Genomic DNA, 71,034 nt, shown 5'->3' on the forward strand with positions numbered 1-71,034 from the left:
AGTTCATGTCTTCTTTCTTTCTTGAAGGCAGTACTACAGAACATCAAAAAAAGAGGTCAGCAATATAGATACTGGAATACCTAAAACCGGCACCTATAGTGTTTTTCCTCCCACACGCCCGCCAGCCCGCCAAAGTGTCAAAAGCCGACACCTTTCTCTCCTAATATGTGCCGGTTTTGAAAAAGAACCATCACATATTCCCCCTGTTAGAGAAAGGTGTCGGTTTTGCTCTAAAATCCGGCACCTTTTCGTTTCCGTCCCATCGGAGCGGTTGGGACGGGACCCACGGTAGAACCGGCACCTTTAAGGGTTTCAAAGATTGGTTCTAAAACCGGCCCCGACGACCGAAGTCATCACTGCGGCTATCTGGGTGCTGGTTGGGAAACCGGCACCTATCTAGCGTTCTGTACTAGTGAGGCCTGCAACAGATAGTGGATTCTGCAAAGTCACTCTCTAGCTCACAAAAATTTGTACTTATCGATAGGAATTTCATAGTAACATGAATTGACATATGCGACCTGGGATACCATATAACTAGGAGGGACCGGGAGTTTGTTGGTAAATGTGTTCTTGCACTGCAGCCTGAGAAAAAGAACTTGACATTTAATAAACATCCTCAAGTATTTTCGTGAAAAAAAGAAATATTCCGTACATGAATTATGATGTCCATTTCTTAGCTGGATAATGCTCAGGTTATTCAACTTGCTAGACTATAGGTTAAAATTACTTCTTTTTTCTTTCATCTAAGTTATGCTAAGAACTCACGGAAAGAGCCAGGGGAAATGATAGGTTGGTGAGTAGTGACTTGTGCAGTGTTTGTTCTGTTTGAGGTTTGTGAGAACGTGTTTGGGTCAGGGACTTGCACCTTCAATTTTGTCCTACTATTTTTCCTTGTTAATATAATGACACGCAGCTCTCTTGCGTCGATAAAAAAAATATTCTAGAGCAATAATTCAAGATTTCTAGCGGATTTTTCAGCTTTCTGTTCAGGCAGCTCTCGTCATCCTCGAGCACCTTGAACCATGAGCAAGATAAGGCAATGGCGAACCTGCAAATTTGCTGCCCTGGTATTCGTCACCTTCCGGATCAAGCTGATGAGCTGCCCGAGCAACATGCCATGTCACTCCTACCAAAGAGGGCTATATGGTCATCACGATCTCTTCTGCAGTTCAGAGAATTTTATATAATGGATTAGAAACCCGGCCTCTACATCTTCTACAGTTCAGAGATAAACTGGATTTCGACAAGTCCGTCGATCTCTCCATGCCCTGCAGATCGAAATTTGCAAGTCTTTCTTTGGATAAAGAACAAGATGAAGAAGATGGTGTTGAGGTTTCTTTCTTTCTTTCTTGAGTGGTTCAAGTGCTTGCAGTTGCATACTAGTCTGAAAAACGGGTGAGCTCATGCACTTACGAAGGGATCAAATTGCAGTACTATACTGTTGTAAATTCGCTATCCTATCACTCAAATCACTCACGAGCAGCTTACTCTGAATCTCTGACGGTTGTAGGTTTGCTACAGTAAACTGAACAAAAACCGAAAACCGCGGAAAAACTAGTGATAGAGTTTGGCGCTACCTAAAAACTTGCAGCATTTTCTCGGTTCTCTTCTTATTGTTTACAGGGGACCCAACCGGGAGAAAGTCTTGCTACACCCCAAAAGCTAGCTCAAGAGGTAAGGGGCTCCTCTCACTTTTAAGTTGGTTCAACTCCCCCTAGATTAGCAATGTGGGACTATTCCCAACAATCTCCCCCGTCACACATTGGTGCCCCTTAGCTCTGACTGGCCCCACACCCACGGTCCACTGACCGGCCCCACACACGGGCCTCACACCCGCGTAGGCCACTGGGCTTTGGGCTTACACCACCCTGAGTGTGCACAAGCACTAGATATTGTGGGTTTGGCTCTGATACCATTTGTTGGCCTAAAACCGGGAGATGTTGGCCTAACTAGGGAAAAGCCTTGCTACACCCCAAAAGCTAGCTCAAGAGGTGAGGGGCTCCCCCACTTTTAAGTTGGTTCAACTCTCCCTAGATTAGCAATGTGGGATTATTCCCAACAATCTCCCCATTACACATTGGTGCCCCTTAGCCCAGACCGGCCCCACACCCGCGGTCCACTGACCGGCCCCACACACGGGCACATACGGGTCTCACACCTGCACGGGGGCATGTGGCCCGTGCGACCGTACAGGGCCTCTAAATTTTCAAGGCCTCAAAAAATCAGCCCAACCGAAGAAGGCACATGTATTCATGTGAGGCCAGAGCGCCAGAACCCCGTTTGAGGCCGCGTGTATCTCCACGTGGCGACTTCGCATGCGTGGCGCTTCGTATTTCTCAACTCCGAGCCCCGAGGCCCCATGGCGTTTTGTATTCTCTTTCGTTTTCGTATCTGTGACTTATTCAATTCGTCTCGAGTCTCGACGTCTCGTCTCCTCCGAGCACTTGGCCGCCAGCTGGCTCATCCAATTTCACATTTTCATTCAACCAGCGAATAGCAACTTAGCAAGCAACCAACAAGCAAGGCACTAGGCAGCAAGCCAACAACAACAACGAACATTCTCCGTTTTCAGTTTGACAGTTTCTGATTATGCAAAACAAGAGTTAAAAAATATACTATGATATATATATTGCATTTGTTCTGAGTATATACATTGTTTTAGTTATATTTGGTACTTGATTTAGGCCTTAATTAGAGCCTTGTACAGGGCCTACAAATTTAACGGCACGGCTCTGATTGTTTACACTCCAAACTCCATTAGTTTGTTTCAACAGAAATAGATCCACAAAACTCGCCTAGATCCTACTGAATCGCGCCATCCCATGATTGATATCGCACGGGTTTGCCACTAAGACTTGACTGACTGATAAAAATTGAAACTGTTAGAGACTACTTCTACGATCCGAACTCCTCGTGAACGCAACACAAGTCAAGTTTGCTTGTTTCAAAAACCTGAAACTAAATTGAACCAGCTACAAGATTAAATGCATCATATACTACTATCCAAAGTTCAATATTTATGCAGTAGTTATGCAGTTAATAAGAAATAAGGTTCGACGGTACTTTTAATTATTTTGCAAATAAAAAGATATTTACTCCGGTCCAATAAAAAGTAACTCAAGATACTAGTACATTAAGGTACCAAATCGTTTCCGATCATTGGATCTAACAATGCTCATCCTGCCTAGCTAGATTCAATAATCGGAAACGATTTGGTACCGCGAGGTACCGATACCTTCAGGTACTTTTGGTTGGACCGGAGCAAATCTCAAATAAAAAAGAATAATCAATTATTAGTCCTTGTAAATAATTTCACTTCTTCATAAATTAAATCCAAATGGATTTAGTTACAATTTGGCATGTTACAATAATGAATAGTAAATCTCTTCTACGTACAGTTAAGAATCATGACCATAATCCAGTGTAGCATACATATATCCACACATCTTTTATTTATTTTTTTACTTGTCCATAGTAGTAAAAAATTTTGGACTTTGCTGTCTCGCAACCATTCAAAACTCTCAAGGTTGACTAAGGCCATTGGTGCCACATCTCTTGAATTCTGGTGGTGGCGGAGGCAGGCTGGTCTCATGCGTCGGTCCGTCCTCCACGATGAATGCCGTCGCCATGCCCATAATTATGTGGAACTCGAAGTGACAGTGCAGGTACCACATCCCTGCCCACCAGAACAAAACCACCAATGAGACATCTGCCCGACCATCCAAAAAAATACCAATCCTACCTACGAAGATTCATAGCTAGGAATTCATTTTTTTTTTGACAGAGTAGTAGGCCTCAAATAGTATGAAATTATTACATAGTCACTATGTTTATATGCTTTTTCAAAAAGTAAAACTTCTTTATATGCCACTGAAAGTTTACCTGGATTGTCTGCGAGGAAGCGGACGGCGGCCCACCCACCACGTGGAACCTGCACGGTGTTCCTCAATTGGGGATTGTGGTAGTTGAACTTCTCGACATCCCTCTTGGGATCGAAGTTGCCGAGCCCTTGCGCGAGCACGAACACGTCATAGCCATGGAGGTGCATCGGGTTGGAGTCGCTCTGCAGTAGCGTGGTGCTCTGGAACACGATCTCCACCGACGCGTTGTACCTGAACCGCCGGAGCCTCATTGCCTTCGTTGTCGGCTCCAGTGCCGCCTCGAGTGGGCCTGCCGGGATAAGTTCCCGGTCGGTGTAGTTGAATGGCCGCGGCGGCCTTACAGGGAAGTCCTCCGTGTACACGCCCTCTGGCGTGCCATCGTAGTAGTGCTCGAGCAGGGCGGTGGCGTTGGTGTGGTGGAACGAGACGTTGTTCATGGTGGCCACCACCACCGTCTCCGGGCTGCGCCCGCGCTTGCACGTTGTCGTGTTGCCGCCACGGCAAATGGAGCCAAGGCCGAGCGTGATGAGGAGACGCTTGTCGACATGGGCGGGCACACGGTGGCGCTGCTGCTGCTCCGGTAGAGCGAGACCAGTGAGGTTGCGGCGGAAGTAGTAGGACGGCATGGTGTTGTGTTGGTCAGGCATGACTGGCATTGGAATGGGGAGGTTGTTGCTGTCCATGGTGGCACCAGCGTAGCGGACGAGGCCACGGGAGGTGAGCTGCGGGATCTGGAGGTCCGGCGGCGGCGGCTGGTTGGCCAGCGCGACCATGTGGTAGTACGCCGGCGGGGCGTCAGCGAACATGAGCACATCGATGGCCTCGCCCGGTGCGACGGTGACCATGTCCGTCTTGTACGGGGTCAGGTAGTTGCCATCGGCGCCAACCACGGTGAACGTGTGCCCGGCGACCTTGAAGTAGTATTCGGAGAAGAGCGCGGTGTTGATGACCCGGAGGAGGTAGCTCTCCCCGCGCTTCACATCGAGCACAAAGCTCTCCTCTACCGTGCCCGAGCAATTGCTAAGGTCGCCGAGCTTACCATTGATGGTCGCCGACAACGGGTTGTCGTCGAAGTTGCCATCTAGCATCCTCCTGTCCAGCTCTATGAGATCAAGCTCCCACCATTCACCTGCAATTAATGATATGGTATACATAGTCAATAAGTGGCTTACATCCAACCAAACAAGTGCTTAATTTGTCTAAGGTCAAGACCGATCCATAGTTCATCGATTGATCTGGACCGTCGATTACCTATGATGATCGGCACGTCCTTGGCAGGTGTCGGAAAAGGGTACTTTCCGTTGCGGGGACGGATGATGAAGGCACCATTGATGGTAGCACGGAGGCAGGTGACGTGGGCATGCCACCACAGCGTGCCGACCTGGCCAGTAACGTTGAAGCGGTAGGTTTTCTCACCGCCAGGACGGATAGGACACTCGGTGACATAGCCAGCCCCATCAGCCCAGCAGCTCCGCATCTGACGGACACCGTGCCAGTGGATGGTAAGCCCATGTGGCAGGTTGTTGATGACGTGGACGACCACCGTGTCGCCCTCCGTCACATCAACCATTGGCCCCGGAAACTGCCCGTTCACCACGTAGATCCTGGTCGTGTTGCACAGGTGCGTCACGTTCATCTCATGCACCATGAAGGTCTGCTCCACCACAGCCGCCTCGCCGCCGACCACCTCCATGGCCAGAGCCGTGGCGGCGACGACCACGCCGAAGAGAGATGCCGCCATGGAGAGCTTCTCCATGGTGACCTTATCTTTTTCAGCTACGGCCAAAACCAAACTCAGTTAAATTCGTCTGAACTTGTGAAAGTGCTGCTTCTCTCGATCCCAGGACAGGTTTGGGGCCGTATTTATAGGCACGAGGATCAGGTGGTCTGTGCTGAACTGCTGATGAACACCCAGGGCCCAGGCACAGGTAGTACATCTGCTGATCGAATAGGATGGCCGTTTGTCCGCAGATGAAAGCTATGGGCTGCCTTTGCATCTGGCTATACCTTATACCTTAATTTAAAAGGAAAAAAAAACTACTTTTTACATCTCTTTCTAACTAGGCAACATAAAAGTAAAAAAAATATAACATTTTAATTAGTTTCAAAATAAGAAAACCACCATTGAAAGGTTGTATTGTCTTTTAGGGGTATTTTCACTGATTTTTGTAGTATAGAGTGTAAAATGTCTGATTTTGTAATTATGGAAGTATTTTCACAAATCGGTGTAATATATATTGTCTTAATTATTTTCTGCTATTGTGCAGTTAACCATGAGAATGGCTTCTTCTCGGATACAGTTTCAACCCAATGACATGGCATATCTTTGACTCAGTAACAAGCATATATACTTTTTCGTCCTATCCTCCTATGGTAGCTCACTGTAAAAACCGTGCAGAAAATTATTGCTTAATTAGCTGTTGATAGTAGCTAAAATAAAATGTACCAATCATGATCTTTCATTTCTGAATTACTACTCTACAAAAATAATTACATGACCAAATACATTGTGGTTTGTGTAAATCATGTGGTAACATATCAAGTAGTTATTCTCTATGCATGACATTTCACAGCCTTAACTACTTACCGCAAAATCAAGAATTACGAGACTCGTAAATTAAATTAAATTCATTCTATAGTTTAGGTACACGGATTTGATCAATAGGTCATATTGCTGAATATATATCATGCATTCGGAATAGAAAATACTCTTATCATATACTGCCTCTCTTTTAAAGTATATGATACCGTTGATTATTTTATGTACATTTGATCATTCGTGTTATTGGAAAAATATTGTGCAATTATTATTTATTTTGTTTTACTTGATTTGTAATTAAATGTTCTTTAACCATAACTTATTTATGTTTCTTATGTTTGCAAAAGATTTTGAATCGGATAAGCGGGCAAACATATGTCTAAAAGTCAACTACGTCATACATTGAAAAATGGGTGGGTATATTCCAAACTGTGTGCGGATAAGCGACTACGTTATTTATACAATCCTCTCTTACTATAGAGTTACAGGCCACTAATTTCTAAAGCTTAACATGTAAAGATGCCACATCATCATCCACTAACAATTATTATATTTAAACATCATGCAAGCATTGCTATATTATTTATAATTTAATAATTTATTAAATTTTAGAGATTTAAAATATAAGCATGTTAAATCATCCCACAAAATTCATATAATATTTCAATATATCTCTCCATCATTTTTTTATAATATCATATATACATATATAATTCATCCTCGCTTAGTTCATGTTATTTTTCTTTTCTCTCATTAAGTCATATCACATCAACTGCTTTTAGTCCTTAGATGATTAATTTATGGTTCAAATTATTTCTTTTTATTTCTTCTCTCATTAAGCCATATCGCCTCAATTTTTTTAGCCGTTAGAAATATGGTCTAAATTATATTCTTTCTTTTGTTCTTTAATAAAGCCACATCATCTTAGTTTTTACATTTGAATTAACATTGTACATACTATTTAAATTTAAATCACATCAACTGATGTAAACTTATATTTATGTAACCCTATGTTGTTTAAGCTATCTTACACATTATTTTTATATATTATTATCATAGTAAACTCCCGCAGCAACGCGCGGGGCTTTCATCTAATTTATTAAGCATACTAATTTATTAAGCAAACGTAACTCAAAATGACGCAATCACTTACTTTGGTCAAACTAATTAACCTTTACCTTGGCCAGGCGAAAAAAAATTGACCTTAGTTCTTACTGCGGTAGCATGTGCACATGCATGGATGGAATTGGTAACGACCAGAAGCTATTAAGACGAAATTTTGGCCTCAAACCATGCAAATGACGGTCAAATTAATTTGTTGCACATGACAAAATTGTCTGAACTTATGAGGACGTTAAACCAATCAGTCTTCAGTTACATATACTTCCTACAATATGATCAGATTAAGATGAAAATGATCATCGGAATTCCCGACCGTTTCCGATTAGCCATAAAATCTGTTTTTTTCTTTTTTTTTTCAGTATCGTATTGTTGCCGTTGTCGGACGTTGAATAGCTAACTTGACAAATATGCATGGTTTATTCTAAACCGATCAACAATAGTTTTTGAATAGATGCTACCGATTTCGACCGTTCCCAACCATTTTCGTCCCATTCAGTGAACAGAGACAGAGTACGCACGTATGGCAGTATCCATCTTCTTGTCCCGAATTGACTTTGTAATTAATGTACGTAGTGAGAGCTGGCAAAGTGAGACTAGTTAGCTAGAAACGCTGCAAGAATCTGATTAATTTATGGCTAAATTAAGGAGTAAACTTCCTCCTATCTATGTAACACGCAGTAATAATCTTCTACTGTGCTGATTGGTCAAGCAAATATCATTGACAGCTTCCTCTCTCGCTCGGAAGATGCATGTGTCATGCGTGGTGAAATTAATGCAATTGTTTTTTCAAACAAAAACTCTCCGAGATCGACCAAATTTTGTGTTACCATTGTTGTCTCTGCGAATAAGTCTGTAACTGGGAAGTTCAATCAGCTAACAAAGCCCGGGCTACTCACGGCGTCTACCTTGAGGTAACTGACAATGAACTTGTTCTTGGTAGAATAATGGTAGCTAACTGTACAAATATATCATTATCATATATCTTTACTATTGGGACTGTCTTCAAATTCAACGCCCCAAATTTTGCTTAAACGTTAAAAACTATTTTGATAAAGCAAATTAAGATATAAAGTTTGGTTCATTGTATGTATATAAGGTCTACTGCCAAGATATCTCAATTAACAAATCTTTTGTGGCCCTGGAAAAAACAATTCCAATCTCTCCACCCTAAATCACTCCTCCTAGGAGATGGATCGAAGTTTTCCTATTTCACCTAAGGAAAATCGAACATTACTTCACTGTATCCCCATATTCTGGATAATTCAAATTTCAAATTTGAATTAAATGACCCTCCTTGAAATCACCCATTTTAACGGCTTCCAAAGTTTATCTAAAATACAAAACCCGTCCCAAATATCAACATTTCAAATAGAAATGTCCTTCCCTCGAATTCCCAGACATATTATGTACTCAACCTTCAAATTTTAGCTCAAATATTTATTCAAATCATCAAAGCATTCCTTAAACCAAATCCTGAAAAATTCTCAAACTCTATTATGCACAACTGGGCCGCCAATTTCTTTTCTTCCATAGACGGCCCACCTCCTTCTCTTCTCTCCTACCACAGAACCCAGCTCTCTCCTTCCTTTTACACTAATTAATTCGGCCCAATACCAGGTTATCTATCCTTCAGCCCATCAAGCTAGCCGGCCCATTTCCTCCTCTTCGCTGGCCCTTTCAGCCCGACGGCCTGGCTTGCCCAGCTCAGCCAAACGAGCTAGACAACCAGAGTGCACTGGCTTAGAACATGGAAATTTCGTGCGAATGGAAAACACATTTCAGGGACTGTCTATCGTCAAATTTTCTCTTAAAAATTTATTATCAGAAATAAATATAAGTACAATCCTAGTGTAACTTACATACACTGCTAGAAAAAGAATATTTTTGCAGACGATCAAAATAAATTTTTGTAGGCGGACATTCATCCCGCCTTTACCTCAAGACCTACGAAAATACGTCCATTTTTCACAGGCGGCCTCTACATCTTTGCAGGCTGCTAGATCCACCCACCTGCAAAAATACTTTCAGCGAACAAAGAAAATCCGCCGCCACCATCCCTACCCGCGGCTGCCCTCCCCCTCTGGCCGGATCTAGGGCTAGGGTTTTGGGAGGGAGATGGGGGGAGCCGCGCCGCCGCCCTCCCCTCCGCCCGCGCCGTCACCGACGCCCCTAACCTCCGTCGAATCTGGGAGGGAGAGGGAAAGGGAGGGGAAGGGAGCCGCACAGCCGCCGCTGCCATCCGCTAAATCTAGGAGGGAAGGAAGGGGAGGGGAGGGGAGCCGAATCTGGGGGAGGGAGGGCCGCGCCGCCTCCTCCACGCGTTACCGGCTCCCTTCCCCCTCCCCTCCGCCAGATCTGGGAGGGAGAGGAAGGGGAGGGGAGGTGTTGACGAAAAATCCACGCTCGGCCGATAGTGCCAGATCTATGTTAACGCGAACTGTGATGACAAACACAACACCATGGGAGATCCGCTTAGCTCCAGTGCAGTTACAAAATATTGATGAGATGCGAGTGTGTCAGTCAGTTTGATACTGCAACTGATAAGATATATAAATTGAAGATTGCAGAGCTGATCGGCTGACGAGTCGATGGAGTGATTCCAGCCAATGTCGATAGGGTTTTGAGTAACCGGCTATATATTCAATGTAGATTTTGACACTTGATGTAAATAACGATATAAAGATAATTGGCTGATGATAATGTAATAAAACAATAATATAATCCAGTAGAACAGTCAATTAACAATGATACGATAGAATAACTACTTATCCAAAGGTTAAAGCATATATCGGTTGGAGATCTGATGTCGTTAAATCCAAATGATTAGATAATCAGTGAAACTTTGTTACGATCGGCTAAAACCAACTTATATGTAATCCTTATTAGCCGATGCAATGTCCAGATAACTCATCGGCTGAAACCCCGATGAAACCCTTATTGGCAATCAAAGGCGGGTTAGCTTTTATGATTCTAAACACAACTTAGTAAGTCAAACCCAATTGATGTAGCACTAAATATGGAAAGAAGCATAAAGTCTAAACAATCAAGCCTTTGACTGATTTTCAGGGTGGTGGATACATTATATAATCAAAGCCAACAAAGTAATCTAGCCAATATCGACAAAACCCTAGATAGAGATCGGTCGATGCAAGTAGAAAACACTGTCAATCTAGATTATATAATGTATATGATAACTCGACGTCTTACATGGACAAGATTAGAGTGTCGAAGCAATAGAAGCATTAATCCTAACAATTCAAACCGCCATAACAAGCCTTACCCCTCATTGGAGATCGAAGCCGATGCAGTCCAACTTGAAATAAGAACTTGTCGAGAAAGACGAAAATAAAAAGAGTGACGATGGGCCGAAGTTGTATTGATCGAGAGATAAATTTCAGTGACTCCGAGTGTACATATTTATACCCATGGGTAGACACTACTCCTTGTTAGACATGACACGTATTTCCTAGAGATAAAAGGAAAGATACAAGTTGATCGGACACTAAATAAACACCTCATAAAGATAAAAGGAAATGAGTAAACCTGACTAATTAATAAATAGAATTAAGTCGCCATGCCATGGTTTTCATGATTCCTTCTTGAACTCGATCTCTTTTAGATAAGTTTCCATCGGCTGATTGTGCTCTTTCCTTAACCGAATCCACTAAATAATCTTACCAAATTTTGGCATTAACAGGAGGGGAGCTGGAGGGAGAGGGAGAATTTTAAACCATTATATTTACTTTAAGATTCATGTAAGCATGAAAGGAAAAAATCACAGCGCATGCACGGGTGAGGGGATTGGTCTCTTGACGTGCGCTTCACGGAGATAACATATTGCGGTGGGATTTTGAAAGTTACTTACAAGTTATGCTGGAATAGTTAAGTTGCATACAAGTTACAATATAATGAAATATAATTACATAAAAGTTACATACAAGTTATAATGTAATTAAATTATAATTATATTGTATTTACTTTTCACAAATTTTTGGAAGAAAAATTATCAATAAATATATAGCAAAACCGTTTATCAAATGCCAAGTAAAAAAATAAATGCGAGAAGAGGATACATCAAATCATCTTATATCCTTTATAGTGTGAGCTATACCCCAAGAAAATACATTCTTTTGATCTAAAAGAAAGTTTCGTGTTGTTGTAGCAAACAAAAAAGTTCGACACATGAATAATTTGGTTTAGTGCCAAACTATCTTTCAAGAGGTCTATGTGGAAGTGAGAAAAGCTTTATATAAGAATTTTCTTTAGAAATACAATACAAACGGAGGCGCTCACAAGTCACAACGCGCGAAAACTCACCCCTATGAAGTTACACATGTACACCCTACCTCTATAAGAACCTCCGAAAGCCTATCACTTAAAGAAAAATTAGCAGTAAATACAAGCACATGTATCAAGTCTAAGATTTGAATTTGCGTGTGCTGGTTGAGCTACGTTTACTTCGCCTTTATCCCATAAATTTATATGGAACTGTGTAAAGAGGCATGGCTTGTTTCTATGATGTGTCTATGTTTTCTCTCTATGGAATTGTTTTGTTGTTGTGGATGAGGACATGAAACTCTATGATTACTAATTGTAGGAAGAATTTATTTAACCTCTTATAGTCTCCTCCGCAATCAGATTGAGCACATTTAATTTTCTTGTCAATAATGTGTTTAACATGTTTTTGGAACTGTAGAAAAACATATTCGACATCGGATTTTGCACGAGAAATTAAGATATATAGACCCATGTACTAAAATCATCAATTAAATTAATATAATATTTGTAACACCCTTATGGAGGATACTTCATGACCCCACACATAAGGAAAAAAGCAAGTCCTCGAAGAGAAAAAAAACATGGACTGATGAATAAATCAATCTATCTCAAGCTGGCAAAAAACTTGCCAGCTGATTGGTCCATTTGCTACCTCTAATTGGTTGACATGTGTCACCTTTATACCTACTCCCTCTGTCAAAAAAAAACCTGTCTAGGTTCAAACCTAGGATTGGGTTTTTTGGGGGAACGGAGGGAGTACTTGCTATACCTGCCTCGCCCGATCGCATCGCATCCCAAGCAATCCAAGCCCCAAGCGCAACTTGGACCGATGCAAGTCTGGGACTCTTATTGTGAATATGTTCACTTGTCGTCCCCCCCCCCCCCCCCCCCCCCCAACACACACACACATACTTTTGCTTGACTAAAAAAATCACTCTTTACATGAATCAAACATATGGTTTTGCATCAAGTGAAATGTTGTTGTATTCATTTAAAGAAAATCAAACGTTATTTTAATTATAGAAAGTCGAGTGATTTTATAAAGGCTCATTGTTTGTAAATAATATCTTCATCAACCATTCTTAAAATCAGACATCTTGGAACTCACCAACCGACCTACATTGCTCATCCTCTTGAAAAACACAACTACAAATTTCAAAGTATCCTATCAAATATAAAATTTTAAAGAATCTTATAGAAAATAAAAAAAATCATCTAAAAAACTACAATATTTGTATGATGAGTGGAGGACTAAGTACTACGTTCGTTCCAAAAAAGTTTATTTTTCACACATCTCACACGTCAATATAAACAAAACGACCAGAATATCCTCACTTTATCGAATTCCAATGCAATAATTTCTCTCTTTGGCCCTGTTTAGGGGAGCTTAAGATTCTGAGAATCTGCTGATTGGTAGCCAGCTTCTGAGAATCTGGAGAAGCTGGGTTTTCCAGCTTTTGGGTTCTAGTTCATTTTCTGATTCTACAACTACATACTCTCGGAATCTGGGTGGCAATCTAGACTATTTAGGGAAGCTGGAGATTCTGGGAGAAGCTACAGCAGCTAGAAGCTCCCCCAAACATGCCCTAAATCTACTCCAAATGCATGTATCCATATTTTTAAAAACTCGGATGCAATTATTACTTTAAGAACGAACTTATTTTTGGACAAATGGGTGTGCAAAAATGATTTTGTTCTGGGAGGGAGTAGTACTCACAATTTTTTAAAAGGCCATGGGCCATGTCAATGAATCTTATATAAAATAAATAAAATTGGGTAAAACCTATAAAGAGAAACACGCTGGCACGCCTATTTTCTTGTAATATATGGACGCTGATGACTCTGCTTGTTGATAAGCATTACAAACTGAGAGGAAGTAACAAAAGGTAATTTATTCAAAAGAAGAATATAGTAAGGGATGTGAGTATGTGACCAACTATTCATATTCTGACCCCCAAACCAGAGAAGATGGTTCCGCTCGTCATAGACTCCAATTGAAAGGATCTCACGAGTATGCGTGTGATGTACGTGCATATTTAAAACTTGATAGAATATACAACAATAACTAATGTACTATAATTTTTTTTCTTTTTGTTTCGGGGAAAATGTGGACTATATATGTCTGTGTTCTACGTAAATTGAAAAGGAGAAAATTAGAAAAATACGTAAAGCGAAGTGAGATATTATCGTATATTAATTGAGTATTAATTATTTTAAACTTAAAAATAAATTAATATGATTTTCGAATTAACTTCTATATAATTTTTGAAAGGGAGGAAATTTTCAGTCTCTCGAACACAGCCTGATGATATCAACCTGATAGAGTGCCTGACATGAGGACAGCTTCATGCCTGAGTCATTTTGCACAACACACCTTCAACTTTATGAAGCTCTTCGCTAGTTCGATTGCTACTTGACTTGCTAAGTTCTTTTTTATGTACAGTCCAATTCTTTTGGTTAAACTCCAAATCTTATCCCCCTTGTTAATTAAGTTCAACGCAACAATTTTTCTGCCATTACATTTAAAATAACAAGTTGCTTAGTGCCGTGTCACTGTCAAAAGAGAACTGCAAATCCAAATTGAAATTTAGATGTGAGATTATTATTTTTATTAGTGAAATATAATTGGTTCAAGGACCAAGGGGGTTTTCCTTTTTTATTTCAGGAAAAGGGATTTTTCCTTGAGAATTATTCAACGAGAAAGAACTAAACAAGTTAGGAAGACACGTGTGGGTGACTGGGTGTGGATGTGGCTGTGGAAGTGAACCCGTGGAGTAGTCAATTTCTCTGTCAAGGTTTAAATTCTAATGCTTACAATTAAAGTGTGCTCTCACAATAAGATTTCAGTGAAACCTGAGATTTACAATTAAAAAAGATTTATCACCGATTTTCATTTCTTTACGTGTATCATTTTTTTCCTATTGTCTACTTTTTTGTTGTATTATGCCATGCCACACTACTTACCGTTAACATATTAATATAGTTTTTCTTATTGTAGTTTTCATGAAAAATAAGGTGTACAACTAGTTGTATTAATTATAAATGTTGATTTGTTGTTTTAGAAAAATAATGAGCTACATCTTTTTGTTGATTTGAGAAGCTCAGATAGATTGTTTTTATGTTCCGATTAATATTCATTACCATATTTGCTCTGTATCCCTATTCGATAATATTGAATTATATTTTCGTATCTAGGGTTTTCGATTCCGAAACCAATATGAAAACGGAAATGATATATAAAACTAGTTTCCATCTATTTCCAAGCGTGAAGTCATAGAGGCAATCTCTTACTAATACTAAAGTTTTAAATTCTAATAATTATAATCAAAGTGTGCACAATAAGATTTCAATGAAACCTGATATTTATCACTGACTTTCATTTCTTTGCGCACGTGTTAAAAGGTGTCCAGTGGTGTGTGCGTATGCATCAGACGTATATCATGAGAAAGAAAAATAATTAAATATGTTATCCAATAGGGGAGGTGAGACTTGAGAGGTGATATCTGATTATCCATTGCATGCTCCCACCCTAGGCCTGCACACCGAAACAAACCAAATCTAGCTTGGCCCATTTTCATCTATAGTGAACTTAGCTTGTTCTGCTCCATTTTGATAAGGTACGAAGGGAAAGATATTAAGGAACAAGTTGATATCAACTTAATTAGAAAAGAAATACACAGAAGTATGGATCGAAGAGGCAATTGTTTTCATTTTCATTTGAAAGGATTACTACTATAAAGAAAAAACAACATAGATAAATTCTTTGATTTATAATGGCCATAATGAGAGGAACAAGTTTATATGAAAACTGAAGATGTCAATTAAGATTAAGATTTTTATATGGAGTTTTTCAAAGGAGCGATTCTAACCAAGAATAATTTAGGAAGAAAGAATTGGAACGAAAGTCAAAGATGTTGCTTCTACATGTTGAAGCTTAGAAGTTATGATCATGCAGATTTTTGCTAACTTTGGATTGAGATTTCAAATAGACTTTAATAATTATTTTCTCCTTATCTGTTGGTTTTTGGTATTATTCAGTTTTTACAATGTTGCCTAATTGTTTGCTCTCTGAGAGAATATTGTAATAAGTGGTTGTAGCTTCTTTGAAGCAAATGTCGGGATTTATTCTATTATCTAAAAAAATGTACTTCCTCCGTCCCATAATATAAGGGATTTTAAGTTTTTCTTACAACGTTTGACCACTCGTCTTATTTAATTTTTTTTCCAAAGATAAAAATGAAAAGTTTTGCTTAAAGTACCGTAGATAATAAAATAAATAATAATTTCAAAAAATTTTGAATAAGACGAGTGGTCAAACATTGTAAGCAAAAACTCAAAATCCCTTATATTATGGGACGGAGGGAGTAGCATAACAGGGTCATTCATCCTACAAATATGTAGTAGAATATCGTTTTTATTAGAGATAATCCATGAAATACCATTGACAAGTGTCTAAGTCCCAGAAATACCACCGACAAGGGTAAGTTCCAAGAAATGCCATCGTATAAACGATTTTGTCCAAAAAATGCCACCGTCGTTAGGGTTCCGACCATTCCACGCCATTAAGTTCTATAGGATGAACATTGTATTTAACGGCACGGAATGGATGGAACCCTAATGGCGATGGTATTTTTGGGACAAAATCGTTTGTACGATGGCATTTCTTGGAACTCACACTTGTCGATGGCATTTCTGAGACTCAAACGCTTATCAATGGCATTTCATGGATTATCTCTTTTTATTATCCCCACACACACCCTCCACATTACGGTTTGATTCCTATGTCATACCATTTCAATAGAGAGGAAAACTTATATCAAGATAGGATAATAGCATTTTTAACCTTCTCTATGCTATAACTAATAGTTAGATAACTCTGTGTATGAGCTAAGTCACCAGCTAAGTCAGAGTTGTACTATTGAAGAACCTTGTTTGAGACGTGTTGGGCACTATTTTTCTAGGACCCACCTACTCCTAGTGAATGGTCAAGCTTGTTACATGCATAAAAAGTAAAGTGTGACATGTTTGGAAAGGCTTCAACTTACTCAATCTCTTTTGGAGCTGGAGGCGGAGGCCAATCAAACGGTTTTACCTTCACAATGAAGGGGGATAGACTTGAGAGATCTGATAAAAAAATTGAAATAGAAGGGTGTGGCGGGGTTTGGGTTGTTCCATTGTTGTACTATAGACTGTACTCTCCACTCATATAAAGAGTTAGATTTAGAAGTTAGAACTTTGCCAAATAGATCTTAAAATTGTATATTAGATTCTATCGTAAGTAGTTTGCACTAAAACACTGGGCTTAAGTAGTTTTATTAATACCCTCATTTACGTTTTCATATGTGAAGAATATAAACATTTTAGGGAACCTCTTATAAATGCCGGTGTATCTTATCCGACAATCTAGTCGATCCTATGTAACCCTGTGTTAAAAATTTAAGATAGATAAACCGCGCTATAACTTTAACAAAATACCTCGACAATCTACCAGTTTTAAAACTTATGGCCTTTATGGTTTGCATATACCTTGTAGGAAATAATATTTTTGAGAACGAAGACAAATATCAATAGAGAGGAAAACTTATATGAAAATAGGATAAGAGTATTTTTAACACTCTCTATGCTATAACTAATAGCTAGATAACTCTGTGTACGAGCTAAGTCACCAGCTAAGTCAGAGTTGCACTCTCGAAGAACCTTGTTTGAGATGTGTTGGGCACTATTTTTCTAGGTCCCACCTACTCCTAGTGAATGGTCGAGCTTGTTACATGCATAAAAAGTAGGAAAGGCTTCAACTCACTCAATCTCTTTTGGAACTGGAGGCAGAGCACAATCAAATGGTTTTACCTTCACTAGGAAGAGGGACCAACTTGAGTGATCTGAAAAAAATGAAATATAAGGGTGTAGTAGGGTTTGGGCCGTTCCATTGTTGTACTATATACTGCACTCTCCACTCATAGAGTTAAATTTATGAGTTAGAACCATCTTAAAATTGTATATTATATCCTATCGTAAGTAGCATGCACTAAAACACTGGACTTAAGTAGTTTTATTAATATCCTCATCCACGTTTTCATATGTAAAGAATATAAACATTTTAGGGGAACATCTTATAAATCCCGGTGTATCTTACCCGACAATCTAGTCGATCTTATGTAACCCTGTGTTAAAAATTTAAGATAGATAAACTATGCTATAACTTTACCAAAATACCTCGACAATCTGCCAGTTTTAAAAATTTGTTAAAAAATTCCAAAGCATTGACCACATCAAACATGCATGCTACCATCTTCCTATTGGAAGGCATGACTGCACAAGTGTAGTGTTTTATCAACACCAATAAAACCAAATAAACAAAGGAAAAAAACAGTTTCATATGACCTAAAAAATTTCTAGATTTTACTTGGTTTTGTATTTGTTCTCTTCTTCTTCTAAAATCTATGAAGATGTAGAACAACATGTAGAGTCGCCATGGTTACATCGGATGCAATCGTGAAGAAAATTAAACTTTATCAATTTTAATGGTAATTTTCTTTTTATCTTGGTCTCTTTTTTTTACTATTTTTTCTCTTAAGATAAGAACAAGGCACAAGATGTCTTTATTAAAAAATTAAAAAAATTTCTGACCGTAGTGCTACTTCTTCGCCGTCTCGCCGGCGACGTCGATCCGCCGTGGGCGATGGGCCCCACTTTGCGAATAGTCAACGAGCCACCAACAATTAATATAAAAACACACCCCCCACACGGCCGCGAGTCGTCCGTACCCAAAATTGCCAAAATCACCCTCCAATTCCTTTCCCCTCCTCCCTCCCCTCTGCCGCCATGGCCGCCTCCTCCTCCTCCCCCCCTTGACCCACACCACCAATCGCCCCAAATCCATGAGACTCCCCGCGCCACAATCCAGCCCTGCCGCACGAGGATGTCCCAGTCCGACGTCGTCTACAGGTGATTCCCCGCCTCCCTATCCCCCCATTTTTTTCTTTTCTTTTCTTGTCCCACTCGCAGGATATTCTTGTAGTCGCAGGGTTCGTGAGACCACGGATGGTGGAGAGCTAGGTTGCTTTCTAGGATTCTCGCCATGTTCTTTTTTATATATATTATTGATCTTTGTGGTGGGAATCTTGGGTGTCCTGGTGATATCGGAATCAAGAACCTGAGAGGATATAGAATTTGGTGGAGTTTGGGTGAGTTGGGTAGGTTTGGTTCTGTGTGCTGCTTTGTCTTCCATGTGAAATCTAAACCTAGTGAGAAAATTTCGAGGTTCGGTAGTGAGAAAAATTTGAAGTTGGATAGTGATGGTAGTATTGCAGATTGGGATGCTTTTATTAGAGTGTTACTTGGTTTTCTTTTCTTAGGGTGATGTGCAGCAGTTGGGAGTATCTGTTGGGTATATTGTGGTTAAGTCTGCACTGTCGACAAAGATTCGTTATGCTCGAATTTTAGAGCCTTATTATTTCCTACAAGGTATAGTGAGCTCTCCAATTCTCCGTGCAGTGCTTTCACGCGTTATCACACTTTTCAGGGATTATGCTTGCGAGATTCTGTTATTGACAATTTAGTCGAGCGTGTTGCACGTGTACTTGCTGGCGCTGCCAAATGAGATTGAAAACTTTGTGTTGTCGCCGAGTCAGACCTTTATGTCCCAAAAGCGAGCTAAAAGTGCAATGCAGCCACTCTAGATCATTGGATCTTGCACTGGCATGCAAAATTTACCGCGTTTAAGAGGCGTTGCTTAACATACTTGTGTGTATTTTCTGAGTTCTGAATTGATTCTGCTTGTTTAGGTTACAGTGTTCTTGAACAATGCCAGCTATGTTAGTTTTTACTCCCTCCGTCCCAAAATAGTTGTCATTTTAGGATTCAAATTTTGTCCGAAAAAGCTTGCCACTTAGTGTAACTTTTATTGCATCAATCACCTCCGATTCAAAATTTTCTCTATTCTACCCCCAATTATCCTCTTACTCCCAACCTTATATCATTTAATATTGGGCACTATAGTCATTTTTGCTAAACCTTAGTTTTTGCTAAACAACTTAGAATGACAACTATTGTGGGACGGAGGGAGTATTTTCTAGCAATGAACAGTCAAGTATTGACTATTCTTTATATTGGTGTGATTTTTTTTATTAATGTTGAAATGCAAATATAGTGATAAATGGAAGTCATGTTAAAACTAAACATATACAAGTTGTATTAATAGAAACTCATATCCATTTTTTGTGTAGTAATAGTATCATAGTATTTAGCTCTGTTTCCTATAAATACATTGTTATAAATCTTATTCGTGTTCATTTTGTTTTTACTAGCACTGAGATGAGATGAATTTTCTGCTTGTGTGTAGGAGGTAGGAACACTTGTTCATATGTCCCATGATTTTGCTGGCAGTCTTGAATTTCTCAAAAGTGCTTTATTCTGATACCACACTACCACTCACCTTATTAGACCGTGGCCGTTGGAAACTTTGACATCATCGGTGCATCTTATTTTTTCGACTATGTTATAAATCACAAATTTATGTTATTGCTGAGTTGCTTATATTATCCAATACAAAAAATGTTTACAGCCATGCACTTCTTTATTTCTATATCCGCGGCAAGACAAAGCATTTAGGTGGAATAAAATCCAACTAGAAAAGTAATTGTTGTTAATGTCTTTTACAAACATTCCATCATCACAACTTTATTTTTTCATGTGCAAAATCTGCTACCTTTTATTTGCTGGGGTTATTGCGAGTATCAATATAGGTACATGAAATTATCTAATTACTTCTTTGTTCTTTTACTCACTTTAATTTGTTTCCTAATTAGAAATCCTTTTGGCTATCTTATTAGATTTAAATCTTAGCCATAGAGATGACCCCCCCCCCCCCAACACACACACACACACAAATTCAGAACTTCTCGTTCATTTTTATTCTATTATTTTATCTGTCATATAATTTTAAGAGAGTATTAAAAGGCAGATATGATTTTCCTGATAGTGGACAGTCTGGTACCTCCGTTTAACCTTATTTCATATAATCAACATTGCACTACATACTCTACTTGATTTATGATACTTGCAATAGATTGAAATTTTCTTTTAGTGTAACAGTACCAAATTTGCATAATAGTAGCTTACTCAATTTTCAGTTATTCATGTAATGTTCATATTTCTGGTTTACTATTCTGGAAACTGGATTTTGTATACTTCTGATTATTAACTGCTAAATACTAGCTTTGAATGATATATCCTACCTTTTGGCAAATTTTTGACTATTTTTCAAGGCTTTCCCCTTTCGCCTGGATGACTTTCTGACAATATTTACATGTCTATTGGCAGCTGCGGATCTTGTGGATACCCTCTGAACCTTTCATCTTCTAACCGAAGCACATCTGACGTAGGATCCTCATACCAAAAGTCTGTGAAGAAAGGTCTGATTTCATTCATTACTGTTGATCTGAGCCGATTTACTCAGGTAGACGAGATATCTTGCTTTCCCCTCACCTGGCGTAGCTATCGGCCAAAAACTAAGCTTCTCTGCCGAAAGTGTGGGGCATCTATTGGCTATGGGTATGGTGAACCAGCTGTTCTGTGCAGCTTTGATCCAGCCAGTTCATCATCTAGTACATCCCAAAAGTATTTAATAAAAATCCAGGCTCTCCAGCCTTTGGATAGTACTCAGTAGTCTGTCAACTTCAGCCAAAATTTGGAAAGAGAGGAAATGGATGACAACGTGGAAAACTATATCAATTTCCTATCAGATGATTGCTTGATTTGTATATTTAACAAGCTTGAAAGTGAATCGGACAGGAATGCTTTTGGCTTAACTTGTAAGAATTGGTTTAAGGTTCGAAACATTGCCCGGAAATCAATAATTTTCCATTGTTCTTTTAACCCTAAAGTATATAAGGAGCACGCCAATTGCCTTTCAAAGTTATTGGCCCGCTCACCTTATCTTAACTTGGTCTCCCTCGCTGGGCTTACAGAACTACCTGACGCGGCTTTAAATCAGCTGAGAATTTCTGGAGCATCATTGCAGTCCCTTTCTTTCTACTGCTGCTCTGGTATTACGGATGATGGTTTAGAGGTGGTCTCAATCGGATGCCCTAATTTGGTGAGTCTTGAACTCTACCGCTGCTTTAATATTACAGATCATGGTTTGGAAAATCTTTGCAAGGGCTGCCATGCTTTGAAGAGTCTTAACCTGGGTTATTGTGTAGCCATTTCAGATCAAGGGATTGCTGCAATCTTTAGGAATTGCCCGAATATTTCCACAATTATCATAGCATATTGCAGAGGTTTATCCGGTGTTGGATTCAGAGGTTGTCCAGGTACACTTTCTCATCTAGAAGCTGAGTCGTGCATGCTTTCTCCAGATGGTTTGTTGGATGTAGTGAGTGGTGGTGGACTGGAGTATCTAAATTTGTACAATTTGAAAAGCCCAACTGGACTTGATGGCCTGGACAGAGTTGGTTATGCGAGAAGTCTTCGGTTTTTAAACGTCAGGATGTGCCGTTACCTTACCGATGATTCTGTGACGGCAATAGCTAGCGGGTGTCCATTGATTGAGGAATGGAGCCTCGCTGTCTGCCATGGAGTTCGCTTGCCTGGATGGTCTGCGATTGGATTGCTCTGCAACAAGCTGAGAATCTTGCATGTTAACCGTTGCCGAAACATTTGTGACCAAGGTTTGCAGGCTCTAGGGGATGGCTGTGTATGCCTTCAAGTTCTGCATATCCATGGATGTGGCAAGATCACTAATAATGGTCTGGCATCATTTAGCATTGCTAGGCCCAATGTGAAACAAAGGGCTGATGAAGTCATGTGCATTGGCCCCTCCATTGAGGATTTATTCCGATTGCAATGATCAGAAACTCAGAAAGTTTCAGCTATAGTTTGGGGTTGACAAGATTCAAGCCATTGCCACCAGCATTGTCATTACAAGTCACAAGATATTTGGTTCTGTAACCATTATGCCCTTCTAATTTGCTCAAAAGTGCATACTTATTTATTATAAACAGGACCACAAATATACAAATGGATTGCGAGGAGTCAAGTCCATTTGTTCCTGTGGTTATTTGCAAGTTCTGAGTTTATTGGGTGATACAGAAAATGGTTGTAGAAGGTTGTTTTTCGTACAATTTGATAGCTAGTTTAAACTTGTAAATTGACATGTTTTAAAACCATCGAAAATTGAATTGGATGGGTTGGTTGTACTACAGCGGTTGAACCGGTGTTTAAACTTTCCGATGGATTGTATTAGGTTAACTCGAGAAGTTCAACTATCAGAATGCCACCATAGCTGAAAACAATTTTTAAGTTTTGATGAAATGTAAACAAAGAAAATCCTGAACTTGTTGACCAATCGAAGTTGTTGACGAATGATTTAGCAAACGAAATACAGTGGCGTACACTCAGTTGGGACATTATATGTTCAGATAAACAGGTCGATCACCGTAGATCCAAATCCGCAGCGTTCTTCAACATTAAATACTAGTGAAAAAGCAAAATTTGCAAACATCCTTCGACTCTATTGCACCGGGTTTCATAAATATGTACATGTTTCAAAGCACCATACTGTGAATATTCAAGATCATAAACCAAAACTAGCACCTTAGCTTTCCTCAAGATACCTACGTCCTTTTGTACAATTACTCAAAATAAGTAAAACTCCATGATTGGTTTCTCATTTTTTGCATTTGTAGTAGTATCCTAACCTATGGACGTAACATGGAGCAGCTACCTGACGAACTTCCGATAGGACACACAACATCTTGCACCTGAAGCTTCAAGATACGCAACCTGGTGGTGTCAAGTATCTCGAGGCATTCCTGGAGATCCGCATCGCTCGCTAAAATCACCCAGTCACCCTCATCGTCTTTGTACTTGAGCTGAAATAGGCCAACTGACAGTTTCAGCCTCTTCGCTATTTCCTCGAGCAGCTGCTCGTATTTCATGGATGGTAGCAATTTGAACCTTATGGTGTCATTCTTGTAGCTCGCCTTTACGACGACGGTTTTGTTGCTTTCGTTAGCTGACTGACTCTTGATGCTCTTGAAAGTTTCGCCGCTTGATGTGGAGCAATCTGTCATGCTGGAAGAGGACGGTAGGCTTTGTTTGGAATTCTTATTGCTCTTGTCAGTCTCACTCTCCATTCTGTATTCTTGTGGCGCAGAAAAAGAATCCCTTGATGAAGGTTTGTGCTCCAGTCTCTCCGTCCTCGTGCCAGTCATTTCCCTTGCAACATATAAACCATTTGGCATATCCTCACAGAATGCCCCACTCAATGTTCTGGTAGAATGTGAGTTTCGAAATAATTCTCCATCGTCCATGTCAAAATTAATTTCACCATTTTGCTTATTCTGCAGTTTGTGGAGTACATCTTGGCCTGCATGTTCTCTTCGATATGCATCACAGTCAGGTTCGAAGTTCAAATGTGGAAGTTCAGATTCAATAGGTAGGGGATCAGAACCTTTGTGTTCAACATTCATCAATACAGGCTCTATGGAAGGGGAAACAGATGAAACAAGGCATCCAGTGGAAGGATCATATTTCAGCACTCCCTCGACTCCATGTACTGAACTTATGACGTTCTGGATCTTCTTTAGGGATCGGTTTACCTTCTTTATCTTACGAGATGGCCACCTTGATATTCCATGTTGTCTGCATATCCTTTTCAGCGTAGTAGGACAAACTGCAACGTAACAGCAAGGAATAAAAAAAATCCTGTAAGTTCCTCTTCCTATGACACAATTGGATTAGTTTGTTTATACATTTGTATTAGCAGTAGTGCTTTTCATACAAAACAGAACTAATTTAGTAGGAATTAATTGAATTCTATAAGAATAAATCAGAAAAAGATCATGAGAGTATAAACAAATTACCACCAATACTCTTTGCAGCATCTTTCAGGCTGCCAGAGAAGTACTGCTGGAGGACACTTAAGCTAACACTCTTCTCTGTTGAGCTGCGTCTTTTCTCTCCGTCGGATGCATTGCTACACTTTATTAACTTCAAAAGAAATAAATGGAGATTAGACAATATTTTAAGTGGTTAAACTACAACTTTGTGTAACATGAATAACACAATACGGAATTTACAGGATATATAGAAGTTTCTGGTTGTTTAGATGCTGATTATAAATTGAAAAGATTGGTTCCGAGGTAACTTCTTACAGGGCTTAAATTTCTCAATTCCAAAGGCGTTGACAAGTAAGCTATTTTAAACAGTAATTACTTAAGTAGCATTTTAGTTGTTCTCTGTAACATTTGGGACATATTTATTGAAGTAAAAAGCAAGAAAATAACACCAGATGATGCAAAGAGATCAGATCTATACAGTTAAATTGCAATGCAGCACAAGAAAATGGACAATGCTTAATCTGTAAGGAACTATTCAAACAATTTACTGAAAAAACTATCCTGCAGAGTTATCACTTCCAATTGTTCATGTCTGAATGACTAAAGCACACAAAGAAAAACAGACCACACGACAGATAAGAGAGGATGAAAGCACATAGTGAGAATGTTGAGGATGAAACAACCTTGTTAGTACTTTTTGTATCTGATAGTTGTTCATCAATGCCCTCTATCTGATATTCCAAAGGCGTATTTGTTTTTGTTTCATTCGATACATCAATTTCTCGGCCTGAATAAATAAGGTTAACAGGTGAAGGGCATCTTGTTCCTGATCGATTTTCATTTGATGGCTTTCTTGTAACATCTTCCTTCAACTCAGCATCTGAAACAGTTCTCAGACTTTTGCATACTCTCCGCATAGTCGCAGATATGCTGTCAAGTAAGAGCTGTTGTTCTCCACCACCTTTGCACAAGACTGGAAGAAAAAACTCAAGCACATAGTCATCATTTTTGGTGTATGTGCTCCGCAGCCTAATTGCAACAGCAGCATGAAGACCAAATTTACGGGCATGATTGACAAGTGGATAAGCGTGCATATCATAATCCTTCACATCAGATGAGAAGAAGGGATTATTTGATAAATATGCATTTCCAGCGACACCTTGTCCTTTCTCAAGGGGGTGTTCAGCACAGACTTGGACAAAATCACGCATTCTCGTGTTATTGACATAACATGCAGATTCCTCTATGCAAAGCACTTCTTTGTTCCTTTTACCAAAATTTGCACCATATTCTACTGACACAAGCACATCTCTTTTGGAGCAAACTGGAATCCATGCAAGTGCCAAAGGCAGCAAGTGTGCTTGACAAACAGCTTGCAGAACATCGAATATTTCCATCAATGCTAATTTCTGGTCCCTTGAATAGCTCTGCAAGATCAAGTAAAGCAAGAAAATGTTGAATTAATGAGCTCTCCATGTGCACTGACTGTGTAGTAGATTGGTACCTGAGAATGTCTCCATGCATTGACAGTGCTTAACTGAACAGACTGCAAGATTACAATGTCACTATTAAGCTCAGAGGCTAATTCAATCATGAAATGAACTTTATAACAAAATGTTCTAGAACAAATTACAACCATATATGCACGCTCGGATGGAAACAATTATGAGCATCCTCAAGTGAAAAAAAGTAGCCATAGCAACTCTACGGTGAAAAAACAAGCCATAACTCTGGAGAGTTTTAAGCATATTTGAGCAAAAGTCAAACCTTGTACCATGCATAGAAATTAGAATAGAAACTAATAATATTGGTGATAAGAGCAAATAATAATTGATATTAACTATATAAATAACTCAAAAATAAAGCTAAATGTCTCATAGCTGAACCATCCACATAATAAAAGAAAGCATTTTAAGTAATCTAGTTGATGAGTGCACAGAGCACACCAATAGTTCGGATGTACCAACTACCAAGTAAAACTAATTCCTGATTAGACAAACTTGGTACCTATTTATGCTTCCAATCATTCTTCTTGCTCCAGTACATGATATTGATCCGACTTAGTGAAACACATAGATTTGGAATGAGAAACTGGAAGGCAAACATATGACCTACAGTACTTAATTCTTTGAAGAGGTACTTAGCAGTATTGCATTGCAATTGGGCGTAACGTTGGGCAGCACAAAGGAGGAACAATGGGTTATTGAAGGCCTGGAACAACCAAAGTGTGAAATGTATATTGGTAGCATCAAATCCAAGGACAAAGAGCAGACTAGGGAGGGATCAGTACAGGAGAGTGCTGATTAATCCTCCTAGGATAGTACAAACCTTGAATCCTCAAAGACGAGGAAACTATAGATTATTTTTTCTCGAGATAGAAAATACCTTTATGGTCTCTTTAAGAAAAAGACCAGATGTAGTCTGTGTGAAACCAAGGGTAGGAGAAATAGGAATTCACCCGAAGTTAATCATTTGAAAGGCCTCATCAGAAATTATAGAACTCTACAAATTTAGTCGCAGGAGAAAAAAAATAAGTTTCTGGTTAAGAGAGCTCAAGAACAAGGTATTCTAAGTCGCTTCACGTGATATTTATGTAATGAGTCCTTGGAAATTTTACAATATGCTGATGACACTATTTTCTCATTGGATGATAGTTTGTTAGAGTCTAGAAATGTGATATTTATCATTTGTTTGTTTGAGCAAAACAGTGTATTAAGATTAATTCTCATCAGAGTGCAGTGTATTGTTTTACAGAGGCGAAAACTACAGGATGATTATGCTCTGACTTTCACCTGTCAGAAGGGAATATTGCCATTTAAATATTTGGGTATCCCCATTCATAACAAAAGAAATAAAGGAACAGTGGTTTGAAAGGGGTAGAGGAAAAGGTTGAAAAGAAATTAAACAATTAGCAGGGTAAGAAGTTGCCAATTGGTGGCAGGTTAGTTTTACTTGATTCATGTATTAGTAATGTTCCTTCTTATATGATTTCACTTTTTAGCATTCTGAAAGGTGTGTTGAAGGTCCCTTGCAAAAAAAAAAAATGATGTTTTTAGATCTAGGCTTTTATGGCAAGAAGATACAAGAAATTACCGTATTGTAAAGTAGCCAGTGGTTTGTCACCAAAAAACATAATGTGGACTAGGCATACTTGATTTATACCTCATGAATATCTGCATTTTATCGAAGTGGCTATGGAAATTGGAGAACCATGGAGGACCTTGGCAGGAATTACTAAGGTCTAAGCATTCAGGCAAAAATTCCTCCATAGCTATTGAAACCAAAACAGTCAGATTCAAATTTCTGCGCAGGATTGATAGTTGTCAAAGACATTTTGTTATCATTCTGCAATAAAATAATTGGTAACAGAGAACATGCACATTTCTCGGATGATGTTTGGCTGGGAGATAGCTCTTTGGCAAAATAGTTTACTAGGCTTTATGATCTCACTTTTAGTCAAAAAGTTTCAGTGGCTAAAGTTTTTGAGGTGTTAGCCATTGCATTCATTTCAGAAGGAGATCTTGTAGATGGAACTGTGAAATTACGGCTACTTAAAGCAAGATGTGGATACATATGCATCTACTGATGCTCTAGAAAGACAAAAGGAGATTAACAAAGGCTATGTATATGGCCGTCTTTATTCTTTACATCTGCTGGGAGACTAAGCAACCAGCCTTAGAGGAAAAAAAAAAATCGTGGCTGCTGTGCAGAAATATTTTGACTAAAGATAACTCATGTTAGAAGAGTTCCCAGAATTGCAAGTTCGGTGAGTGTCCTGAGAAACATTTTGAAAATGTGTGCTAGCAAAGTTCATGGTCAGTTGAGCATACATCATGCTAGATCACCTACCTCAATTGGGGATATTTGGGATTGGATGGATTGCCCGGTTTCCAAATTCCAACTAGTTCTGGATGATTGGGGGTGGCTTGTGTTTGTGGGTGATATAAAGGACAAGAAACTCAGCTTGTCTTCCCGACTGACCCTACCAAGATCATGTATGAAATTCATTACTGTTGATTTCTGGGCTATTTTGTAGAAAAAAAATAGTGCGCAGAGCTGTAAGCGGGACCAGAGAAAGTAAGTGCCTAGGCATTGACTGAAATTGTGTTTGTAAGGTGTCCATCTGATGTTAGTCATTCTTTCTGTGCTGTGTGTTCAAGTCATGTGTGCCCTTTGATGAAAAGAGATATCACTCTGTTAGACCGTCTAACACAATATCATTTTAATTTCCTGCATGAATTCTTATTTCCTGATCATTTCTATTAATAGAAAAAAGGGGCGATGAATGGTGAAGAAATGGTTTCAGTAGAAAAACTGAATCTGCTTAGTTCGTCAGCATGAATCAACAGAAAGAATTGTTCCAACTTTCAAAAGCAAAACCTGTGTCTATCTAACAAAAGTTATTTATTCCATACAAGAAGTTAGATAAAAGGTAGTTGCAAAATCTGTACATATATAACAGCACGACTTCATAAGGTCTAGAACAACTTTCAGAGCTATCACTACTCACTAGAGCTATCAGCCTATCAGTGACTTATAAATATGCTTATACCACATAGGCTTGCTATGGATGTTTTGAAGACAAACAAGGACCTCAAGTTGATCAAGGTAAGCAAATTATTCAAATTTCCCTATATGAAACAAATGAAAAATGTTGAAACATTTAATTTGAATGTTTATCATGCGTTACTCTGAAGGCATAGTGAAAATGGATAAAAACAAATTATGGGAACAGTTCAATTCTGAAAAGGAGAACAATTTATAGCAAGGCAAATACAAGTACTAACCTGCAGAGCATTCGAAACATTGACCATCTCTAAGCAAAAGTTATCCTTCTCTCGTGTCATTACTACTTCTAACACCGCACAGCAAGACCCACCACTTGAGTTGAAAACCGGCATCGCAAGGGATCCACGGACCTCGTGGCGCCTAGCATAATCAACCCTCAAATACTCCGAGCCATGATAGTACATCACATTCGACGTCCACTCTGGCATGCCGGACATGAAAACCCGGCCGGGCAATCCGGGGAACAGGCCGGGTCCTTCTTCAGCCGAGAATGTGAACTGCCTGGAGACTTCCCTGTATCCCGTAAGCTTCTGATCGAGCAAGAACGGCTGGTCAGAGGTAGTCAGCACATGCTGCTCCCCATTCCTCACAGGCATCCAGACCTGCACAAGGATCGCTTCGCCACCCGACGCCTCTTTGAGCATCGCAAGCGCCCTGAGCATCCTCTCCGTCAGTGTGACGCCGTCGAACGGCTTCGGGACAGAGCCAATTCCCGCGGCCACCAGCTCACCTGAAGCTAATCCGGCGGCGCAATCACCTCTTCTTGTTGTTGTACCCTCCTTAGTGATGGAAACATCAGAATCATCTTGCCTAGAATTAGAACCCACAGGAGTCGAGACGTGCAGCAATCGTTCTTGTGATGGTGGGAAACAGGTAAGAGCTGAGAAGATGCTGTCGGCTACCGATGAACCCGCGACGAGGTCGGTGTAGCTGTCGAGGCCATCGAGCGCTGATGACAGCATGAGCATGTCCATGTCCGGCACCGGATCCCCATTCGGCGTCCCACCTCCATCCATCTTCTCAATCCTCACAGCTCAATTACACTCTTCCTCAGCACCCAAAATAAATAAAAAAAATCAAAACTTCTTTTGCCCAAACTACGACGAGGCGCTGCACCACGATCAAAGAAACCGGATCAAAATAGGTAATTTGGAGGGGAGGGGGGAAGGGAAGAAATCTCCGATCAACGCCATACCGGAGGAGGGGAAAGAGGATACCTTCAGCTTCGATTGGAGCCCAGATGGAGGTCGGCTCTCTCCTCTGCTCTGCTCTGCTCGCCGGCCGGCCGCTCGCCGCCGGCGGTGAGGAGGAGGAGGAGGAGGAGAAAAGGGAATGGAATAGGGAGGAGTTGACGGTACGGGTGAGAGGAGATATTGGGAGGGGGGGCATTTTCGTCATTTGCCAGTCTCTCAGCTTTTCATGTTTCAGCTTGTTTTTGTTGGTTTGAAATTTGGAAAGTTTTTCTTTTCCAAGAAAGAAATTGGAGCTTTTAGAGGGAGAATTGATCCTTTGCGTTACTGTCAAATCTATGCCCATCGAAAAGGAGTATAGCTTTGAAAACAATAGAGGGTAGCTACACAACGGAATCCATTGCTACGGGATATTTTAAGTGACTACTCCCTTTCCTTTCCTCTAGGTAGATTCCACGTGGTGAACGTGTGCTCCCTCCTGGTACCCAGCACAGCACAGGCTGGTACCTGATAGGCTGATCCTGATACCTAGTATACCTGGTACCTGATACCTGGTACTTAGTATCTGGTGGTGTGTGCTACCTGGTATCTGGTACTTATAGAATTGGAGAGATTCAAGAGGATGGGACAGGGGAATCGATACTATCCATATAGGCCGGAGAAAAAATCAGCTAAGGAAATCATCAAGCAAAAAAAAAGAGAAAAACACACATGAGAAAGGGGTGCAAGCGACGATGAAGCATTGCGATGTGGGGGTGGAGGAATTGGCCAAAGTGGAATGGAGTGCGAGGGGTACCTGCAGGTATCTAAGGAATGGATGCGAGCAACGGCGCAACACCGCCGGCGTGGGGAGGCAGATGGACGGAGGGGAGCAGCGGCGATGCAGCACTGTCGCGTGGGGTGGAGGGACGGAGGAGCTCGCGGTCCTCGTCAGCGGCCGCGGCGGCACGAGAGCTCGCACGCCGCTTCACCGCTATGCCGCGCCGCGCGTTCCTGAGCCGGCGGGAGCAGCTCCGCACGGTGATGTCTCCCTAGCGCTGGCGAAGGAGAGAGGGCCGAGCGTCCTCCACGCCCAACATGCCACCCCGTGCAACTAACCGCCATCGTCGTCTCTGTGCTCATGAGGGTGGTAGTCAAAGAGAGAGAGAGGGAGAGATGGAAGGGGAAGAGACAAATAAGAGGATAAGATGCTAGATATTTAGTGGTAGTAGTTATCCCGTGTGTACGGGATCTGTTAAGTAGTAAGTAGTTTTTCAGCTAAATCCATCATGAAATTTAATTTCTACATTACTTCTTTTCCCAACCAATCACAATTTAAATATCATTTCATTTTCCTATTGATTATGATTTCAATATTATTTTTTGTATAATTAAGACATGTTGTCGAATCCAGTTGATATACTCTTAAAATTTAAAAGTCTGCGAAGTGAGTATAGCTCAACTAGGTATGTTCCTTGTGGTGAAACATGGGTATGTTCCTAGACTTGATATGGGTGCTCGTATTTACGGCTAGTTATTCTTTCAGTGGTAGGCGACGTACCATTGACGGCGAGTCGCCCATGGTAATTTCGTCAATCTCAAGATATGCCGGCTCAATCTCATATGTGTTCATAGGGATATAAATATGGCCATCTTATTTGGAAAAAAAATAAAGATTTAAGTACAGTAGTAGTCCCCAAACTTATGTTGTATGTCATATGGGTCCCTAAACTTTTAAAATGCATTTGTGTCCCTAAACTTATCGGTCATTTTGGTATCTCTCATCTTAACATTAGGTTTGAGTTACATTATTAAACCGCAATGCATATATAATGTGTCTCCTTAACTTATAAAACCAATAACCCAAGATATCAAGATAGGATAGTATTAGGTTCACTTTTGGCTGACATGAAGAGTTGACTATGGTCAACCCGGCTAAGTCAGTGTAGAACCCAAATGAAGGAGAGAGAAGAGAAAGATGAGCTGGTTGCTGATATGTGGGCCCCATATAGGTCCAATGCTCACTCAGCCAGGGTCAGTGGCGGTGCCAGAGATATCGTGAAGCCCGGGCGAGTACTAACTTTTTTAGTAATCAACTAATATTTTCAACATCAAAGGTTATATACACTGAAGACATCAGCGGCGTAGCCCGGGCGGCCACTCGACCTGCCCGAGAGCTAGCTCCACTTCTGACCAGGGTGACTGTGGTTAACTCGCCATGTCAGTTAAGATCGAGCACTATACTGCTCTTAGTCCTAGGGTATACTCGGTTTTGCAAGATATACATTATACCTGTATTGCAATTCAACAGTGTAATTCAAACTCGATGTTAAGATGAGGGACCCTGAGTAAACTTATCCCATTTGAGAATAGAGACGGTGTCTCGAAAATTCACTTCAACTGAGGGAGTCCAAGGGAGTATTGGAATGCTTTTATTGGGGCGTGTCCGTGATTATACATAGTTTAGGCCCATGGGCCGATCCACGGTGTTTAACCATCTTGGACGACTCACAACTGTGAGAATATCTTTTGAGCGGGGAGAAGGAGAACAATATACACTCAAGCTTTTATTTCTCTCGACATACATGTATATGGGAGTTCCATCTAAAGGTTAAGGAATCGAAGAGAGAAGCAAGCAAATAATTTAGGGGTTCACAGACCCTGAAATGGTAGACTCTCTCTAGCATGCATTAGGTTGTGTTCGCATCTATCGGATGGAAACTCATCCCCTCTGCACGGTAAACGGAGCGATCCATTAGCATGTAATTAATTAAGTATTAACTATTTTTTTAAAAAATGAATTAATTTGATTTTTTAAGCAACTTTCATATAGAAACTTTTTAAAAAAACGTGTTGTTTGGCAGTTTGAAAACGTACACGCGGAAAACGAGGAAGATGAGTTAGAAAAAGGGGATGCCGAACACATACGAAGCCCTGAAATGATGGACTCTCTGTCATTAGTATATGAACGACATTAGCCAACCAGACTCAAGTGTTCCCTTTTCTTCCTTTTGGAGCTATACCGAGAAATTAATACTAGGTTCATGAACGTCCGGAAAATTCCATGGCTCTGTGCTTAAGCAGGACTTAAATTTAAGTTAGTTTGCAAGTTGAAGCGATGAAACACTAAATTAACTGATCCTACATAACAAACATAAAAATGAAAGGCGAAAAAAATAATACTGTAAAACAAACTCTAACTTTGCTGATACAACGTCAAACTGTGCTTACTTTCTGACCCCCCCTCCCCCCTAAAAAAAAAGGAAAAAGAAAGTTGAGTATGCTTGAAAGAGACATCGCCCGCAATCTCTTTTCCATCATGTACGATATATGCAATTTGTATACAACAGAATTCGTGCAAGTTGTGGCTAATTCTCTTGTGCAAAATCTATATACTAAAGTGTATATACATGTTCAACGAATTGTGCGCAAATTATCATGAAAACGATGTGCAATAAACTTTGAAGAAGACATTTTTGGGAAGTATATGTCGCATGGTCGACCTATCTCAACATATATGTACAATATCTTAACTATTATCTTCTTGTTTTTCCTTCCACCCATTGTCGCGAGACAATATCTTACCTAGCATTATTTTTTCGAATTGGGATATAGTTTTTTTGGATAAAGCCAATCTGCTGCAAATATATTCATATATCTTCAGACGAAGACGGTCTCTGGAAAATACGTACAATATACACTTTTTCTCTACGATAGAAAACTGATATATATGGTGCTCAATTAATTCCTTCCACACATTCAAATTCATCGATCTCAAGCTAGCGATCGAGGATATATACGCATTCTGATCAAGAGACAACATTATCTGGCTTTCATCGAACAAATTCTCAGTGCAGGGGAACTGAATTCTAATTTTCAGTGGTGCGTATGAGCAGTTGGATATGCCCTCTTGTAAAATCTCAAAAATGATACGACGACACACGTAGATGAGCCTGCCTAGCTAGAAAATGGTCCAAATTCAAGCGAAGACACGAGTATTTCTCCATTCAGTTAATTAATTAGTACATAAGGTCTTGTATAACAGCCATAAAGAAAACGTGACACATGAGCTGAATTCTAGAAGAAGGGTGTGGTGGTCCTTGAGAGACTACCCTTCAAATCAATGTGCGAACTAAAAAAACAGAGAATGCGTACTTGATATTATGCCGATGTCCTAATTAAATTGCAATAGAAAATAGATGATGTTTTTCTTTAGCCAACCAAGTCTCACGTTCTATAAGTCGCTTTGACTTTTTTTTAAAAATTCAATCTTAAAAATATTTGATAAAGTTTGTAGAAAAAACACATTTCTAACACAAAACAAACATATTATCAAAATATATTCAATGTTATATTTAATTAAACTAGTGGCGATTCCATGAATTTTCATTGGGTGGTCCTACCCCATTCTTCAAAACTGCATAATGTCAAAATAACATCTATTTTGTCAAAATTTTCATCAGATTTGAAGGACAGGGTACTCCTATGCCAAAATGGAGGGTGGTCCAAGGGCCACCCTCAAAACCTCTAGAACCGCCACTTAATTAAATTAAACTAGTTTGGCATGATAAATATTGTTAAATTTCTCTATAAATTTGGTCAAATTAAAAAAGTGACTAGAAAAAAGGTTAAATGATTTATAATATGAAACGAGGAAGTAATATGTATTTCCTTCATCCTAAAAGATTATTGTTTTATGCAATTGAAAAAATTAAACAACAGATTAAAATATTAGTGTACCCTTATTATTATGGAGAGGAAATAAAGGCTGCGTTCGGTAGCTGGGGTTGGCAACTAATCATTGCTGCATGGAAAACGGAACAGTCCATTAACGCATGATTAGTTAAGTATTAGTTTTTTTGAAAAATAGATCAATATGATTTTTAAGCAACTTTCGTATATAAAATTTTACAAAGAAACGCACCGTTTGACAGTTTAAAAGCGTGCGCGCAGAAAAAAGAGGGGAGCGAGCTGAGAACTCTAGCTACCGAACTCAGCCTAAGAGGATGAGAGAGTGTTGTTGATTCAATGGCTAAAACAAGAAGAAAAGGTTGGAATAGTATTAAAGAGACATACTAAAAAAGATTGTATCTATGACAATATTTTCTAAAAGAAAGAACCTATTAGACAAAATTTTAAACTAAAAAGTAGAGTCTTATGGAGTACATCCTACTAGGCTACGGCACTACGCCACTCTTGCTTTTGCTAAAGATGACAAAGAGATGACCAGATAGACGAGGAAAATAGCTACAGTTATTAATTAGGGAGAAAAAAAATTCAGCCGTATACATATACACGTATGGTGCAGGCGTGGCTAACCGTCGACTCACGCACACGTACTACGTACGTACTGACGGCTTGACCAGGCGCCCAGTGAGATGGAGTACTAGCCAAGAACAACCACGAGTCCACAAACAGCCGCGCGTGTCGCGTGTGGTGCAGTGCACGCTGGATGTGCCAGACCATCCAACAAACCAACACAAAAATTAATACTGATAATTTTGACTATATATCTCGATAATATATATCCAAATTTATAGTTAGAAATTATTATATTTTTGAAAAAGAAATTATTATATTTCCTAAAAAAGAGAAATTATCATAGTTTAAAACGGAAGCACTCCCTCCGTTTCATATTACAAATCACATTTGATTTTTTTTCTATCAAACTTCTTTAGGTTTGAACAAATTTATAGAAAAAAATTGGTAACATCGATAACATCAAATTAGTTTTCTCAATTAATATATATATATATATATATATATAATACTGAATATATATTTTGATTATTGCTATACCTTATAAAATCAAACTTACAAAAGTTTAATTAAGAAAAAAAGTAGGATAACTTATAATATAAAACGGATTAAGTACCAACTCGATAAGCACGTATTACAAACATACAAGAGGCTCGAAAATAGCCTGATGCACGTGCGCACCACCTACATACACCAACGGAAGACCCCAGAACTACGTATGCAACTTACATGCCCCGTTTGTCTTTGTACCCGGACACACCTATAGCCTCACTCAGTGGCATAGTCGGTATTTTCTCATACCTAGGACTCAACTAGTATAATTTACATAATTTATATTTTTCTTTTATAATTTTGAGGTTTTAGAATGTAAATTTTAATGGATTTTCTTCATTGGTCCCACTTTTTCGCTGTTTATTAGCTACGAAAAATAATTATATTATTTATTTAGAAAGTAATACCGGAGAATTATAAAATATCAAAATCAACTAAAAAATAAGAATTAAAATTTGAATTTTTGCTTGGTTGATAGGTTTATGTATAGTATGCATGCCGAATTATATTAACACGAATCGAGGACCAAATTGAACAAATTAAGGGTCTGTTCAGATTGATAACATTTTTAACTATATCATTATTTGGTAAAATTGATAATTATGTGGCTATGTTTAGTTGTTACCAAATATTGACAATGTGTATAGAATTTTGACAACATTATTAAGCCAATCCTATCAAAATTTTAGCAATATTGTAAATTTGCAAAAATTTGGTATTGACAAAATTTGGTAAGGTTTATTTTGGCACTAATCTAGTTCACGCTAAAATTAGAAGTTTGATTGAAATTAAAACGATGTGATGAAAAAGTTAGAAGTTTATGTGTGTTGGAAAGTTTTGATGTAATAAAAAAGTTGGAAGTTTGGAACTAAACACGGCTAGATCCTAAATCAAAGGGCACAAGAACGAAAGAAAGTGTAGGTACGGCTAGTCGGCGAGTTTGACGTCTGGAAGCTGTTCCGTTGACGCGAGCACTCAACCGTCCATTCTCTTTAATTTGCTATTTTCTCTCACTCTCTCTCTCTCTCATGTCCGACTCCATACGCCGACGACGGCCGACGTCGTCGCTGTCGGGAATTTATGTGACGGCGAAGGGGCCAGCGAAATCTAACGAAAAGATGCACCGGTAAAGAAGGGGCCCCGTCGCTGGCTGCCTGGTTTTTACTACCCTACTAGCAGCTTTATTAATTTGTCGACACCATCCTTGTCAACCCCTTCGTATCCTTTTGTGCGTGCGCTGATTCGCATCGAAGTCGGAAGTTGGTATACAGGATTGCTTTAATAGAATTATTATTAGAACATGTAAAACAAGTAAGAAAATATAGATTTAGAGTATATAATACTCCCTCTATCTATTTTTGATAATAATATTTTCAAATCTGAAAGAAAAAATTGTTTTTGATAGGCATATTTCAATTCAACAACTTATCATCTTAGGCCCTGTTTGATTCAGCTTAACATTATTATAATCTAGATTATTAGGAGTAAGCTGAAACAGATAAGTAGATTATTATGATAGATTATTATAATCTATAAGCCAGACTACTGTAATCTAATAATCTCCTGTGGAGGAGCTTTTTTTAGATTATTGGGTGGCTAAAGACCCACTACCCTCAGATGCCTCCAATAATCCAGAGAAACAAACAGCTCGCAGCTTATTCTATGTCAGCTTATTACAATCCAGCTTAGAGTAATCTGATTTAATAATCTAGATTACAATAATTTTAAGCTGAAACAAACATGGCCTTAATGACTTCCTCGAATTTAATGCATGACTCTCCATTCTTCCACACAAGATTGGCTATATGGGCATCGAGAAATGTAAATATTAATGAATCGCTTGTTTACGAGGAATGACTAGTAGCATGTTTAAATAGATAATAAGTTGAATTACTTATACTTGATCTATGTGACAAGATGAAATATGACTATCAAAAGTAGATGGAAGGAGTAAAATATAAGTTGAAACGTCCGAGAAATCAGAAAAAGGATATAGACGTAAATAATCAGAAAAAGGATATAGACGTAAATAATTTCTTTTTTCTCTTACGGTTGGACTTCATTTAATATATTCTCTCCAAATCCTTGTGTTTTGATCTAATCCAATGAAATTTCGTTGGATTTTTTTAGCTGTTCTATGATTCAAAGGACCAAATAGAGAAATTTTCTGTATAATTAAACTCCTTTGTTGCAAGGGCCTAAAGAGGTTCCGCACCTTGAAACATTGTAATTGTAAGACATATCAATAATAAAATAAGTGTATTGGGCTTACAATGGCAATCAACTCTACCATATACACGCAAAAGCATATGAATAAGCATTGACCAACCTAGCATATACTCTAGCATATCATCCAATTAGGCCGACAAAACTTGAGAATATTGTCCCCTCATTTTAAATTACTTATCGTTCTAATAATTTCAAATAAAATATGAAGCGATCATAACTTACCGATATACCTCTATTAATTACAACAGTAGTGTTAGTTTTTTTTTTAACTAAAAGTGATGTGGATGACAATGAGAGGTGTGGATGAATTGTGAGCGATAGTGATGGGATATTTTATCCAAAAAATGGTTTGAAATGTAAGACTAACAAGTATTTTAAGACAGTGGGGGCACATCAGAATCTTAGTGTGATTTTGAGTTTGAGTTAAATGTATATGGGAGTCTCAAAGTTTGGTTCTGTCATGCCTAAACCGCATAAAATCCAATTGACCTTTGAGTGGCCCCCACGAGATACTTTCCTTTGCTTCTCATATCTACACATCTCCTGTTCCTTTTTGCTTGTGGCGAGTCCAATTAGCCTACTGGCTTTTTCATTACTCAATCAACATTCCCACTGATACTACCAAAACTAGCTAAGCAGTAAAGGTAATGTAGATACTCCATTAATTAGGCTTGTGAGTTCCAAGGCGCCACATTTTTTTTCCCTGAAACCAAAAAAATATGTATTTATTTAATTTTCTTCCTGCATGCCATTGTGAACACAAGGAAAGAGAACAAAAGTTAGAGCCGAAAGAAACACGGCAGAATCGTTTTGCCCCCTTTTGCCTGCAGGTTCCTTTCCCATGCAACCCCCTTAAACATTGAAAATATTCTGTTTTGCACTCTAGTCCTTCAGTCTCGTCCTTTCTCTTAGGCTTATGCTTATTAACCAAAATTTAAATTTTTAAACTTAAATTTGAAGCTAATTTTAGGGTTATTTTAATCGAAGTTTATTTTTCAGCATTTATTTTTAAATCACTAAGAAAACATATATATATATATATAAACGCTTTATTCAGAAATTACTTTCGTTTGCAAATATGCTGCTTGGTTTATTCCACAAATAAGCCAAACAATGGGGTCGTTTTTTTTTAAAGATAATAGTCCTCTAGGCCTTGATGTCATTTTTCGAATGAACAAATTAACATGTGGAGAGTATGCTTGAACAAATTAACACGTTGAAACATATTTTGAGGGAGATACAAATTATCATATCCATGTGATTTAGCCAATTTTCATTCATGTCCCTATACTCCTACAGGATTCACCTTTGTCTCTGTCATGTTAATATTTAAACTTTGTTATATTGGAGAAGCATATTTTTTGTGGTGTTACGACGATGTTCGGAGGTGAAGGTTGGGAACTCCATCTTCCCGTTCGTAAAACGGAACAACCCATTAGCGCATGCTTAATTAAGCATTAACTAAAAAAAACTTAAAAATTAAAATTAGATGAATATGAATTTTTAGAACAACTTTCTTATAGAGAAATGAGGGAGTATAACTAAAGTTGGGAAAGTTGATAGCCTAACTAGCCTAAGTAAGGTTGCAAACTATCCTCCATTCATTGATGATGCTCATTGGATCCGGATGCCCATAGTTACGCACACGCTGATGCGTTTCCTAATACTAACACAACGATGCTTTAAATGTATCAACGGGATCTGTCTCCTAAGTAATGACAAACTGAGAAGATTATCGTATATGATAACTGCAATAACCGTTAAATTGGGGGATGACGGTAACCCCATCCAAAACAGTTTGGGGAACCCTGCCACCATAATCAATACCAAAAAACGACAAGGTCAACTGTGCAAACCCCCCCCCCCCCCCCCCCCCCCCCCCAACCCCCCACCAATTTTACAACTTTGTCCCGGCTAAACAAACTCCCCATCCCCCGTCAACTTTCACACGTACGCAGGCGGCCGTGGAAGCAAGCAAGCAAGGAAGCAGAAAGGAACCCAACCTGACCTGAGAGTCACAGAAGGCAGCCACACAGATGAACAGATACACAGATACAGAAAAAACAAAACAAAAACAAAAAGTTGTTACATACTACACGAGCAGTATTAATTCTTTGCTTCTGCTCCCCGTTGCTTTTGCTCTTCGTCAGATTAATCCTTTCCTTCCTTAGCTCCGCGGATTTGTTCACCATCACCACCATCACCGCTGCTACTTGTTCCTCCATGCCCAAGAAAAGGATTAATTGACCTAGCTAGCTACCTTTTCCCTCTTCCATCACATATAAATATATAAATATATATATAGCTCTGCTACTTTAGAGAGAGAGAGGCAGAGATGTGATTTGAGCTTGGCGGTGAGCGAGAAAGGGAGGCCAGGTTTTGGAGGTTTGGATTAATGGCGAGAGAGACCTGAGGAAGAAGAAGAAGAAGAAAGGTGCTGAGCCGGCCACTCCTGTCCTGTGCTGCTACAAAAGCTGGAGGAGGAGCTCGGATTGCATATGGGAGAAGGAGATTCTCGGTGAGTTCTCGCGGCTCTTCCTGATCGGAATTCTCATTGCTCTGTTCTGTTCTGTTCTGTTCTCTGCTCTGTTTCTTGAGGTTTTGACAGCTCGAGTTCTTGTTCTTGTTCTTGATCTTTCGAAAAAGTAATGATGATCTCGAGTTCTTGGGCGGTCAATGGATTTTATTTTCATTTGTTGCCTGATGAACTATACAGATGTTGTTCCTACGTTTTCTTTGCTCAGACCTTACAATGAGAAGAAACTGATTATTACCAGGATCATGTTTCTCTCCTCTTGTTTGGCTCTCTCTCTCTGAAAGTCTGAAAAATTATGAACTCTGGTGCATGTTTGATACTCTGCTAGTACATTTGATCGTTTTTCTCGGAGTTTTCAGATGAATGAACAATCTTTTCGATATGAATATCGATGATCGATTGTTTTCTCATTCCCAGACATTTTACCGATACCCCTGTTTTACCCACAAATTCGTGTGGTCGTGTTGGTGTGTCTAAACGCCACTGTCAGTCAATCTCACAGTTTTCAACGGAGTTGAATTGAATTCCAATGTGAGCAGAAGTTTCACTCTGTATTCTCGAAAAAAAGCAGAAGTTTCACTCAGACTCGATACTAGTACTAGTAAGGTTAGGCACGTAAGGACGAAAAAAAATTCAGACGTTCAAAATGGGCCAGAAAAATCAAACCATCTTTCTCAAAGTTAGTCCAAACAGACCGTGCAATACGTTTTTAGTTAGGCTGAGAAACAGACCTAGCATTCATACTAACCTTGCCCTAATCAGACTTGAAAGTGTAACTGTTCATCACCAATCACCATCATAGACAGCATTCCATTGCAGGTTGATCTGCAGTGCACTCTTATCATGCTGCTATGCATTATTCAGTATAGTATATCAGTTAACTGCTACAAATTAACCAATGGGCGTAGCGCAAACGGGAAATTTTTTTCGACCCTGCAAAATCACCAGCTGCTGGTTTTTACTCTTTCTTGTATTGTAAGTTCAGGTGTGAGATTGGAAACTAATGTTTTGGAGCTTTTCTGATGGCAGTTTACTGACATGGAATCGAGGAGATTGGAGCAGTTAGTGTTCCTGCTTTGCTGCTTTGCAGCAATCACATGCAGCTTGCATGCAACACAAGCACAAGCCCAGGGCCAAATCACTCAACACCACCTCAAGAAAAGCTCACCCCACAATGGAGCAGGTGAGTAACAATCCTCATCTTTCACCTTTTTGAGTAACATGAGCATCAAGTCCAGTTAAAATAATAATAGAGATGTCAAAAGAATATCCTGATGAATTGTCCTATATGAAGTTATTCTTGTCCGTACTCCGTAGTATGTTCTCCCTTTTTTATTTATATTTTTAGTACTTCTCTTGTTGACATTCTGCTTGTCTATGGTATATTATTCATGTGCTATGTTTTTACTGCTCTAGTTGCCAACTTGGCATTGTACTTGTCTGTAGTATAATCTTTGCTTCTGAATGGTCGTTGATCCTTGTTTATGTTGATCAGTGGGCAGAATTTTGTCAGAGATGACGAACAGATCGGATAGCACTCTTTCGAGAAGAATAAGAAGAGTCGATCCTCTTGACGGCTTAAGGAAGTATGAGGGGGGATACAATATCACAAACAAACATTACTGGAGTGTAAGTTCTCATCTATAAACACAAATATTCAGTCATATGCACTTCTTACTGTTCTGAGTTCCTGTCAAATTTATGATGGGACAAAAATTTGTATCATTGTCACAGAATAGTAGTTTGTTCTCAAATAAAAATTACTAACTGAATGCATGAAAAATCATTTCTTAGCCATAAATGTTGCTCCGAGTGTACAGAAAGTAACTTAATACATTGATATAAGTTGCATCAGACCAGAGAACTTAATATAATGAGAGATGGGGAAAAACTGATAGTTGTTATGCTACTTTTTCAGTCGACAATATTTACAGGTAGACCTGGATACGTTATTGCAGCATTATGGCTTATCGGTGGAATTATTTTTGTGGGAGCTCTCCTCATCTCAAAGATTTTCTTTGCGAAAAGGAACACCGGATATGGCGACATGAATTATTTCCTCGCAAGATTCCACATCTGTTCTATGATAATTTTCATTCTCCTTGCAGCTTTTGTCATGTAAGTTACTCACAAAATGAACAGCCATCACATTGTCAACTGCTACTACTGTTGCAAATCTGGCAACATATGTATCTATTCAGTTAGTAATCTAGTACTCGTTAATTGTGCAGAGTTGCATCAGCAATCGCGATTCGCGGTGCCGTGAGATTTCATTCAAGAGCAGAAGCTGTCAAAGAGATCATCGGCAGAACTGCGCTTGAGGCAACGGCGACAATCTACAACATAACAGAAGCCATTGAGAAGATGCAGAACACATCAAGGCTATATAACAATAACAGCCAAGCTTTTGATCATCTGAACTCAACCGTGAAGGCCCTCAACTCTGAAGCAGTGGAGATTCAGTCAAAGGCAGAGAAGAACATGCGTTTGGTCAGCAAAGGGATCAACATATTGTGAGAATTATACACATTTTCCACAGATTTGTAGTTTCAGAATAGTAGAAAACCACTTATAATCATGTGAACTCACACTGACAATGAATTTCAGGGAAGCTGTGACCATCTTAACTGTGACTCTGAATCTTTTCGCCGTTCTTGCGTTGCTGGGTAAGCAAAAACTCTCCAAATTTCCAGAATATTCAAATATATATTACTGATTAGTGATTGCATCTGAAACTATCAAAGTGATTTTGAATCTTTGGCTGCAGTAATGAGGCCTCTAAGGCTACAAAAATTGTGCAACCTGTGAGTATCATATCCTTCAGAACTCAGAAACCCATCCATTTCAAGCTAGTACAAACCAGTGAAACTTTAGTTTTCACACCATTGTAATCTAATTACAATTAACTGTCTGCAACAAATAGGTGCATAGCCATCTGCTGGATCCTGACAGCACTCATCTGGATGTACTTCGGCCTGTACTACTTCCTCGACGAGTTCGCCGGCGACACTTGTGCCGCGCTGGAGGAGTACCAGCTTGACCCCAAGAACAGCACGCTGGGCACCATCATCCCCTGCAGCGAGAAATTCTCCGGCAGCGTGATCCTGCACGACGTCGGCGCAGGCATCCACGACATCATTGATCAGGTGATTTGGAGAGTTTGTGTTTCTGAAGAGTCAAATTTTGTTTCTGAATGTGTAGTGAACTAGTGATTTAATTAGTTTCAATGTTAATGTTCAGGTGAATTCCAACATTTACACGATAAAGTCGGAGTACGGGGTGAAGCAGCTGGATTATATCTGCAATCCGTTCGCCGGCCCGCCGGAGTTCCGGTACCGGCCGGAGAATTGCCCTTCCGGCGCCGCCACCATCGGAGACATCCCTCAGGTAAGCTCTTCATCATATACTCTCTGTTTCATATTATAAGTTGCATTGATCTTTTTCTTAATTTGACTAAGTTTATAAAAAATATAATAATATATACAATATCAAATTAGTTTTATTAGATATAACGTTGAATATATTTTGAAATTTTTTTTATCTTATTTTCAAAATATTGCTAAAAGCTAATTATAATACAAAACGGAGAGAGTATGATTTTTGGAGGAATTTCACGTGAACTGAACAAATTTCTGTAAAAAAAAACATGTAAAATTCATGTGTTTCATAAGAGCCATGAAAGATTCTGAACACAAAGAGGTTTCAGAACCCAAAGCTTGACACCGATGGCGCTTGCATTGTGTTTGATCCTAGATCCTGAGGAGGCTGACGTGCACGGACCTGGGCGGCGGCGCGCACTGCGCGCCGGCGGAGCTCTCGTCGGCGATCGACTACGGCAAGGTGGAGACGTACACGAGCTCCATCCAGAACATGCTCGACATCTTCCCGGGCACGGAGCGGCTGCTCACCTGCGAGCTCGTCGAGTCCGGCTTCGCCGACATCGTCGGCCGCCAGTGCGCGCCGCTGTCCCGCGGCGCCCGCGCGGCGTGGTCCGCGCTCGCTGCGCTCTCCGCGGCGACGACGGCGCTGCTCGTGCTCGCCGCCGCCGCCGCCGTCGTCGGCGGCGGCGGCGGCGCGCGGCACGCCGGCGACGACCGCCACTCTGTGAGGCACCTGACGTCGTCGTCCAACTCGGAGATCTCGGAGGCCGAGTTCGCCGAGATGCACGCCAAGAAAGTGCGAGTCCTCGCCATGGTCGATCGAGCGTGAGCTCAAACACACACCGATCGAGTTGTTTTTTGAGGTGTTCTTGGGCGATTTTGGAGGTTGAGAGGATTCAATTCATGGCGGTCGCCGCCGGCGGTAGAGACTGATCCAAGGAGAGATCGTCCACCGCCGCGCGCTCGCTCGCCGGCCGCCATTGTCGACGTGAAAAAGAAAAGGGGTTTTTGTTTTGTTTGTTTTGGGGGATGGTATGGAGAATCCAGCCATCCGCCCGCCATGGATGAATTTTGGTGATGGTATAGGAAAAGGAGGGAGGGGGGGGGGGGGGGGGGGGATGATTAAATTTTTGTACATGAACTGCAAAAGGTTACGAAATTTGATTGAAATACAATCTATTCTTTGATCAATATGGTGTCCCTTCTCTTATTAGCTATTTTGAATTCGGGAGAGAGATGGATTGTTATCATGAACTAGGAAGAAAAAACTCACGCATCTACGCGAGCATCTTATTGTTTTAGAAAACCAATGCTAAAGAATTACATCCCACCATCAATCAATCAATCAATTATATACTAAAAATCCATTAAACTTCCTACAAACGCTCTCAAACCGCCATGTGGGACTCCTATAAACGCTCCTATGCTGTCACGTGGCTCTCTAATAAATTGGTAGGCCCGCAGTTTTTATCTATTAGATTTATTTCTAGAAAATAACCCCACAATCCACCTCCCTCCCCTCTCCCACCAGCCCACCCTCCTCCCCTATGGTATGTATGTACGTATCCTCCCCCTCCTATCCAATCTTATCATCTCTTTATTTCTTTTCAAGTTTATTACAATTAAAAATATTTTTTAAAATAATTTCCGTATAGAGAAATAATCATAACCTTTAAATTGCACATAAATATTTTTTATCGTTCTTCAGTATCGTATCCATAGTACTTAACCAGCATGCCCATGTATATATATGTACGATAAAAAAATAAATCCATATATAAAATAATAATGCCATGTATAAAAAATTTTTTAAAAAATAAGTATGTCGCATCATCCAAAAAAAATCTAAAAATATAATTTTCTATCATACCACGGAATAAATCGAGAATCTCTAAAATAAATTTTTCTCCATATAAAAGTAAAATATATTATTTCACAAATATACATAGTTAAACTAGATCTATAATATAAATATCAAATCAACGTTCTATAAACGTTCACATTTTAAATATTTATAAATTATATATTCAATTTTGTGATCCTATTGTATCCTTTAATTAAAGGAACTATTGATGTATTATAAATGTTTGTTGTCCTAAAAACATCAGGACACAGGGACCGACGAATAGTAATTAATGAGTAGTAATTAATGTATGATATTTTGTAAAAACAATCTAACTTCATATTTTATGGTGCCAAAAATTACTTGACAAATATACAATGCCAATTTAAATCTACATCAGTAAAAAAATGAAACAACAAAATTTAGTTGTATATTTTCTCAGGTATAACTAATTTAATTTTAATTTGTTTGAGATTAAGATTCTCAAAACTATGTTTTTAATTTTTCAGTACTACTTGATTTTATTTGATAAGTGACCAGCATACGTGGTACATAGATGTGAAAAAAATCACCAGAAATATTTTTAGTGAATAATCTTGCAATAATACAACCCCTTAATACATCACGAGATTTATGATCATATATGTACCTTTGTTTCCTTTGCCAAATAGTTTTGACAACAAATAAGCAATCAAGTAACGTGTACAATTAACTACCCATATTATATTTTCTTATAAGTATACTCCCTCAAATTAGTTATTGTTAAAAAGTTTGAAAAAAATAAATAAATTCTTCAAATTAGTAAAGGTGTCTCATGCGATTATCAACAATAGTTGTTGAAAACAAACCAAATGCTAAACTATCAAAATATAAATATAAAAAGGTGCTCTAGAAATTGTCATGGTAGTATATCTCTTTAGCTATATTTTAATACCGTCGAATGATTAATCTCACACATTTTTTTTAAAAAAAAGGATATTCTATCTATACCATAAATATTTGAGTAGTAATGATTAACACCATAAATAAATGGTGTCCACTCTATATCACAGATCTACTAAAAACTAAAACTTAAAAGAGAAACTATTTTGACCACCTTCATCTTTTCTTTATCCTTCCCCGAAAGGCACCAAACATGGACAATAAAGTTTACTACATTACTGTTAAATATAGTAGGGCCATACATACAGCTCAGTTGGGATGGCCGCAGTGGAGACCACCATCACATCAACTTAGTACTTACCGATTCAACACTCCAAGGTCGATTTGGTTGGGGGGGGGGGCACAACTACATCGATATTTCGTAAAACAATAAATAAGATCCCGCGCATCTGCACGGGCTTCCTTCCTAGTTTCTATTTAAATGTTACTAAATAATAAGAATATCTTTCAGATTAAAAAAGCACTTTACTGAGTAACATATAAATTCTTCTGGGGCTGATCTATTGCAGCCGCAGCAACAACACCAAACCTAACATAATTTTTACTGCTTGCACGGTACATACCACACAGTTGCAGCCGCAGCCAGCTGCAAAGTAGCACAAACGATCAGCCTCTTCACCATTACTTACTACTCCCTCCGTCCCATAAAAAAACAATCTAGTACCGAATGAGACATATCCTAGTACTACGAATCTGGACATACATATATCCAGATTCATCGTACTAGAATATGTCATATCCGGTTCTAGATTCGTTTTTATGGGACGAAGGGAGAGTATGCTTTAAAAGCTAAGTGAATTGCATATGTACCAGCCTAATACATCATTAATACACTAAAATAACCACTACTCCCTCCGTTTCACAATGTAAGTCATTCTAGCATTTCCTACATTAATATTAATGTTAATGAATCTAGACATATATATCTATTTAGATTTATTAACATCACTATGAATATGGGAAATGCTAGAATAACTTACATTGTGAAACGGAGGAAGTACTTAGGCTTCATGTCTCACTTATTTCTAAATCCATATATAAATATTGCAAAAATACCACCACTTCTATTCATTAATGAGATAGCATCATTAAAATTAAACACGAAGGCTACTCTATTGGTTGAAGCCAATCATAGCCACCAAGACTTTTTTTCTCTGTTGCCTTGAAACATGGGTCCTGCATCGATGTAGCCATGCTCTTGAAGACCAGTTTGGAGCATAATTTTAATGCCTAATTCATTATCGCACTCTCATGGAGTATTGCATTGGTAAGTAGGAAATTGAGCGACCTTCAGTAGGGCCGTCTTAACTTAGCCATATGCTCCATACTTCCATGCTATACTTACGAAACCGCAGTAAACTCTGTTGTCCATGTTTGGTGCTCTTTAGGGAAGGACAAAGAGAAAGTGGAGGTGATCAAAGTAGTTTTTCTAAATGTTTTAAGTAGGTTTGTGGTATAGTGTTGACACAATTTGTTTACGGTGTTGATCATTACTTAGATATAATACTCTCTTTTGAAAATGAGCGAGCTTAATCACTCAGCGATATTTAAAAAAGTTATAGCTAAAAAGACATACCACCACGATAATATCAAGGGCATCATATTATTATTTATATTTTGACTAATATGTATAGTTTAGTGCCTAGTTTGTTTTCAACACCTATTGTTCATAATTATATGAGACACTTTTACTTATTTACAACAACTAATCCATTGTGGTACGCTTATAGTCATGTTAGTGGAGTTTATGACATATATGCATCAATTATATCTGACATATTGAAATTCCTTAGGTATAAGAAAATATATCATAAGTAGTTTATTGTACCATGTTACTTTAGTGCTCATTTATGTCAAAACTATTTGGCAAAGAAAAGAAATATATGATCATAAATCTCGTGATAGATTAAGGGGTTGCATTACAGAAAGTTCATTGGCTGGAAATATTTTTTATATTTATTTTTCATATTTACTACCTCCAACCCAGAATATAAGTTTTTGATTTAGAGTTGGACACGATTGTTAAGAAAGTAGGTAGAATAAGCATGACTTACAGTAAAACCATTTTAATTAGGAGGCGCCTACAAATCGGGTGCCTAATTCTTTTGTCAAAAATCGGTAGTTGTTTCACCAAGTAGATCGAAAATGTTTCACTAAATAGATCGAAAATGTTTCGATCTTTTTAAAAGCCGAAACACAATCAAATCACCTTATGAAACATTTTGGTACAACGTATGAAATACGGTTTCCAAAAAAAGGACGATGTTTCACCCTATATCAAAACAATGTTTCAGCAAATAGCGAAAGAATATTTCAAATTCTTAAAAAAAGTGAAACATGGTCAGATCGCTAGATGAAACAATTTGGTTCAACATATGCAACAAATGATTTAAAGCCATTGCAACACTTAAACCCCGTGTACATCAACAAACCACGTGTCTATCGGGATGAAATTATTTAACAACATCAAAAATCCACTGTAACATTTGATCCATACATAGTGAAATATCACGAGTACACTAGCTGAAACATTATTGATGGAACAAAAAAAATGAAACGAATCCCCCCTTAATAGGGTGTTTCCGTTATATTCGGGCGACTGTTGCAACGGGCGCATGTGGTGGGGCGCGGAGCGCCCGATTTTTTCTCCCCTATCGGACACCCGACACGGAGGATTCACGTTTTAATTATGGACATCTATTAACTTATTAAAGGAATAGAAAAAAGAGCCTCCACGTTAACTCTCACGGCCTAAAAATTCTCATATTAATCGGAGAAAAAGAAAAACATAGTCCTTATAGAAATACAATTTAGAAATAGTTGAAATTCAGAATTAAAAAAATAAGGAATATTGGAAGAGGATACTAGAGTCCATATAGAAATACAATTAAGAAATAATAGAAATTGGAAATTAAAAATAAGAAATATTAGAAGTAGAGTATAGAGTCCATATAGAAATACAATTAAGAAATAATAGAAATTCGAAATTAAAAATAAGGATGATTAGAATTAGAGTATAGAGTCCATATATAAATACAATTAGGAAATAATAGAATTTCAGAATTAAAAATAAGGAATATTAGAAGTAGAGTATAGAGTCCATATAGAAATACAATTAAGAAATAATAGAAATTCGGAATTAAAAATAAGGAATATTAGAAGTAGAGTATATAGTCTATATAAGAATTTCAAACTAACTAAAATTCGGAATAAACATAATAAAATTAAAAGTAGAGTTTAGAGTTCGTATAAAAATACAATTTACAAATAACTAAAATTCGAAATTAAAAAATACATGGGAAGAAGAGTCTAAAGTCAATATAGGAATACAATTTGGAAGTAACTGAAATTCGAAATTAAAAATTAAAGAATATTGAAATATGAGTTTAGAGTCTACATAGAAATAAAATTAGAAATAATAAAAATTCAGAATTAAAAATAAATAATATTGGAAGAAGAGCCTAGAGTCTATATAGAAATACAATTTTACAGATAACGAAAATTCAGAATTAAAAAAAGAAATATTGAAAGACGAGTCTAGAGTCCATATAGGAATATAATTTACGAATAACTAAAATTTGATATTAAAAATAATTAATAACTAACACGTATATAAAATACAGTATGAATATTACCCATTAGTAGTTTCGTAAAGTTAGTACAAAATTTAAAATTATGTTGTCATTTTATTATATTTGAATAATACGTTGAGAAAACATATATGCCATGAGAGAAAATATAATGATGCCAGTCGCGCAATCTGCGCGGGCACTATGCTAGTTATTATATATATTCTGAGACAGCCTGCTTGGTTAGTGGGTTTGCTCCCCTCCTTCAAAAAAAAAAAAAAATAGAGCTATAGTGATGGGTTCACCGCTCCGAGACTGACCCGATCAGCCCAAAACCCGACCCGACCCAGCCCGGCCCGCCCCGGCCCATCCAGAAGTCCACCCCCACCAAAAGTCCAAAAACCACCTTCTTTCCGCACGGATCGGCGATCTCCTCCACCTCCACTCCTCTCCGACCTCCCTCCGCCGACCAGAAGCCATGGCCGCGCCGCGCCGCCCTCGCCTCCTCCCCCTCCTCCTCCTCCTCGCCCTCTCCCTCTCCCTCGCCGCCGCCTCCGCCTTCCAGTCCGACGAGCTGCTCCTCCACGACGACGACGAGTTCGAGGGCGCGGGCGCCCGCCCCACGCCAGGGCCGCCCGCGCCCGCGGCGGCGGCGGTCTCCTCCTCCCGCCGACGGCCCGGGGACAGCAGCGCGGCGGCGGCGGAGTCCAGCGCCGTGCAGTTCGCGCTCGAGCACGACCTCGGCGCCGGGTTCGTCCCCGCGGGGTCCTTCTCCGCCCGCCTCAAGTCCTCCGCGCACGGCTCCCAGGTCCGCGCCTACGCCTCCGCCACTGCTCCGATCTCGTGCCGTGTGTCCCTCCTGATCTGCTTTGCTTGGCCTTTGGCCGCTGGATCCCTGATCCAGTGATACGTTTCGTTTGATAGCGAGCATATGCTGCTGGTCTGGATCGTGGTTGCGGCTTGATTAGCTGCGGATTCTCGTGTGCGCCGTGCTCCGATTACTTGTGTCTGGTGGTCCTTTTTTTTTGGGAAGGGTGGTGAATTTGTGGGTTATTACTGATTGATAGGAAGCTGAATTGCAGATCGGATCTAGTGATGATGGTGGTTGTTATATTGTCCATGTAACTAGATGACACACTGCACGTTACTGCGGGATATGCTAGTGTGCGTGTTGCAGTTGCCAAATTGCATATTTGGGTCAAAATTCAATTATTCAAAAGTCGTAAATCGCATTAAGTAACTAGTCCGATAGCGAAAAAGGAACTCATGTAGGCTAGAACGATTATGAAATAATCTGAACCATCAAAGCACCATCCAAAGGGTATTAAAATTCAGTGATGACACAACTTCTTTTGGTGGCTTCTTTATAGTAAGAACTACACTTAAGTGGGTTCCAGTCATGTATGGATTTGAAGGTATGTGTGGAGTAAGGGGTGAAAGGGAGTTAAATGAAGGTTGTATGCGGCAAATCTCAACACGGATACTTGTCAATAAGATTTAAAAATTATTTCTGTCATCCAAAATCCAAATAATAGTATGACTAAAACATCTGGTACATAACATGGAAAGTAAACATATGCTATTCAACTCAACCAATTTTTTTTGATGGTGTATGCCTCAAGTTTTACAATTTAGGTGGTAACTCATTCTATGCTCTTTCTTTGACTACATGATATATTACTATATTTCTAATTAAACTGTTGATGAATTGGTACAGACTCTCACTAAGCTTCGGTTCACAAGGAACGAGTTGATTGGTGATGAAAAGGATGCATTTAAAGTAATTTCTTGTCCTCTGTTCCTTCTCCTTCTCCTTTTGTTTTTTGTATTTTTATTTTTATTTTTTTATCAACTCATATTATTTTGCATTTATTGTTCTTTGTAGAAATTGCTGGATGAAGATGGTTTTTATTCAATTAGGTTGCTGTCTAATGTGTTGGATCCTGCAAGAAAAGACTATGTTGTTTCCTCAATCAAAGCTGTAAGCTAACTAAATAGTTCTTCACATTGTCCACCCTTTCCCTTATTGTTACTGCACTCACTGGTCACAAATACTTGCCGTTTCAGACTTACTTTTGGCCAAAGTTTTGAAACCTTGAGCATCTAATCTTTTTAAATATTTAGATTGGATATAACCTTGTTTGTACATTCATCTTGAATATGACCTTTTCGTAATATTAAATATTTTCTGAGTTTTACAAAGATATTCTGAAAGATAAATTAGCAAACATCACTATGTCTGTGTCATTTTCCAAAATGATATGCATCTATGACCGGAAGGAGAAACATGAGTCGCATGATCAGTTCAATGTCTACTTATTTAATTCGTATCTTAAGTTCTTAACAATTAAGATCTGTTTTGGCTTAACCTTTGTACTTACGGAATGAAACACGATTGCACATTTTTATTGGAACAAAATAAACTTCTATCATTATTAAAGTTAGCTAGAATCAACTGCCACTGTAAAATGTGTATCGTACCAAAACTGCATAAGCCTTTTTTTTCCAGTACTGGGATTATTATGTAATTCTGAATTGTGTTTCTAGTTCCTTAACTGCCTACCATTTCTTTTATGTTTTTCAGAGATGCATACCACGTGAAAGTTTGGATGAACATATTGTTATCCACATGGTAATTTTCTCCATTTCTGCCATATATGCTTATCCAGAGCTGATTATTTTGCGATGATGGATTTGATTGGTGTGGATGCTTTTCAATTGTTTTCTACTGCTAGTGTCATGGGCATTGGGCCAGGAGGCCTAGGCCATGACCAGGCCAAGGTGGGAGGCGCCCTTAGGTAGGTTACGTATGTCAAGGGGTGGATTAGATTGGATTGTTATGTGTGCTAGTGATGTCACCTGGGACAGATGTGCTGGCTAGGGAGTGGTATCAGTGCTAGATAGACGTGCTGAATGTGATGTGCAAGGGAGTATTTTTGTACTTATGTACAAAGGTTCTGGCGGCAGACAGGCCAGTTAACGGTGCATGAATGGTGATGATATGAAGGGAGGGAAATTGTTTGTACAAGCATATTGTAAAATTGGTCTTCGTTGATGGCATATCGTACAACTAGGTCTTTGTGAATAGCAGATCATAGAACTTCGCTCTCCTTTTTTAATGGAATAGCTCTGGAGTAGTTATACATGAATATCAATAGAAATTCTGCATTTGTTATTAACTTGTATTAAAGCGCTTTGCTGATTATTTGTATGCAGGATGGTGTAAATATTTTAGCAGTTAATTATGGTTCTGTTGGCGGGTGCACATATCCCCGTCCAGTGAAAATGGTAAGTTACCTTGTCTTGAAATCATATTTATGGGTGTTATATCACTTATATGTAATTAATAAATCATAGCAAGAAATTGTACATCTGTAATTTGCAACCTTTAAATTCTCAGCAATAAGGCATTTTTATACATTCTAAACAGAACTAATATCTTATTCTTGATTACATGTGGCATTTCATTTGTACAACACAACAAAGTATAATCTAGATATGGAAGTACTATCAAGGCAAAATGATATATGTACTAATTATTTGTAACTAACTAGAGATCTTTGTTAATGAGCTTGCAGAAACCTTAAATGCAAAACAGTTAATGCTGTGAGTGTGACATCTAATTTTATCTTTCACCAAATTTTGGATATTTAGAATAATGGCCAGAATGGTTCCCTATAACCATTTCCTCCCATCTTTATGTTTGTTCATTATTGAATAACACAATCTCAATGTTCAAGAAGGCGCTTGACGGTAGATGGTCAGTAGGGGTAGCCTCACCAGGGTGGTGTTAGACCAACTTGGTCCGGGACTTTTGAGCAATTAGCAAGCGTATGATATAGAAAAGAAAGACAATACAATAGCAATATAACAGCACTAGAGTCCCCAATGCAGGGCAGCCACCTAATTCACCATCAAATGCCAAATTGCATCGGCTACCTGGTGCCTAGTGATATAAATAGGCAGAGTGCCCAGTGCCAACTTTTAGAACATTGTACATGGTTATATTTACCCCTTCTTTCTTGTTTCAGCCATCAAAGTGGGTATTCAATTCATACACTGTTCTGAAGACTTCTGAACAAGCACCAAGGTAAAATCACCACTTTTTTTTTTTTGTTTAAGACAACTGTAAATAAATACTGCATTCTGAAGAACTTTTGTTTGTGTAAGAATATTGTTGCAAATTATCAAGTAGAACAAGTATTTTGATACTATAATGTGCTAACAAAGTTGTGCACCTGCAGAACTCCATCATTTGTAGATCAGTTAATAGAAGCCGAAAATGGTCCTGGTGAAGTGGTGAAACCACCTGAGAAGTCTTTCTGGGCTAAATATGTAAGTAACAGTTGTAAATATCTTCGAAAGTTGTTTCTTGTCCGTAAATATCTTCGAAAGTTGTTTCTTGTCCCTTTTAATCTGACTATTGCCTCCTGCTTTTCAGTGGATGTACATCATTCCTCTTGGTCTCATTGTCATGAATGCTGTCACGGCAGCAGCGAACATGCCGGAGGAGCAAGCTGGAGGGCAGGGCCAACCTGGAGCTCAAAGGGCACCAAATGCTGCTCCAAGGAGAAGATGATATCTGTGCTGCCTATTTGGTTTCTATCTCGCTTGTAGTAATACGCAGTTGTATCATAGCAGTACTTGGTCTGCTTAGATCCAAAGGCAATTTGCTAGCTGGTTTTACTATCTACAGAACTTTTAGCATTTAGCAACCAGTTGACAGAGTACAATCAATGTGCAGTGCAAAAGCTCTATTATCAGCTGTCCATTCTAAGTCAGTTCCTGAGAGTTTAGTGCATCCTTAGCTTATCAGGTCCTAAGAACTTACTTTTGTTTTCCGCTTTTCCACACTTGTCTTTTGTACCGGCAATTTACTGCCCGATTTTATACTCGTAAACATGTTACAATATTTCAGTGAAGACATCACTGGTAATGGCAACATACAATTTCACACAGAAGCTGGTCAGCAATGTGCGGTGCAAAAGCTCTTCGTCAGCTGTGCATTCTAGGTGTCGCTTCCTGAAATTAAGGGACTGTTTAGATTGTTGCCATTTCAAATTATATCATTTTTGGTAAAATTGTCAAAGATATGCATACATTTAGGTTGTTTTGCCAAACTTTGGTAAATACATAAGAAATTATGCTAAAATTTTGGTAATAAAATATGGTAAGGTTTATTTTGGCTACAATCTAAACAACTCCTAAGTGCATTCTTATCTTTCTCACCACACTTGTGTTGTACAGGCCATTTATTGTCTGATCTTACAGTAAAAAATGGTACCAAAGTTTCCACTTGAAAGATTTTCTCCTTTCCAAAATGCTAATATGTTTCTAAAAAAAAAAAAAAGCTAATATGACCCTGTTGACAGAAAACTATTTGAATTCCAGATTCACAGAATGCACAGGGACGAACTTTGCTTCCTCCTTTCAAGGTAGGAGCTTACCTGGTTACATTGGATGATGGACTCCCATTTTCACAAATTTCGTTGGGACCGCTCCTACGGCAGAATCGTCAATGGGTGAAAACTTCTCTTTGACACGTGAAACGGAGTGATAGATTAATGGGTGTTGTTAACCTTCTCTTCGGCACGTGAAGCGGAGCGATAGATTAATGCACGATTAATTAAAAAACTTAAAAAAATATATATTAATATGATTTTATAAAAAACAATTTTTCTATAGAATTTTTTTTTGTAAAAAATGTATTGTTTATCAGTTTGGGAAGTATACATGTGAAAAACGAAAGAGTTGAAGTTGGAAAGAGGAAGTGAAAAACACAATCAGAGAGGTGCCATCAGAAGACCACGGTTACTGGTCACAGAAACTCGTAACAAAAACTCGGAGAGGGGCAAAGTGTACGTCTTGTCATCAACCTCTTGCTTAATTCATCATTGGTATTGCATTCTGGATGTTTTATTCGTAAACCCCACGTTTTGAACATGCGTGTACGCGTACCATCCGCTTCTACCTCCTCTGCATCGCTTGCCGTTGAAACCCCAAGCCTTCAGTATGGCATCATAGATCTAAATTTATTTGTCTACTCCCTCTGTTTGCGTTTACTTGGCAATTTTGACTTTTGTTCTAATTTTGACCACAAATAATTTAGAAACATTTAGGCCAGAATGGATGAAAGTTTCATGTTTATGTTTTGCATGCTACTACAAATCTACCAAGTGTTGTTGACTGTATGAACTGTTCCCGGATAGTAAGAGTATCATTTCAATGGAATTCTTCCAATCATCTAACGAAAATATACGAGGAACGCGAAAAAAGAAATTGTAGAAACAATGCACACCGATTGTCAAAGCTATCAGAAGCAAGCAAGCCGCATTAACAAACGGAACATCATGTCACTGCCGAAAAGTGTGTTGTGTGTGTGTGTATATATAATTCACAGCTCATGAGACTTTCGTCACTTGTCAAGACAACAATTCCGAGAGCTGCACGTACAAAAATATATCCAGGAAAATTTCCAACAAGGCGCTCTAGCAAGAATTAGCCTCAACTGCATGCATGCTTTGATGGACCAGCTTCCAATTCTTCAGAAGATGTAGTCAGGCGGGTGCAGAGGGAAAGGAGCTATGTCGGCAATAAAAGGGCTTCCTCTAGGCTGACCACACCTATAAGAACGGATACCAGCATCAAATCACATCACATACACACCCTTCGTCTCATAAAAAAACAACTTCTGGGTTCGAATCTGGACATAGAAGTTGATTTTCTATGGAATGGAGGGAGTATGGAAGAACAAACGATTGCATACAACAGATACAACAGAATGTAGCTAGCTATAACCAAATAGCCAACAAAAAAAAATTAGCAGTAAATTGACATGCTTAAGAAAAAACAGACAAGAAATATCTTCGTAGAATTCAGGATTACCTCCAAGGAACAAGCGTCAAGTTGCCCATCACGGATCCAGGCTCCAGTGCTGCCGATATGGAACACCCATAGACAAACAGCTCCTCGCCGCACCTCAGGAGAGGACACTATACACAAAAAGCCCAGCAAGCATGTCAATGTAATGAACACCCACAAATGTACATTTTGTCTGGATACAGGTACTCATCCTCTCTCTCTCTCTCTCTCTCTTTCTCTCTTCTAACATACCTTGCCATGGCCGCCATAGTTGCATGTGTAAGGGAGGACTTCATCTCCAATCTGAATAGTGTAGTGGCATGACTGAAGCTGGAAGGAAGAATACCACTTGCCATCTACAACGAATGCTTCAGGAAGGGATAGACGAATGGAGAAATAGTACGAATATCTGCATCGGTAATCAGCGAAAGCAGAGTTTTCTGGGGCAAAGACAGCAGAGGCACGAACCTGCAAATACAATTACTGTTTATACCAAAATATTATTTGCTTCTAGTTCATGGTTCATTGGTCAAGTCACAAAAAGTCTTAGTTCTGTCAAGAAGTTGTATAGGTCATATAGATGTTGGCTCATTATGAATGTCTATGTTTCATCCTTTCGCAGTTATGGATATAACCAACACAAGCATGCAAAAACACATTTTCCTTACTAGATATTAGTTAGGTATGCATCAACTAATACCTGCTTCTAGCATCCGAATATATTCCCAAAAGACATAAACAACAGGGATGTAAAATTTTGCTTGCAAGATCCATTTATTAACATATGTAATTTAGCGCTAAATGAAATGTTTTATCGCAAATAACTTTGCAGCTGGGCACTCGAAGACAGGACATGAATAGCTAGTTTATGCACCTCTCAATGCCATCTCATGTAATATATACGTACTCCATGATAAGCTAACTTGTTAAACTTGTTTGTAGTACTACTATTTTGTTGAACTGCATTGCCACATGCCATCTTTCGGGCGATTTAAACTAGTGGAAGTGAGCTATCTGATTGGTCATCCATGTCTTGCTTGTGAATGCATAAGTGCAGCTGTCTGTGAGGTCTTTTGTTATGTGGAAATGCATGTGGTTTCCATTCAAGTTGTGAAGCATTAAATCATAAACGTGCTGCCACTGGCAGGTGATATAGTTCCCCAGTGTCACTTTGCTGAGTGTATCCATCATGACTATGACCCGCCATGTTGCTGTTCTCTCCCGTCTATCAGTTCTTTATTATCACATCACAATAAACGACAATTCACTTGTCTCTATTTATTTTCAGACCTCAGACATAGTCCAAAGGGTACGATTAACATATCATTGCTACTCACTTTCCTTTTCACACAGATCATGCACTCTAGTTGCATGTTGCCATGAGCAGCAAAGTAGGTGTGAGGATCAGCTCTGCTTGCCACATGCTTTGCTTAATGGCAATAGCAACTGGGTCTGCTGCATTTTGAGAAAATTTTCCCATGAAAGCTTTCAAGACTCGACTGAAAATTTCCTATGTTTTACTATGAAACTTTTGGTTTTGGACTAGAAATTCTAACGTTAAAGTTCACTACTTATGCTTTCAGATTGAAACTTGCCTAATGTTTTTTTTTCGAAATTTTGTTTGTGGCAAAGCATGTTTGATATTATAGACTTATTATATAGTAAGAGTCAATAGGTAAGTCAGGGAAACTAGATATTGCGGATAAGAAGAGTCTATGTGCAGGATGCTTATGCCAGCCAGCAGAACTTCCTCTGCCAGCATGCGCACTGTTGTGCTCATCTTGTAAGCAGCAGAGATAAGCAGAGAGGTAACAACTGTGAGCAAGGATAGAATTAGCCACAGCGGATATAAAGAAGAAGATGATTTAAGATTTGAAGACTGCAATACTTGTTCTCGTGGAATGCTCTGTCACCCAAACATGTAGACAAGCAAAAACACCGCAAGTCAGATGATATCTAAGGGGCAATGGTATTGAGGGTGTAAGCTCCCTACTCTTGACAGTTAAAGGAGGTCCAACAGACTATTTTGTTTGTAGTTACACGTTGTAGCCAATATTCAAACAACAGTTGAAGAGTATAGATGGACTGATTCCCAAAACAGTTGAAGACTATTTTGTTTGTTTTGTGATTTTTGGATTGTTTCATGTCAGTATGGAAGTGGTAGTATCTCCTTATTGGAGCTATGGTTATATTGGTGCATCAGCATAATACATGAAAACATCAGTTGAATCAAGACAAATCTTTTGTAGCTATGCCTGCGATGTTATTTTACTCTATTAGAGCTAAACCAAGTATTACACCAGAGATATTTTAAAATTAATGCATGGACAACAGTTGGATAACGAGCTCTGCACTCAGTACCAGCCAAACTTTTAGATTTCAAAATGCTTTTATGGGAGAAGAACAGGGGTCAGAGCCCCCATCATCATACATCGATGACGCTCATCATTAAACATAAAACAGCAAAATCTAATCTTTAAATATAAAACAGCAAAAAAACTTTCAGTAGGCTAGCTATGTGCTTCAAAATAGATTCAATTACCCTCGCAATGCAATCAGCATATTAAGCATGGCAATAAACTAACAGAAAAGCCAATTTACTAACCTTGATACCATGCATACTTGCCGACGAACAGTAAGGGAGTTGTACTGGATACAAACTGATATGCCTTGCCAGCATTGGGAATTTACAACTCTGCACCTTGATCAAGCCATCCTGTAGGCGACTAAGGTGCTCTTCCAACCACAGCAGAAATCCATCTTGAGGCATGCCATGATCATCATCCACAGCGAGCCTTATTGTTGCTTTTGGCACGCATGCCATGATTTCTCTTTCTTCATTCCAATACTTGGTGCCGACATAAAGACGGCCACTCGCACAATCAAGAAGAAATATCTTCTCCCCAAAACAACTCGTCGCAACTACAATGTAGTTTGAGTTTTTCTGAACAGCATGGTGCGCGAGCGGTAGCAAGCGCACGGTATACCTCTGGTGAACATAATCATAGCCTCCCATAACGCCGTACGAGACCTCCTCGCCGCGGCCAATGTGCAGCTGGCCGTTGCAGAAACGGTACAGTAGCTTTGTGGGCATAGGAAGCACAAGGCCCAGGTTACATTCCGCGACGGCTATCTCGGCTTCCGAAACGCCTTCCCCTAGAGTCCTCAGCCCTTCGGGGAAATACTCGCATAGCCATGCCCTGAATGAGCTCCAGAAGATCTTCACCCTCTTCACAAGTGGCAAAGGGTACATCCCAAAAGATTGGAACCAAGCTTTGTAAGCATCCTGCACAACCGATCAATCAAATTATTATCCTTCTTGACAAAATTAAGCACTGTTGGAGAAATCATAAAAACAAGTGAGTTAGTCTAAACCTTTGGATCCGATTAAATTCCTCATGAACTTGTTATATCTACTAAGAAGGCGAGGAGGCGGGGGGAGAGGAAAAACCTTGAAGGAAGGGAGAGGGAGGTCGCCGGGAGCGAGGGGGGCGTCGAGGGCGAAGTCGTCGGAGCAGAAGTGGCGCCAGAGGGCCTCGCCGGAGGCGGCGGCGCGGAGGGTGGAGCTGGCGCAGGCTAGCGCGGCGGCGCAGCGGGGGCCGGCCTTGGCGATGATGATCGCGAGCGGGAGCGCGGGGAGGGTCTCCAGCACCGAGGCCCCCTCCGGCCGCCGCTGCGCCTTCGCCGGCGACGCCATCGGCCGCCGGTGGGTTTTCTTCTACGAGGGTTTTCGCAGTCTTTCTTTTTTTCCCCTTCTTCCTCTTTTCTTTTTTTTTTCTACCTTTCTACAGCTTTAATCTGATCTTATCTTAAACTAACCTTTAGTGACACTTCACCTAAACAAAAAAAAGGAAAGAAAGAGAGAAAATCTCTAGCGACACTCCAAGGCTCCAAGCCCATTCCTAATCATACGAGTCCATTAAGCATGTGTTTGGTCTGATAAAACAAGCCATTCTTTGTGTGTGTGTGTGGTTCATAGGATGGGTCCATCCTAACAGGAGATATGTGAGACATCGGTACCCATGGTGATAGCATCAGCGCGACGGGCAGGCGCCTCCTCCCTAATTCCTGTCACGCCAATGACAGAAGAGGAAGGAAAAATCACACGGTTTAAATTTTACAAAATTTCAGTAGCACTTAGTCGATATTGCGAATACTAATGATAGTTTTTGAATTGAGAAAATTTGCAATGGAATATATCCAGTTAACACTTGGCATGGAGGATGGATGGGATGGACGAAGTTTGTATCTCCATCCAGTTCTCGTGGCATGTTTAAGGGTGTGAGTTGAGGGAGAAGCGATCGGCAAGCGTAAGAGCTCGACGGCGACCACATACGTCATATGGACGGAGGATGGGTGGAAAAGTAGCTAGCGGACGGGCGGAGAAGCAGCGACGTCCGACATGAGGCTTGAGATGGACCTCCATGGTGACCATGGCATCTGATGGGCGGAGGAGCAGTGGACAGGCAGAAAAGAGGCGGCATTCGATAGGAGGCTCGTGGGCGAGCTCGGCAGACCATGAGCAGCGTATGGGCGGAGGAGCGGCAGACGGGCGGAGAAGCGGTGGCGACCGACGGGAGGCTTATAGGCGAGGTTGGAGGCTACCACAGGTAGTAGATGGGCAAAGGACAGGCGAAGAAGCTATGGTGTCCAGTGAGGGGATTGCGGAGTTGCAGCTGTGATTGGCGAGAGAGGCTCGCGATGGTGCTTGGCGGCGACCACGGGAGGAGCAACAAATGACCGTCCTCAAATCATGTGGCCATCCTAGGTGGGTTGAGATTTGGGAGACAACTTGGACATGTATCTGAGTGGAATATTCATCTAAAGGGTTCATCACATCCCACTCATTCCCAAACCAAACACCCAGAAAAACGGATTCAACCCAACCTGACCCATTCCATCCCTCCAACTAAAAACATACAAACACTCATGATCTATTCCAATTCTCATGATATTATGAGCATCCATAATATAATCATCAAAAGGGATGCTAAGGCTTTAAAGTAGACCTTATACACGATGGAAGTAGCCTTTATAGGTGTTCTTATGATGAGCTAGCCATGCATAAGAGCCATTAGCAGGAATAAAAAAAAATTCCATCACTATTTCCTCACCCATGGTACTACTAACCTCTCTCTGGATTCAGTTGCTTGCAGCCATGGATGGAAAAGTGGCCCACTGCCGCTGTCGGATGCACCCACGAGCACTACCATAGCCACCCATGATAAGCAATCCAATGCATATCTTGATTTGGATCAACTGTAGATGTGCTAGGTCCATCAGTTTTGATTGTCCGATATGGTGGAAACAGATTGTTTGGGAAATAAACAGGCCCCCTAGCTTTTTCCTCAGCTAGAGTTCCATCTACCACTTTCTTGGTCATACTGGTCAATGTATTAACCAATACTCCAGATTGGTTTATCAAAGCATGATGAACTACAGAATCGATCCTATCTTGCATAGTCATAAGATGAAGCACTTATTTGGTTTCTTGATTATTTGTTTCCTCTTTCTTGCTACTTGTTTCCCCTTCAGGCTTTGGCATGATAATTTTGCTTCTTCGAATTACCGTTACTTGCCGTGTGATACTAAAGGTTTCTGGATACATTTTCTGAAACTCCTGAATGAGTTGCTCCATCTGTGCCCTCTGCTCATTAGATAGTTTGTCAACTGTGATTGGGATGATGTTTTCATGAGTGATGTCTGACATTGTGTAAAATCTTAGGTCTCACCAGGCGTACCAAAAGCGTGTTGATGCAAAAACACAGTGGCTTAGAAGATCTGATTAACTTCAGTGCAAGTCCAAATCTTCGGGTTCTAAGGCGTGCCAGTTGGTTTGATCTTACAACCAATAAGATAGATGATAACAAAAGTTAGTAACGATAGCCGATCGACCAGTAGGCTGATGTTGTATCGTAAAAGCTGATGCATGAATGAATCGGCTATAATTGAATAAGACAATATTCATAGAGCATATTTAGGTAAAATTTAATTATAAACAATTTTTCCTTAACAAAACCAATTCTATTGTTCTAACCCAATCGATGCAGCATAAGATTGATAATATTAAAGTCAACTGTTATACAATTATATAACCTAAATAACTAGTCAATGAACACAAGATTGAAGATTAAGTTTAGAGTAACCACGATCAGCTGTAGAAATAAAAATCATGCAAATACCAAATCAGTCTTCCTCTTAGATACAAGCAATCAGGATAGATCAGACCTAACTGAGACAATATAGATTGCTTATAACCAAGATCAAATCAATTAGTAATTATATGGATTTATATCGTAGCTGATGAAGTAACTAAGAGTTTAAGATAATATATTGGCTATAGCTCCAATACAACCTTATATAGAAGTGTCTAGTTAAATCTATTAAACAAGTTATAATATTCCTTGCAGATCGAACATAACCGAAATAGTGGCAAATTAATAACAAGCTCAGTAGATTTAAAGGCTTGGTATATTCGTATAAGATAATAGATATAACATATTAAGTAAAAGATATGCAACATTTATATCGGATAAGATCGGCTGAAACTCCGATACTACCCTTATTGACAAACAAAGAGCAAGTTTCTTACAATTCTGATTATAACTTAGTAGGTCAGACTTAAGTGATGCAACACCAAGCTATGATTGGAGTTGTAAGGTCTAAACAAACCTTTGATTGTTTTTCAGGGTGGTTGATACACTAAGCAATCTAAACCAACAAGAGCGATTTAGGCGATAGCAGCTTGTCCTAAGTTGAACTAGCCAATATGGGTAAATGGCACTGTTCGAGTTAGATTAAATAGAGTATAAATTAGCGCTTGTATCGACCGATTTAGAGTGTCGAACTTAACCAATGGAAGCTCTAGCCCCGCCGATACAAGCAACTATTTTGATGGAACTCACCTATTGTCAGAGATCAAACTAAATTGATGTAGCCTAACTCGAAGACAAGAACTCATCGAGAAAAAACATAGAGAACTAGGGTGGCGATGCGCCGAAAAGTGATTATTGAACTGTTGTTGTTTACGTAGACTCTGGGTGTACATATTTATACCCATGGGTGAGAAATTAGTCTTTATTGAACATATCGGACTACGAAACAAACTTTCCTAAAACATAAAAGGTACATAGTTGACTTATCCTAATAGATAAATTGTTTTGCCGTATTTCTTTCAAACTCGGTCTTTCCTGCAACATTACCACCATCTTCTTTAGAACCAAATCTGACAAGGAATAGATCTCCAGCTATCATCCATCCTCCATCGGCTAACTCTATAATCTTGCAGCCGATGCGCATGATCCAATACAGCCTTTCTAGCCTTAGCCGATGCAATCTTTGATCTCAAAATCATGTCGTTGACTTCGCTCCATATTTTCCTTACTTAACGGAATATAGAAAAGTTTGCAGTTAACAATACCTAAAACTTGATTAAAAGCCACCCCTTGAAGTTGTACCTTGTTCCTTGTTGCCCTAGTTATATATTTATCGATGGTCATTTATTGCACTACTTAGTTATGCTTAATAGACAATCACATATTCATACTCATGGGGTATGGTGATTATGGATATGGAAGGATAAGATTGCACAATGTTGGGTGATTATCAATTTGTAGATGGAGTCATGAGTTCCACTCCGCATTACACACCTAAAACCATATATGAAAACCAAAAGCTTAACAAATGAAACTAAGTTTCGCTAGGGCAGCATGGTTTGAATTTGGGTGGTTTTATGAAAAGGCTAGCACTAACCCTAGTTAATTAAGTACCGAGTTAAGAAGGGAGGCAAGGAACGAACAAAGTATGGCCGCATTTCTCGAATGGGTACAGACCCGACGTATTAGGTAACCCAAGTGGGGTGGCACCCTAGTAACGGTTGGTTCTGCAGTTGAAGTGAACGTTGTTGTGAACACAGTGTGGTATCGAAATGATTAAAGGCCTAGGTAACACTAGTTTCTAGGACTCATCTCACCACCAGATCGAGGTAGGGATGGGTGCTTGGGGTGCATGTGGGTTATAGTCCTTGGAGCAGGTGTCATAATACGAGGGAAACCAAAATGCCGAACCGTGACAAGTCTCATGTGTTGGGTGTGTCACGGAGTATGGGTACAGTGCGCATCCACTGTAGCATGAGTAAAACAAATCTATTTGAATAGTTATGCTAGCAGTTAAAGGAGCGCCATGACTTGTACTACTCTTGACTAGCCTCAGAAGTTTTCATCATGCTTATAATAGGTTTTAGGGAGATTATGTCGACTATGTCAACCTGCGGTAGGGGCAGAATTGGTGAAAATATGGTAAATTGGACGCGAGGAAAAACTGAACCAAGAGGATGCTTGTGATGTGGATGCAGCTCTCTTTGATGAGTAACATCTTGAACTTAACTTTGTTTTCAGATAAAACTACTAAGTCATAGGTTTGTGAGCTGATTTGAGAAAGTTATCTTTATGCAAATAAAACCAAGCCATCCTTGAAACCCTTTTGTGCACTAATGCATCTTGTAGTGGTGACTTGCTGAATACGGTTGATACCCACCCTTGCTTATTTTACTATTTTAGAGGGAGAAGAGCGGGTTAGAAGAGAAGACCTTGCTAGTGTGTCCGCATGCTTAGCAGGATGAACATAGTGCTAGTTGATACTATGTCATCGTGATCCTAGTCAATTGCTTGTGGGCATGTTGCTTGCGTCTACCACTAATTTGGATTTCCGTTGTTGTTTATCTCATAAGACGTGGCTATTAAACTCTTTTAGCCTATATTTGATTTTGATATATGTTTTGTACTTGCTATGGATGTGTCTACTGTGTATCAACTAGGAAAATACATAAGGTTTCTGGTTTCGAAAAAGGAGGGTGACAATATTACTCTTGACTAAGCTAAGAAGTTTAAACTTGCTCAGAATCAGATTAGGGAGGATATGTGGCCCATCCCATCATGCGGGAAGGTCGGAAATAGTGGGGATGTGGAAAATTGTATGCGAGGGTAAAATGGACCAAGATGGGCTTGGAGAGATGGAGGAACCCTCGGTGATTAACTACAACTTCAATCTTAACGTCGTTTTTAGTTAAAACTGCTAAGCCATAGCCTCATAGGTATGTGAAATTTAGTTTTATGCAAATAAACCAAGCCATTCTTAAATCTCTCTATGCACTAATGCATTTTATAGTGGTGGCTTGTTGAGTAGAGTTAGTACTCACCCTTGCTTATTTAACTCTTTTATTACTTATTAGAGGGAGGTGTTGGAGATGACCCGTACGCTTGTTACACCGACGAGGAAGGGGGTGAAGAAGACGGAGTAGGGACCTAGGTTCTCCAATTTCTACCTGTGGAATAAAGATGGACCAACATAGTTACTCATCGCTATCTTATCTACATCTTCTGGCATTTTTGTCTATGACCATGCTTGGTCTATTTGGGTCCCACTCAGACAACCCTTGTCAATATATTGTAAAACACTTAGAACTATGTCAGCTATATGTAATATACAACTATGCCATGTATATACCATCTACTGATCTAGGAAATGGTACAGTGAACACATGGGGGTTTTCGGTGTTCAAAATGAGGGACCCACAATGTCACCTACCACTAAAAGAATAATTAGTTGTAAGCACGAGAACTCGTGTGGTCGTGCCCAAGTCTAGGACTTAGAACCTAGATGTGCATATATATCTCACCACAAAGAACCTAACCAGTTAAGCTATACTCACTTGTAGGCCATAAAGATTGAGATATAACTTTTATAACTACATTGATTGTTTAAAAGCTAAGGGTCAAAATATAAACTAAGGTAAAAAAATCCCAAAATAATTATAAAATTAAGTTTTAAAACTTTTTTTTTGCATGTTGGTTGATATACCAATAAATAGTTGATGAGGGACTAAGTAAACGAGGAAAAGAGGAGAATGCTCCCTATTGGGCGCCCAATGAGAAAACAAAAATCTCACGCTACCCTAGCTCACTATTTTCTTTCTCTATGGGATGCTTTATTATGCATGTAGATCACTCTCACTCCTCTCTTGAGAAATCTGCATGTTGCATGTAACATGTATCAAACCTCCATCAAGCAATCTTGAAAATGATTTTCTTCCTAAACAATTTATTCAATCTGTGATCCGATTATACCATCGTATTTGTTGTAATTAAATCTTTGCAATAAGATGTCAGGTGATTATATTCTAACAAAAGAAATATGTTTCAACCAGTGAAATTAGATGTTTACTATGTTGCACAATTAAAGTTTTTGTTGTAATTGATCTCTTTTTTTTTTAATGTTGGATGTGATGTTATTGATGTTCTAATAAGAATTTTACGATGTTTCACTAGTTTATTTGCAAAGTTGCACGTGGTATTGTTTGGATGTTATCATGGTTACGGATAATTCATACCTTCTATCCTACGACTTATGGAATATACAGATATGGCATACCTTTGTATTACGATATGTTTCCGTACACAATAAAGAAATCAATAAGAGATTATGGAAATTATCCTCACAGGCAAGTGAATAACAGAGTCCTACTCGGAGAGGATTAGGATTTTACTATATCGTGCAAGGTTCGAAGTCTCTAAGTTCTACTTGGAGATAAAGGCGATCCATGGTATAAATAGGTCCAAGGCTTCGAATCATAGTGCCAACACCACCACCATAGCCTATAATCCGGAGGACGTGAAGCCTACTCATCGGGAGATCTCGTCGAAACCATCTCGACAAGGATCTTGCCGGTAATCTCGGGATAGACTGTTCTCTATTGTAATATGTGGTTTTTCCATATTAATCCCATATAAATTGGATTAGGGCTATTATCTTACGAGGGGCCTGAACCAGTATAATCTTGGACTTCTTGCTTACTTGATGTCCTATCATGTAGATCCTCGTAACAACGTACCCCAATACCCTATTTATCCGGTCTACGGGTATCCCCCGTCGACAGATGTTTCAACATGTATTTTGTTATGTTCCAATGCGTACAACTTGATGTTTCATATATTATATAACAATGATTCACTTAGAAATATGGTAATAAAATAATTTTTTATTAGAATGGTCATGTGAGGTGTTGTTGTAAAGAAACATTCGTTTAAAACTTGTAAATGAAGCTAGTAAACTGAAACACATGCATGCAAATAGTTTATTGTGTCATTGTGTATTCAGAGGTTAAGAGAGAAGTGTGAGAGGGAGCATGGGCAAAGACAAGATAATGCTGGAGCAGTGCACAGAGATAGAGGTATGTATGGGTTAGCAGGATGAGAAGCATCCAATCTTTTGGGAAAAAACGGACGCCCGATCTGTAGTTGGCTCGGAAAAAATATATTGATATCCATGACTTGTTACGGACAAGAAAAAGGTGCTATATCCTATTAGTAATGGCTAATTGGCATTGTTAATAAGCTAAAAAGGTGTGTATTACTTTATGATCATGGATTAAAAAACAAATTTCTGTATTGCACTTGCACATATGCTGGGATGGATCTTTCGACATATGCATGAATGTAACTAGAAGAGAAACCATGTATTGCTTGGGATAAAAAGAAGCATTGATATGCGCTTTGATCAAGCAGATGACTTCTTTACATAAGTAATTGCTATTGGGTTGTTACGGTATATAAAAAAAAGAGTGAAGTGCACCAGCGGTCCATAAACTTGTCCGGGTGAGTCATCTAGGTCCCTTAACTCTCAAAATGCATTTATGGGTCCCCAAACTTGTCTTGGGTGTCATATAGGTCCATCCGATGACGTGGCATGCTACGGTGGTGCCTACGTCTCGATGGGGCCCCCACATGTCAGTCATATATATAAAAATAAAATTAAAAACCATATTTTCTCCTCTCTACCTCCGCGTCGAGCTCCGCCGCCTCAGCTCACCGGCATGCGCCAACACCACCAACCAATGCCGTGCGGAGCCACCTCCGCGTCGACTGCAGCCGAGTCCGCTTATGTCCGCCTGCGCGAGCTCCTAGCGGCGCCGCCATGAGCGACAATCGGCACCCTCCGATGGCACCACGCGACTCCGCAGCCTCCGCTCGATAGCACGTGTGGATAGATGCATGCAGTGCATGGCCCTATTCATGTGGCAAGGTGCAGGAGCGAGGCAACCTGCAGCCATGCCTGCGTGCTCGCGCGAGGCCGCCTCCGCGTCAGCTTCGCTCCGCCGCCGCGGTTTTCCCCGGTTGGCCATGGTCGCACTTGGGTGGGGAGGCGACGTAGCCGCGCGCTGCGCGCAGCCGGCGGAGTCGCATGTGGCGGCGGCGGCGAGCCGCGCGAAGTCGCGACGTCGACAGCGGAGGTGCCGAGGAAACTGCCTCGGGCAAGGCCAGTGCGGCGTCGATTGCGGCGCGGAGGCCGGTGCACGGAAGCCGGTGCAACCGGCGGAGACGGCGGAGCTCGACGTGGATGGCCACGGCAGAGGTTGCCCGAGCCGAGGCGGGTGCGGCATCGCCCGCGGTGAGGAGGCCAACATGGTGGAGCCGACACACGTAGGCCGGCGCGTGCATGCCAGTGAGCGGAGGCGGCGGAGCTCGACGCGGAGGTAGAGAGGAAAAAATATGGTTTTTAATTTTATTTTTATACATATGACTGACATGTGGGGTCCCCACCGACACATAGGCGCCACCGTGGCATGCCACGTCATCGGATGGACCTATATGACACCCAAGATAAGTTCGGGGACCCAAAAATGCATTTTGAGAGTTTAGGGACCTAGATGACATACCCGTACAAGTTTAAGGACCGCTGGTGCACTTCACTCTAAAAAAAAATATTGATATGTCTCTAGTTATCTGATAAGTTCTATTCCCATGGGTATACCCATCATTATACCTTGCGAACTAGCTAACAACACGATGCGGGTACAACTCACAAAATTATTTAATATAGTGAGAGTGTAATAAAATAAATTTTATATTTACCATATACAACAAAAAAAATCATTGCATAAAGTAGGATGAATGCATTCATCTCTCATGTCTAGTTGATCCTGTCTGTAGATGGAGAAGCACCACCCTCCTAAGTCACAAACTATAAGTTAGGTATAGTGAAACTATAGATTTAAAATATAGTATCATAGAAACTACTATAATTTTATATATTTTAGAGTTTTATGATCTATAACACTATTGAGATTACAAAAGTTATAGTTTTGTGATAAAACTAATGCTACCTTAAATATGTAGCTTGGTGAAAGATATAATGTTAAATACGTAGTTATGTGAGATACACATTTTTAAATCTTGCTTAAAGTAACAGTAGTTTTGTGAACTGTTCTTTTTTATTATTACTAGCAAAAATGACAGTGTGTTGCAACGGGTGAATAAATTCCAATAATAATATACGTTTTTCATGCATAATCATGTCAATGATAATGTTTGTATTTTAATGAGCGGCTTGTTTTTTTATAAACGGTATATTTTTTCTTGTGTGATTTTCTCAAACCATTTTTTAGAAATGACGCATTTCTTTCTAAC

General features: G+C 39.5%; 6 protein-coding genes across 9 annotated transcripts; 3 read left to right on the top strand and 3 right to left on the bottom strand.

Annotated features, from left to right (window-relative positions):
- Positions 1-3,302: 3,302 nt before the first annotated feature.
- Positions 3,303-5,637, bottom strand: LOC127755472 (putative laccase-18). Its single transcript, XM_052281150.1, has 3 exons — positions 5,133-5,637; positions 3,883-5,010; positions 3,303-3,676 (listed from the first exon to the last, which is right to left on the bottom strand). The coding sequence occupies exons 1-3, from the start codon at positions 5,635-5,637 to the stop codon at positions 3,522-3,524; spliced, it is 1,788 nt and encodes a 595-aa protein (XP_052137110.1). The 3' UTR covers positions 3,303-3,521.
- Positions 5,638-18,568: 12,931 nt separating this feature from the next.
- LOC127753705 (F-box/LRR-repeat protein 12) lies at positions 18,569-23,025 on the top strand. The gene is made up of 3 exons (XM_052279118.1): positions 18,569-18,765; positions 21,142-21,233; positions 21,789-23,025. Exons 1-3 carry the CDS (start codon positions 18,740-18,742, stop codon positions 22,667-22,669), a joined length of 999 nt encoding a protein of 332 aa, XP_052135078.1. The 5' UTR covers positions 18,569-18,739; the 3' UTR covers positions 22,670-23,025.
- Positions 23,026-23,259: 234 nt separating this feature from the next.
- Positions 23,260-30,614, bottom strand: LOC127753704 (protein NLP2). Of its 2 annotated transcripts, XM_052279117.1 has the most exons (7): positions 30,449-30,614; positions 29,450-30,341; positions 26,167-26,208; positions 25,346-26,089; positions 24,687-24,813; positions 24,275-24,496; positions 23,260-24,190 (listed from the first exon to the last, which is right to left on the bottom strand). In XM_052279117.1, exons 2-7 carry the CDS (start codon positions 30,245-30,247, stop codon positions 23,520-23,522), a joined length of 2,604 nt encoding a protein of 867 aa, XP_052135077.1. In that variant the 5' UTR covers positions 30,248-30,341; positions 30,449-30,614; the 3' UTR covers positions 23,260-23,519. The 2 variants fall into 2 exon arrangements, with proteins under 2 accessions (XP_052135077.1, XP_052135076.1); XM_052279116.1 differs by having other exon boundaries at positions 23,260-24,496.
- A 9,818-nt stretch (positions 30,615-40,432) lies between these two features.
- Positions 40,433-45,442, top strand: LOC127754185 (uncharacterized). 2 transcript variants are annotated; one of them, XM_052279663.1, is made up of 10 exons: positions 40,433-40,958; positions 42,006-42,159; positions 42,472-42,605; positions 42,895-43,094; positions 43,208-43,489; positions 43,584-43,642; positions 43,744-43,780; positions 43,900-44,122; positions 44,217-44,363; positions 44,730-45,442. In XM_052279663.1, exons 2-10 carry the CDS (start codon positions 42,015-42,017, stop codon positions 45,183-45,185), a joined length of 1,683 nt encoding a protein of 560 aa, XP_052135623.1. In that variant the 5' UTR covers positions 40,433-40,958; positions 42,006-42,014; the 3' UTR covers positions 45,186-45,442. The 2 variants fall into 2 exon arrangements, with proteins under 2 accessions (XP_052135623.1, XP_052135624.1); XM_052279664.1 differs by lacking the exon at positions 40,433-40,958 and adding an exon at positions 41,474-41,507.
- Positions 45,443-51,122: 5,680 nt separating this feature from the next.
- LOC127755931 (uncharacterized) lies at positions 51,123-55,708 on the top strand. Of its 2 annotated transcripts, none has more exons than XM_052281541.1 (8): positions 51,123-51,518; positions 52,437-52,490; positions 52,596-52,691; positions 53,295-53,342; positions 53,927-53,998; positions 54,742-54,800; positions 54,955-55,045; positions 55,152-55,708. In XM_052281541.1, exons 1-8 carry the CDS (start codon positions 51,189-51,191, stop codon positions 55,287-55,289), a joined length of 888 nt encoding a protein of 295 aa, XP_052137501.1. In that variant the 5' UTR covers positions 51,123-51,188; the 3' UTR covers positions 55,290-55,708. The 2 variants fall into 2 exon arrangements, with proteins under 2 accessions (XP_052137501.1, XP_052137500.1); XM_052281540.1 differs by having other exon boundaries at positions 51,124-51,518; positions 52,428-52,490.
- A 1,305-nt stretch (positions 55,709-57,013) lies between these two features.
- On the bottom strand, positions 57,014-61,362 carry LOC127755637 (F-box protein SKIP16-like). Its single transcript, XM_052281327.1, has 5 exons — positions 61,023-61,362; positions 60,177-60,857; positions 57,824-58,039; positions 57,596-57,702; positions 57,014-57,333 (listed from the first exon to the last, which is right to left on the bottom strand). The coding sequence occupies exons 1-5, from the start codon at positions 61,266-61,268 to the stop codon at positions 57,255-57,257; spliced, it is 1,329 nt and encodes a 442-aa protein (XP_052137287.1). The 5' UTR covers positions 61,269-61,362; the 3' UTR covers positions 57,014-57,254.
- Between the last annotated feature and the right edge of the window lie 9,672 nt (positions 61,363-71,034).

Source organism: Oryza glaberrima, chromosome 11, assembly GCF_000147395.1.
Source record: "Oryza glaberrima chromosome 11, OglaRS2, whole genome shotgun sequence".
Classification (NCBI taxonomy): domain Eukaryota; kingdom Viridiplantae; phylum Streptophyta; class Magnoliopsida; order Poales; family Poaceae; genus Oryza; species Oryza glaberrima.

Coding starts and splice junctions, on each gene's coding strand:
- LOC127755472 (XM_052281150.1), bottom strand. CDS start 5,637: ATGGAGAAGCTCTCCATGGCGGCATCTCTCTTCGGCGTGGTCGTCGCC. Junction 5,011..5,132: donor GGACGTGCCGATCATCATAG/GTAATCGACGGT, acceptor CATTAATTGCAG/GTGAATGGTGGGAGCTTGAT. Junction 3,677..3,882: donor CTTCCTCGCAGACAATCCAG/GTAAACTTTCAG, acceptor TCTGGTGGGCAG/GGATGTGGTACCTGCACTGT.
- LOC127753705 (XM_052279118.1), top strand. CDS start 18,740: ATGTCCCAGTCCGACGTCGTCTACAG. Junction 18,766..21,141: donor CAGTCCGACGTCGTCTACAG/GTGATTCCCCGC, acceptor GTCTATTGGCAG/CTGCGGATCTTGTGGATACC. Junction 21,234..21,788: donor CCAAAAGTCTGTGAAGAAAG/GTCTGATTTCAT, acceptor CTGGGCTTACAG/AACTACCTGACGCGGCTTTA.
- LOC127753704 (XM_052279116.1), bottom strand. CDS start 30,247: ATGGATGGAGGTGGGACGCCGAATGGGGATCCGGTGCCGGACATGGAC. Junction 24,814..25,345: donor ATACAAAAAGTACTAACAAG/GTTGTTTCATCC, acceptor TTTCTTTTGAAG/TTAATAAAGTGTAGCAATGC. Junction 24,497..24,686: donor TGCTGCAAAGAGTATTGGTG/GTAATTTGTTTA, acceptor GTTACGTTGCAG/TTTGTCCTACTACGCTGAAA.
- LOC127754185 (XM_052279663.1), top strand. CDS start 42,015: ATGGAATCGAGGAGATTGGAGCAGTTAGTGTTCCTGCTTTGCTGCTTT. Junction 42,160..42,471: donor CTCACCCCACAATGGAGCAG/GTGAGTAACAAT, acceptor TATGTTGATCAG/TGGGCAGAATTTTGTCAGAG. Junction 43,643..43,743: donor CGCCGTTCTTGCGTTGCTGG/GTAAGCAAAAAC, acceptor CTTTGGCTGCAG/TAATGAGGCCTCTAAGGCTA.
- LOC127755931 (XM_052281540.1), top strand. CDS start 51,189: ATGGCCGCGCCGCGCCGCCCTCGCCTCCTCCCCCTCCTCCTCCTCCTC. Junction 51,519..52,427: donor CCTCCGCGCACGGCTCCCAG/GTCCGCGCCTAC, acceptor GAATTGGTACAG/ACTCTCACTAAGCTTCGGTT. Junction 52,692..53,294: donor TTGTTTCCTCAATCAAAGCT/GTAAGCTAACTA, acceptor TATGTTTTTCAG/AGATGCATACCACGTGAAAG.
- LOC127755637 (XM_052281327.1), bottom strand. CDS start 61,268: ATGGCGTCGCCGGCGAAGGCGCAGCGGCGGCCGGAGGGGGCCTCGGTG. Junction 60,858..61,022: donor TCCCTCTCCCTTCCTTCAAG/GTTTTTCCTCTC, acceptor TCGGTTGTGCAG/GATGCTTACAAAGCTTGGTT. Junction 57,703..57,823: donor ACTATGGCGGCCATGGCAAG/GTATGTTAGAAG, acceptor TTTTGTGTATAG/TGTCCTCTCCTGAGGTGCGG.